We start from the raw sequence: 68,920 nt of genomic DNA, 5'->3' as shown, positions 1-68,920 counted from the left end.
ACGCTTCTGCACGGAGCCACTTCCAGCTCAGGCAACATCTCTTACCGCTGCATCTTCAGTTCTGCTGCAGACTCACGCGTCAGCTCCTGAAAGGGAAAAACGCTCCGTTAGAGCATCCGCTACCAGAGCTGCCGGGGCTTCCCAGGAGAGGCTTCCCTAGGAAGACACGGCACAAGCTGCTGCTTCTTTGGGTCAGCCTGCATGGAAGCAGAAGAGCCCCTGATTTTTCCAGCCACTGTCAGCAACGCTCCCTTGCAGGAGGTGCCCGTCCCGCAAGAGTCACCGACCTCCGTCAGTCCCTTGGCCCGCATGGTCCACAGTGGCAGGGAGGTCCCGCAGTAAACGCCACCTCCAGTTCACATCGCCAAGAGACAGTTATCTGACTCGGGTTGCCAGCGATCCCTGCAGTCCCCTTGTCTGCTCCCTGTTGCCTTGGGGGTGGGGCAGCAGGTTAGCTGAGGAGGTGGGGAACGCGGGGCGCAGAGAGAGGACGCGCCTCTGACTGGGGGTCATCAGCCCAGGCTTGAGGGGACTGCGCAGGCGTGATCTTCAGGTGTGCTCGGTGCCCCAGAGCTATTCCCCATCTCCCCTCACTGCTTCAGCGAGCACCGAGACCAGGCTGCATGGGCCAGGAGAGGTACCCCTCCATCGGCCCCCCTGCACGGCCCCTCCCCTCTGGGAATCCCCCCATCAGGCCTGGAAACCTACGCCCTTCTCTCGCAGACTTGCAGACTAAGCAAGCCATTCGGACCAGCGGCCAGAGCAGCAGCACGGCTGGCAGACTGCCAGTCTTCCCGGTAGTCCGAAAGGCAGCCCCAGTCAAGGACATGCTCACGAAGCACTTGGGCCACGGGAGTTTCCGCCCATACTGGCCCAAAAGGAAATCTGGCCAGCTGAAAGCTGGCATCCAGCACAGCCAGGCTGTCGCTCTCGGGTGTTTGCCCATGGGAACTCACCAAGAGCCACTGGGAGCAACAAGATGACAACCTTCCAGAACCTCTTCTTTTGCCTGGAAGAGGGAGTCCTGTGGCTGTCGATGATCCAAGTCTCGGGCGAGCCCCTCCACAGGTAGATTTCCCTTTTCAGGACAAAAAGCCACCGTTCTGGAAGCCTGCTGCTGACAGAGAGCTGACAGAGCAGCGCCCAGGAGGAACACGATTTCTATCCACACCGGTCGACACGGCCGGCAGATCTTCCCCAGAGGAAGGGCTCCAGGAGCACCTTCCGAAAGGGAGTGCAAATGATCCCGGGAAGTAAAGAGGTTGAGCAAATGAAGACTTGCTTTTCAGCTCCTCAGCAGTCTTTCTGGTGGGGACCCTGCTCTCTCTTTGGCTGAGAAAGCAGCCCTGTTCTCACTTGCGATCACACCGATCTCTCTTAGGGCTGTTTTTCCGCACAGCGGGGAAGCACAGCAGCCTTGTCTGGCTTTCCTCCCAGAGCCCTCCCCGACCCGCACGGTCTCTCGCTGGAGCTGGGGAAAACCCTTCCCTGCAGAGGCTTGGCTCTGCACCCGAGCGTCCGGCTACGTGGCAGTTTGTCCTACCGCAGCCAAAGTCTGGGGCTCCAGCAAACGCGTGGGAGTGAGACTGCCGAGGGGCTTTGCTCTTGGCCACAGCACGAGCAGCGCCCGAGCGGGAGCCCCGGCTGCTGGCTGGGCAACAACACCCTCTGCCCTCCCCTTGGCTTGCACTGACCCTCAGACATCCCCTTTCTCCCCCCGTCCACAGCAGAAACACGTAGTACGTACACGGCGAAGACGCCTGTGCTCAGCACGTGTCTCCACAGGGAGACAAGGGCACCTGCCGGCTGGCAAGCAAGGCTGAAGGCCGTCCCTGGGCAAAGAAACCAGAGAAAAGTTAGGCCTGTCTCTTGAGGTCTCTTCACTGGGATGCCCAGCCACACGTGTTGCAGCTCCCTGTGGGGAGGTGGGCACCCAGTGCTACCCACTCCCTCCCTGGGGCAAAGAGCAGCAGGGCAGCCTGCACTTCTCCTGCCACTTGTGACGTCCGGCCAGAGCTCTGGCACACTGCAGCTCTCCGAGTTCACCCCAGAGGACTTCGCGGCAAGCAGCAGTGCTGAGCTTACTTGCAACTTCTGCGGCCTCGTCGCACCACTTGGCAGGCCCTTGAATGGCTGAGCCGGCAGCTGGCATCGAAGGCAGGGTCAGCACCTCCATCTCTACGCAGAGGTTACCGTGGGAGGAAAAAGACAAATGCCCGTTGCCCACCGTCGCCACGCCACGGGAGCCGAGGTGGGCTCAGGAGTAGCCTGAGCGGAGGCCCTTGCCAGAGGACGGGCCGTCCCGGCAGCAGCGAGAGAGGGCAGCACAGCCGGGCTGCTTCTAGGGGTCCCCTCCTCTCCTTTCCCCCTCCTTTGCTTTACAGGCCTGCAGCGGGAGAAGAGGAAGCAAGAGTTTGCGGAGTTACCACCTAGCACCCAAACTTGCACAGCTTTGTAATCAACAATACCTCGTCTCTGTGTGTGAGACTGGCTCATTGCACACCGCGTACCAACACCCCCTTTGCGGACGACACCAAGGCTCGAGGCTCGGCCTTCGGCCCGCAGCCCGCGCCTGCAGGCTGCCCAGTTGCAACGGCAGCGGGGCCCGCGCGGGGCGGGGCGGGGCGGGGCCAGAGAAGGGCTCTGCAGTGGCTGGCGGGGGGCCCTGCCTGTCACCACCTGGCGGGCGCCATTGGCCGAGAAGCCCGGAAGAGGGTGGGCGGGCTCCTGGGAGAGCTCCTGCAGAGCCGCCTCTGGGGGCGGGTGGCAGTCTCCCTGCTCCTAACGGAAGCCGGGTCCTTCTGCCCGCCCGAGGCTGCTGCTCCTTGCGGAGCCTCCTCGCAAGCCGGAATCTTAGGAATGCTTAATACCGTCCTCTGGTTTAGGAAGCAGTCGAGTTCTGACCTTTTCCACGCACTCCCCGCCCGCCCCCCAATGGACCTTCTTGCGCACCCCACTTTGGAGACAGGTCTTCTACGCCAATCTCAACTGCCACATCTTCTTATTTTGGTTTATTTCCCCCCCGCCCCCCGCCGGTTTTCTTCCTTTTTTTCACGTTTGTCCTGCTTTTTCTTCTCGGCTTGCGGCTGCGGCTTTCTACTTTGCCATCTTCCCGTGAACCTCCACTCGATAAACGCAGCTGTACGCTGGGTTTCCCCAGTTGGTCTTCACGAGAAGTTTGACATCCTGCAAAGAAAAGAGGGAAAGGAAAACGGGGGCGTTACGAGCGACAATGCAATCAACGTATCTCCCCCTGCCAGCCCTGCTCCTGCTCAGGAAGAAGCTCTTGGAAGCGGCTGTGGAAATGTGAGGCTCGCTGCTGGCACCGGGGCTGCTGGGCAGGCTGGGGAGTCGGGGAGGGGGAAGGCGCCTGGCTGGCATCCTCTGCATGCCGGCCCGGCTGGGGCTGCGTCTCCCTTCCCTCTGCCCCTTCCCTCTGCTGCTCTCTGCTGACAGAGAGGCCGGGGAGGTGCTCCTATGCGGGGGGCAGCCGGCGTGCAAGGCCACCAAGCTCCCGCTGTCTGCTCTGCCTGCTTTCCTCCTGGCAGGCGTGAGAGCACCGGGAGAGAAGGGGCCTGCTATGCTGGCAGGAGAGGACACCGTCCAGCCTGCCAGCAGGCCACAGGATGGAGCGACGGTGCTGCCCGGCGGCTTCCGCCGCCCGGCGTCCGTTTCTCCACGGCACGAAGCCGTTGCTTGGGTGGAGTGGCCGCGTGCGCAGCTGGCTCTGCTGAAGGCAGTGGGTGCAGCCAGGGATCTCTCAGGACTCGTGCTCCCACGGGCCTGGCCCTGCCCTTGCTATCCTTTTGCTGCCACCACCGCGTGCTACTCAGCCCTCCCAACCCCGCCAGGTCTCTCTCGGTGGTGGGCCAGGCCCCTCTGCCCAGGGAGAAGGCGTTCACTCTCTTCCTGCCACGGACTTGCAGGCAAACCTGGTTTGCTCTTGTCCCCGTGCCTGGACCCTACCTTCAGAGGGAAGGTCTGAATGGCCTCTTCTGCTACGTTGTACGTGACCGTCCCAAGGAGAGTTTCCTCTTCTCCGGCCGCATCCACTCCCTCAGGGGCAAAGCACAAGGAGAGCAGCTCAGACTCGTCCCGACAAAGAGGGAACGTAGGCGCTGGATCAGCCCTGTTATCTGCCCAGCCTCTCCTGGGGCTCTAGCAGCAGTCTAGCACTGGTTAGGGCGCAGCTCAGTCTCTGCCTTGAGTTTTGGTCAAGAACCCCCAGGTGCCTGGCCAGAACAAGTCTCAAGAGGGATGCAACCTCTAGAGCCCTTGAAGTATCCCCCTGGGGCACTGCAGTGCTCAGGAGGGAGCAGGACACAAACCTCAGCGGATGCACACAAGCAAGCAAGACCCGGTCATGGCTTTCCCCCGGGGCCAGATCCCCACCAGAAGCGCCCAGCAGAGACTTACAAAGACAGCGACGTCTCTGGGCGCGCTGGTGACGGTCCCAGAGGGACAGACGTCTTTGTAGATGTGCTGCATCGTGTCGGCGGTCAGGTGGACTCCTGCTGGCAACCTGATGACCACCTGGCCCTGAGGCCCTTGTAAAGGCCAGCAGTCTCCTGGGCAAAGATCCGGCGGCAAGCAGAACGCGAGAGCGATGAAGGGTGGGAGAGCGTTGGGGCTAACACAGCTGCCCGTGTAGCTTGAAGCCTAGGCACCGGTGCATCTGTGGGGTCTATTTCAGCTCGAAAGTGAGGCGCCTGTGAGGAAATGGACAAAGGCAGGAGGCCTTCTTCCCTGCCTGACAAAGGGGGCTCTCAGTATTACGGCGCAGAGGAGAATACCGCTTAGGAAACCATCCTAGTCAGGGCCGAGCAGAAACACGTCTCTGCCCAGTGGCTCTGCAGGGCACCCCCCACCTCCCGCCTCCCACCCCTGAAAAGGCGCTGCTGCTAGGGATGAGCGTGGAAACGGGGTCACCAGGGGGAAGCTCTTTCACTCAGCTGTGGCAGAGGACTATGGGCGAGATGCAGCAGTTCAGCTCCGTTCAGCTCCGTTCCCCTCCTGAGGGGAACCAGTGATTTCTTTCTAGCAAGCCCAGCCCTGTGTTCGAGCTTTGGGTTCAGGAACCTGATCAACATGGTGGGCTTGAGCAGTACCACTGGACTGAGGGGAAAGCCCCTGAGGTTGGTCCCCAACTTCACAGGAAGGAGGGGAGGAAGGAAGGAAGGCGGGAAAAGGAAGGAAACCAGCACTGATGATTTCTGCGACGATACCTGCGAGATAGCGTCAGGAGGGTTGGCAGGGCGAAAGAACCATAAAACCCTGCAGCCCCAATTCTCTTTGCAGTTGTAGGTCTCGGAAGTTCTCTGCCTGTCGATGGTGGCACCTGTAAGGAAGGGAGAGCCGGTGACTGACTGCACGAGGCCACAGACTAGGAAGACTTGGTGCTCAGACACTATTTGTGCCGCCGCCGGCCAGCTCCACGTCTGTCAGTCACCACGCTGGTGGGGGTGCCCAGCTGCGCAGGGGAATGACGGCATCCACGTGCCTGGTGACTTCTTCTCTCACAGCGCCACGAGGAGAAGGTCTGAGGGGCCTGGGAGACAGCAGGTGCCCGTGTGAATGACAGCAGACCAAAGCTGAGGGCCCGCTGCGTGGGCAGCAAAGGACGGCCCGGCCATTCCCTTTTCAAATGCGGGGGAGAGGAAGAGAGCCCCTCCAGCAGCACAGGAACGCGTGCCAGGGCAGCACCAGAGGCACGCGTGCGGAGGCCGAGGGCAGGACTGGGAGGGAGTCTGAGAGAGCCGCTCTGCCACAGCCTTGCTCTTGGACCCTGTGAAGCGTTGAAGCTCCCCCACTTTGGAGAGCAGCGCCTGGAGCACAGGCTCCTCTGGGGAGCGCTACAGGCAAGCGCAGGGCAAGGAGACTGGGCTGCTTGTGTCCATACCAGAGCTCTTCAGGGCCCAGTCAGACATCTCGACACAGACGTTCAAAGCCATCTGGGATGCTGCCTGGTTCACTTCCTGACCTTCCTGGGAACGCTGCCGTAAAGGAACACAGAAAAGGACCGCGTCAGCGGGCAGTTCAGCGTGGCTACTAGCGCCCGCGGAGGCAAAGCGTCACCGTCAGAAATCCAAGGCAAGCTTTGTCCACGGAGCTGCAAGACTCTCTGCTGCTGACGTGAGCCGCGAGGACTGAGGAACAGTATCTGTGGCCGTGGCCCCGAGGTGGGCTGACGAGGGCCCCCACACCCTCGTCCCCACCCTCCACGCTCTCCAGGTCAGCCGGGAGCCGGGCTCAGGCCCTGCAAGCGACGGCTGGCCCCGTGAGCGTGCCTGGGTCTCACCACTGCCTCAGGGGCCCGGCCAGAGCAGCCAGAGGCAATGGTGTGCCAAGGGAAGGCTGTCGGGAGTTTTCCGCTGCCTGAAGCGGCCCGCTTAGACTGGGGCTGGAGAAGGGCCTGTGCAGCGCAGAAGCTCACCCAGCAAAGCCCCTGCGGTAAAGGCTGGGTTGCTGCAGTCAGCAGTCCGAGCCCACCAACAACCCCACGGAGTACTTTCTCGGGGCTTCTGCCCAGCCAAGCCTCCTTCCCCAAAACGCGGGCTCACCACCTTCTTGGCACTGCTGATCTCCGCCCTCAGTTGAGCCACCTCCTCCAGAAGAAGCTGCATCTTCTGGTTTTGCTCCGCCAACAAAGCGCGCAAGTCCCTGCCGGAACAAGAAAGCAGATCTTGTCAGGGAGAGGCCCATCCCCTCTGGGGGCTGCCTGAGCTCAGCAAGGAGGAGAGACGCAGGTGCCTTCCCTGCTTTGCGAGCGCTCCCCTTCTGCACCAGGTTGAGCAAAAGGCGAAGGCAGGGGGGAAGCACGGGAGCCCTGGCTGTTAGGAAAATGAGTACCGGTAGGACGAGGTCGGCTGACGCTTCTGCACGGAGCCACTTCCAGCTCAGGCAACATCTCTTACCGCTGCATCTTCAGTTCTGCTGCAGACTCACGCGTCAGCTCCTGAAAGGGAAAAACGCTCCGTTAGAGCATCCGCTACCAGAGCTGCCGGGGCTTCCCAGGAGAGGCTTCCCTAGGAAGACACGGCACAAGCTGCTGCTTCTTTGGGTCAGCCTGCATGGAAGCAGAAGAGCCCCTGATTTTTCCAGCCACTGTCAGCAACGCTCCCTTGCAGGAGGTGCCCGTCCCGCAAGAGTCACCGACCTCCGTCAGTCCCTTGGCCCGCATGGTCCACAGTGGCAGGGAGGTCCCGCAGTAAACGCCACCTCCAGTTCACATCGCCAAGAGACAGTTATCTGACTCGGGTTGCCAGCGATCCCTGCAGTCCCCTTGTCTGCTCCCTGTTGCCTTGGGGGTGGGGCAGCAGGTTAGCTGAGGAGGTGGGGAACGCGGGGCGCAGAGAGAGGACGCGCCTCTGACTGGGGGTCATCAGCCCAGGCTTGAGGGGACTGCGCAGGCGTGATCTTCAGGTGTGCTCGGTGCCCCAGAGCTATTCCCCATCTCCCCTCACTGCTTCAGCGAGCACCGAGACCAGGCTGCATGGGCCAGGAGAGGTACCCCTCCATCGGCCCCCCTGCACGGCCCCTCCCCTCTGGGAATCCCCCCATCAGGCCTGGAAACCTACGCCCTTCTCTCGCAGACTTGCAGACTAAGCAAGCCATTCGGACCAGCGGCCAGAGCAGCAGCACGGCTGGCAGACTGCCAGTCTTCCCGGTAGTCCGAAAGGCAGCCCCAGTCAAGGACATGCTCACGAAGCACTTGGGCCACGGGAGTTTCCGCCCATACTGGCCCAAAAGGAAATCTGGCCAGCTGAAAGCTGGCATCCAGCACAGCCAGGCTGTCGCTCTCGGGTGTTTGCCCATGGGAACTCACCAAGAGCCACTGGGAGCAACAAGATGACAACCTTCCAGAACCTCTTCTTTTGCCTGGAAGAGGGAGTCCTGTGGCTGTCGATGATCCAAGTCTCGGGCGAGCCCCTCCACAGGTAGATTTCCCTTTTCAGGACAAAAAGCCACCGTTCTGGAAGCCTGCTGCTGACAGAGAGCTGACAGAGCAGCGCCCAGGAGGAACACGATTTCTATCCACACCGGTCGACACGGCCGGCAGATCTTCCCCAGAGGAAGGGCTCCAGGAGCACCTTCCGAAAGGGAGTGCAAATGATCCCGGGAAGTAAAGAGGTTGAGCAAATGAAGACTTGCTTTTCAGCTCCTCAGCAGTCTTTCTGGTGGGGACCCTGCTCTCTCTTTGGCTGAGAAAGCAGCCCTGTTCTCACTTGCGATCACACCGATCTCTCTTAGGGCTGTTTCTCCGCACAGCGGGGAAGCACAGCAGCCTTGTCTGGCTTTCCTCCCAGAGCCCTCCCCGACCCGCACGGTCTCTCGCTGGAGCTGGGGAAAACCCTTCCCTGCAGAGGCTTGGCTCTGCACCCGAGCGTCCGGCTACGTGGCAGTTTGTCCTACCGCAGCCAAAGTCTGGGGCTCCAGCAAACGCGTGGGAGTGAGACTGCCGAGGGGCTTTGCTCTTGGCCACAGCACGAGCAGCGCCCGAGCGGGAGCCCCGGCTGCTGGCTGGGCAACAACACCCTCTGCCCTCCCCTTGGCTTGCACTGACCCTCAGACATCCCCTTTCTCCCCCCGTCCACAGCAGAAACACGTAGTACGTACACGGCGAAGACGCCTGTGCTCAGCACGTGTCTCCACAGGGAGACAAGGGCACCTGCCGGCTGGCAAGCAAGGCTGAAGGCCGTCCCTGGGCAAAGAAACCAGAGAAAAGTTAGGCCTGTCTCTTGAGGTCTCTTCACTGGGATGCCCAGCCACACGTGTTGCAGCTCCCTGTGGGGAGGTGGGCACCCAGTGCTACCCACTCCCTCCCTGGGGCAAAGAGCAGCAGGGCAGCCTGCACTTCTCCTGCCACTTGTGACGTCCGGCCAGAGCTCTGGCACACTGCAGCTCTCCGAGTTCACCCCAGAGGACTTCGCGGCAAGCAGCAGTGCTGAGCTTACTTGCAACTTCTGCGGCCTCGTCGCGCCACTTGGCAGGCCCTTGAATGGCTGAGCCGGCAGCTGGCATCGAAGGCAGGGTCAGCACCTCCATCTCTACGCAGAGGTTACCGTGGGAGGAAAAAGACAAATGCCCGTTGCCCACCGTCGCCACGCCACGGGAGCCGAGGTGGGCTCAGGAGTAGCCTGAGCGGAGGCCCTTGCCAGAGGACGGGCCGTCCCGGCAGCAGCGAGAGAGGGCAGCACAGCCGGGCTGCTTCTAGGGGTCCCCTCCTCTCCTTTCCCCCTCCTTTGCTTTACAGGCCTGCAGCGGGAGAAGAGGAAGCAAGAGTTTGCGGAGTTACCACCTAGCACCCAAACTTGCACAGCTTTGTAATCAACAATACCTCGTCTCTGTGTGTGAGACTGGCTCATTGCACACCGCGTACCAACACCCCCTTTGCGGACGACACCAAGGCTCGAGGCTCGGCCTTCGGCCCGCAGCCCGCGCCTGCAGGCTGCCCAGTTGCAACGGCAGCGGGGCCCGCGCGGGGCGGGGCGGGGCGGGGCCAGAGAAGGGCTCTGCAGTGGCTGGCGGGGGGCCCTGCCTGTCACCACCTGGCGGGCGCCATTGGCCGAGAAGCCCGGAAGAGGGTGGGCGGGCTCCTGGGAGAGCTCCTGCAGAGCCGCCTCTGGGGGCGGGTGGCAGTCTCCCTGCTCCTAACGGAAGCCGGGTCCTTCTGCCCGCCCGAGGCTGCTGCTCCTTGCGGAGCCTCCTCGCAAGCCGGAATCTTAGGAATGCTTAATACCGTCCTCTGGTTTAGGAAGCAGTCGAGTTCTGACCTTTTCCACGCACTCCCCGCCCGCCCCCCAATGGACCTTCTTGCGCACCCCACTTTGGAGACAGGTCTTCTACGCCAATCTCAACTGCCACATCTTCTTATTTTGGTTTATTTCCCCCCCGCCCCCCGCCGGTTTTCTTCCTTTTTTTCACGTTTGTCCTGCTTTTTCTTCTCGGCTTGCGGCTGCGGCTTTCTACTTTGCCATCTTCCCGTGAACCTCCACTCGATAAACGCAGCTGTACGCTGGGTTTCCCCAGCTGGTCTTCACGAGAAGTTTGACATCCTGCAAAGAAAAGAGGGAAAGGAAAACGGGGGCGTTACGAGCGACAATGCAATCAACGTATCTCCCCCTGCCAGCCCTGCTCCTGCTCAGGAAGAAGCTCTTGGAAGCGGCTGTGGAAATGTGAGGCTCGCTGCTGGCACCGGGGCTGCTGGGCAGGCTGGGGAGTCGGGGAGGGGGAAGGCGCCTGGCTGGCATCCTCTGCATGCCGGCCCGGCTGGGGCTGCGTCTCCCTTCCCTCTGCCCCTTCCCTCTGCTGCTTGCTCTCTGCTGACAGAGAGGCCGGGGAGGTGCTCCTATGCGGGGGGCAGCCGGCGTGCAAGGCCACCAAGCTCCCGCTGTCTGCTCTGCCTGCTTTCCTCCTGGCAGGCGTGAGAGCACCGGGAGAGAAGGGGCCTGCTATGCTGGCAGGAGAGGACACCGTCCAGCCTGCCAGCAGGCCACAGGATGGAGCGACGGTGCCGCCCGGCGTCCGTTTCTCCACGGCACGAAGCCGTTGCTTGGGTGGAGTGGCCGCGTGCGCAGCTGGCTCTGCTGAAGGCAGTGGGTGCAGCCAGGGATCTCTCAGGACTCGTGCTCCCACGGGCCTGGCCCTGCCCTTGCTATCCTTTTGCTGCCACCACCGCGTGCTACTCAGCCCTCCCAACCCCGCCAGGTCTCTCTCGGCGGTGGGCCAGGCCCCTCTGCCCAGGGAGAAGGCGTTCACTCTCTTCCTGCCACGGACTTGCAGGCAAACCTGGTTTGCTCTTGTCCCCGTGCCTGGACCCTACCTTCAGAGGGAAGGTCTGAATGGCCTCTTCTGCTACGTTGTACGTGACCGTCCCAAGGAGAGTTTCCTCTTCTCCGGCCGCATCCACTCCCTCAGGGGCAAAGCACAAGGAGAGCAGCTCAGACTCGTCCCGACAAAGAGGGAACGTAGGCGCTGGATCAGCCCTGTTATCTGCCCAGCCTCTCCTGGGGCTCTAGCAGCAGTCTAGCACTGGTTAGGGCGCAGCTCAGTCTCTGCCTTGAGTTTTGGTCAAGAACCCCCAGGTGCCTGGCCAGAACAAGTCTCAAGAGGGATGCAACCTCTAGAGCCCTTGAAGTATCCCCCTGGGGCACTGCAGTGCTCAGGAGGGAGCAGGACACAAACCTCAGCGGATGCACACAAGCAAGCAAGACCCGGTCATGGCTTTCCCCCGGGGCCAGATCCCCACCAGAAGCGCCCAGCAGAGACTTACAAAGACAGCGACGTCTCTGGGCGCGCTGGTGACGGTCCCAGAGGGACAGACGTCTTTGTAGATGTGCTGCATCGTGTCGGCGGTCAGGTGGACTCCTGCTGGCAACCTGATGACCACCTGGCCCTGAGGCCCTTGTAAAGGCCAGCAGTCTCCTGGGCAAAGATCCGGCGGCAAGCAGAACGCGAGAGCGATGAAGGGTGGGAGAGCGTTGGGGCTAACACAGCTGCCCGTGTAGCTTGAAGCCTAGGCACCGGTGCATCTGTGGGGTCTATTTCAGCTCGAAAGTGAGGCGCCTGTGAGGAAATGGACAAAGGCAGGAGGCCTTCTTCCCTGCCTGACAAAGGGGGCTCTCAGTATTACGGCGCAGAGGAGAATACCGCTTAGGAAACCATCCTAGTCAGGGCCGAGCAGAAACACGTCTCTGCCCAGTGGCTCTGCAGGGCACCCCCCACCTCCCGCCTCCCACCCCTGAAAAGGCGCTGCTGCTAGGGATGAGCGTGGAAACGGGGTCACCAGGGGGAAGCTCTTTCACTCAGCTGTGGCAGAGGACTATGGGCGAGATGCAGCAGTTCAGCTCCGTTCAGCTCCGTTCCCCTCCTGAGGGGAACCAGTGATTTCTTTCTAGCAAGCCCAGCCCTGTGTTCGAGCTTTGGGTTCAGGAACCTGATCAACATGGTGGGCTTGAGCAGTACCACTGGACTGAGGGGAAAGCCCCTGAGGTTGGTCCCCAACTTCACAGGAAGGAGGGGAGGAAGGAAGGAAGGCGGGAAAAGGAAGGAAACCAGCACTGATGATTTCTGCGACGATACCTGCGAGATAGCGTCAGGAGGGTTGGCAGGGCGAAAGAACCATAAAACCCTGCAGCCCCAATTCTCTTTGCAGTTGTAGGTCTCGGAAGTTCTCTGCCTGTCGATGGTGGCACCTGTAAGGAAGGGAGAGCCGGTGACTGACTGCACGAGGCCACAGACTAGGAAGACTTGGTGCTCAGACACTATTTGTGCCGCCGCCGGCCAGCTCCACGTCTGTCAGTCACCACGCTGGTGGGGGTGCCCAGCTGCGCAGGGGAATGACGGCATCCACGTGCCTGGTGACTTCTTCTCTCACAGCGCCACGAGGAGAAGGTCTGAGGGGCCTGGGAGACAGCAGGTGCCCGTGTGAATGACAGCAGACCAAAGCTGAGGGCCCGCTGCGTGGGCAGCAAAGGACGGCCCGGCCATTCCCTTTTCAAATGCGGGGGAGAGGAAGAGAGCCCCTCCAGCAGCACAGGAACGCGTGCCAGGGCAGCACCAGAGGCACGCGTGCGGAGGCCGAGGGCAGGACTGGGAGGGAGTCTGAGAGAGCCGCTCTGCCACAGCCTTGCTCTTGGACCCTGTGAAGCGTTGAAGCTCCCCCACTTTGGAGAGCAGCGCCTGGAGCACAGGCTCCTCTGGGGAGCGCTACAGGCAAGCGCAGGGCAAGGAGACTGGGCTGCTTGTGTCCATACCAGAGCTCTTCAGGGCCCAGTCAGACATCTCGACACAGACGTTCAAAGCCATCTGGGATGCTGCCTGGTTCACTTCCTGACCTTCCTGGGAACGCTGCCGTAAAGGAACACAGAAAAGGACCGCGTCAGCGGGCAGTTCAGCGTGGCTACTAGCGCCCGCGGAGGCAAAGCGTCACCGTCAGAAATCCAAGGCAAGCTTTGTCCACGGAGCTGCAAGACTCTCTGCTGCTGACGTGAGCCGCGAGGACTGAGGAACAGTATCTGTGGCCGTGGCCCCGAGGTGGGCTGACGAGGGCCCCCACACCCTCGTCCCCACCCTCCACGCTCTCCAGGTCAGCCGGGAGCCGGGCTCAGGCCCTGCAAGCGACGGCTGGCCCCGTGAGCGTGCCTGGGTCTCACCACTGCCTCAGGGGCCCGGCCAGAGCAGCCAGAGGCAATGGTGTGCCAAGGGAAGGCTGTCGGGAGTTTTCCGCTGCCTGAAGCGGCCCGCTTAGACTGGGGCTGGAGAAGGGCCTGTGCAGCGCAGAAGCTCACCCAGCAAAGCCCCTGCGGTAAAGGCTGGGTTGCTGCAGTCAGCAGTCCGAGCCCACCAACAACCCCACGGAGTACTTTCTCGGGGCTTCTGCCCAGCCAAGCCTCCTTCCCCAAAACGCGGGCTCACCACCTTCTTGGCACTGCTGATCTCCGCCCTCAGTTGAGCCACCTCCTCCAGAAGAAGCTGCATCTTCTGGTTTTGCTCCGCCAACAAAGCGCGCAAGTCCCTGCCGGAACAAGAAAGCAGATCTTGTCAGGGAGAGGCCCATCCCCTCTGGGGGCTGCCTGAGCTCAGCAAGGAGGAGAGACGCAGGTGCCTTCCCTGCTTTGCGAGCGCTCCCCTTCTGCACCAGGTTGAGCAAAAGGCGAAGGCAGGGGGGAAGCACGGGAGCCCTGGCTGTTAGGAAAATGAGTACCGGTAGGACGAGGTCGGCTGACGCTTCTGCACGGAGCCACTTCCAGCTCAGGCAACATCTCTTACCGCTGCATCTTCAGTTCTGCTGCAGACTCACGCGTCAGCTCCTGAAAGGGAAAAACGCTCCGTTAGAGCATCCGCTACCAGAGCTGCCGGGGCTTCCCAGGAGAGGCTTCCCTAGGAAGACACGGCACAAGCTGCTGCTTCTTTGGGTCAGCCTGCATGGAAGCAGAAGAGCCCCTGATTTTTCCAGCCACTGTCAGCAACGCTCCCTTGCAGGAGGTGCCCGTCCCGCAAGAGTCACCGACCTCCGTCAGTCCCTTGGCCCGCATGGTCCACAGTGGCAGGGAGGTCCCGCAGTAAACGCCACCTCCAGTTCACATCGCCAAGAGACAGTTATCTGACTCGGGTTGCCAGCGATCCCTGCAGTCCCCTTGTCTGCTCCCTGTTGCCTTGGGGGTGGGGCAGCAGGTTAGCTGAGGAGGTGGGGAACGCGGGGCGCAGAGAGAGGACGCGCCTCTGACTGGGGGTCATCAGCCCAGGCTTGAGGGGACTGCGCAGGCGTGATCTTCAGGTGTGCTCGGTGCCCCAGAGCTATTCCCCATCTCCCCTCACTGCTTCAGCGAGCACCGAGACCAGGCTGCATGGGCCAGGAGAGGTACCCCTCCATCGGCCCCCCTGCACGGCCCCTCCCCTCTGGGAATCCCCCCATCAGGCCTGGAAACCTACGCCCTTCTCTCGCAGACTTGCAGACTAAGCAAGCCATTCGGACCAGCGGCCAGAGCAGCAGCACGGCTGGCAGACTGCCAGTCTTCCCGGTAGTCCGAAAGGCAGCCCCAGTCAAGGACATGCTCACGAAGCACTTGGGCCACGGGAGTTTCCGCCCATACTGGCCCAAAAGGAAATCTGGCCAGCTGAAAGCTGGCATCCAGCACAGCCAGGCTGTCGCTCTCGGGTGTTTGCCCATGGGAACTCACCAAGAGCCACTGGGAGCAACAAGATGACAACCTTCCAGAACCTCTTCTTTTGCCTGGAAGAGGGAGTCCTGTGGCTGTCGATGATCCAAGTCTCGGGCGAGCCCCTCCACAGGTAGATTTCCCTTTTCAGGACAAAAAGCCACCGTTCTGGAAGCCTGCTGCTGACAGAGAGCTGACAGAGCAGCGCCCAGGAGGAACACGATTTCTATCCACACCGGTCGACACGGCCGGCAGATCTTCCCCAGAGGAAGGGCTCCAGGAGCACCTTCCGAAAGGGAGTGCAAATGATCCCGGGAAGTAAAGAGGTTGAGCAAATGAAGACTTGCTTTTCAGCTCCTCAGCAGTCTTTCTGGTGGGGACCCTGCTCTCTCTTTGGCTGAGAAAGCAGCCCTGTTCTCACTTGCGATCACACCGATCTCTCTTAGGGCTGTTTCTCCGCACAGCGGGGAAGCACAGCAGCCTTGTCTGGCTTTCCTCCCAGAGCCCTCCCCGACCCGCACGGTCTCTCGCTGGAGCTGGGGAAAACCCTTCCCTGCAGAGGCTTGGCTCTGCACCCGAGCGTCCGGCTACGTGGCAGTTTGTCCTACCGCAGCCAAAGTCTGGGGCTCCAGCAAACGCGTGGGAGTGAGACTGCCGAGGGGCTTTGCTCTTGGCCACAGCACGAGCAGCGCCCGAGCGGGAGCCCCGGCTGCTGGCTGGGCAACAACACCCTCTGCCCTCCCCTTGGCTTGCACTGACCCTCAGACATCCCCTTTCTCCCCCCGTCCACAGCAGAAACACGTAGTACGTACACGGCGAAGACGCCTGTGCTCAGCACGTGTCTCCACAGGGAGACAAGGGCACCTGCCGGCTGGCAAGCAAGGCTGAAGGCCGTCCCTGGGCAAAGAAACCAGAGAAAAGTTAGGCCTGTCTCTTGAGGTCTCTTCACTGGGATGCCCAGCCACACGTGTTGCAGCTCCCTGTGGGGAGGTGGGCACCCAGTGCTACCCACTCCCTCCCTGGGGCAAAGAGCAGCAGGGCAGCCTGCACTTCTCCTGCCACTTGTGACGTCCGGCCAGAGCTCTGGCACACTGCAGCTCTCCGAGTTCACCCCAGAGGACTTCGCGGCAAGCAGCAGTGCTGAGCTTACTTGCAACTTCTGCGGCCTCGTCGCGCCACTTGGCAGGCCCTTGAATGGCTGAGCCGGCAGCTGGCATCGAAGGCAGGGTCAGCACCTCCATCTCTACGCAGAGGTTACCGTGGGAGGAAAAAGACAAATGCCCGTTGCCCACCGTCGCCACGCCACGGGAGCCGAGGTGGGCTCAGGAGTAGCCTGAGCGGAGGCCCTTGCCAGAGGACGGGCCGTCCCGGCAGCAGCGAGAGAGGGCAGCACAGCCGGGCTGCTTCTAGGGGTCCCCTCCTCTCCTTTCCCCCTCCTTTGCTTTACAGGCCTGCAGCGGGAGAAGAGGAAGCAAGAGTTTGCGGAGTTACCACCTAGCACCCAAACTTGCACAGCTTTGTAATCAACAATACCTCGTCTCTGTGTGTGAGACTGGCTCATTGCACACCGCGTACCAACACCCCCTTTGCGGACGACACCAAGGCTCGAGGCTCGGCCTTCGGCCCGCAGCCCGCGCCTGCAGGCTGCCCAGTTGCAACGGCAGCGGGGCCCGCGCGGGGCGGGGCGGGGCGGGGCCAGAGAAGGGCTCTGCAGTGGCTGGCGGGGGGCCCTGCCTGTCACCACCTGGCGGGCGCCATTGGCCGAGAAGCCCGGAAGAGGGTGGGCGGGCTCCTGGGAGAGCTCCTGCAGAGCCGCCTCTGGGGGCGGGTGGCAGTCTCCCTGCTCCTAACGGAAGCCGGGTCCTTCTGCCCGCCCGAGGCTGCTGCTCCTTGCGGAGCCTCCTCGCAAGCCGGAATCTTAGGAATGCTTAATACCGTCCTCTGGTTTAGGAAGCAGTCGAGTTCTGACCTTTTCCACGCACTCCCCGCCCGCCCCCCAATGGACCTTCTTGCGCACCCCACTTTGGAGACAGGTCTTCTACGCCAATCTCAACTGCCACATCTTCTTATTTTGGTTTATTTCCCCCCCGCCCCCCGCCGGTTTTCTTCCTTTTTTTCACGTTTGTCCTGCTTTTTCTTCTCGGCTTGCGGCTGCGGCTTTCTACTTTGCCATCTTCCCGTGAACCTCCACTCGATAAACGCAGCTGTACGCTGGGTTTCCCCAGTTGGTCTTCACGAGAAGTTTGACATCCTGCAAAGAAAAGAGGGAAAGGAAAACGGGGGCGTTACGAGCGACAATGCAATCAACGTATCTCCCCCTGCCAGCCCTGCTCCTGCTCAGGAAGAAGCTCTTGGAAGCGGCTGTGGAAATGTGAGGCTCGCTGCTGGCACCGGGGCTGCTGGGCAGGCTGGGGAGTCGGGGAGGGGGAAGGCGCCTGGCTGGCATCCTCTGCATGCCGGCCCGGCTGGGGCTGCGTCTCCCTTCCCTCTGCCCCTTCCCTCTGCTGCTTGCTCTCTGCTGACAGAGAGGCCGGGGAGGTGCTCCTATGCGGGGGGCAGCCGGCGTGCAAGGCCACCAAGCTCCCGCTGTCTGCTCTGCCTGCTTTCCTCCTGGCAGGCGTGAGAGCACCGGGAGAGAAGGGGCCTGCTATGCTGGCAGGAGAGGACACCGTCCAGCCTGCCAGCAGGCCACAGGATGGAGCGACGGTGCCGCCCGGCGTCCGTTTCTCCACGGCACGAAGCCGTTGCTTGGGTGGAGTGGCCGCGTGCGCAGCTGGCTCTGCTGAAGGCAGTGGGTGCAGCCAGGGATCTCTCAGGACTCGTGCTCCCACGGGCCTGGCCCTGCCCTTGCTATCCTTTTGCTGCCACCACCGCGTGCTACTCAGCCCTCCCAACCCCGCCAGGTCTCTCTCGGCGGTGGGCCAGGCCCCTCTGCCCAGGGAGAAGGCGTTCACTCTCTTCCTGCCACGGACTTGCAGGCAAACCTGGTTTGCTCTTGTCCCCGTGCCTGGACCCTACCTTCAGAGGGAAGGTCTGAATGGCCTCTTCTGCTACGTTGTACGTGACCGTCCCAAGGAGAGTTTCCTCTTCTCCGGCCGCATCCACTCCCTCAGGGGCAAAGCACAAGGAGAGCAGCTCAGACTCGTCCCGACAAAGAGGGAACGTAGGCGCTGGATCAGCCCTGTTATCTGCCCAGCCTCTCCTGGGGCTCTAGCAGCAGTCTAGCACTGGTTAGGGCGCAGCTCAGTCTCTGCCTTGAGTTTTGGTCAAGAACCCCCAGGTGCCTGGCCAGAACAAGTCTCAAGAGGGATGCAACCTCTAGAGCCCTTGAAGTATCCCCCTGGGGCACTGCAGTGCTCAGGAGAGAGCAGGACACAAACCTCAGCGGATGCACACAAGCAAGCAAGACCCGGTCATGGCTTTCCCCCGGGGCCAGATCCCCACCAGAAGCGCCCAGCAGAGACTTACAAAGACAGCGACGTCTCTGGGCGCGCTGGTGACGGTCCCAGAGGGACAGACGTCTTTGTAGATGTGCTGCATCGTGTCGGCGGTCAGGTGGACTCCTGCTGGCAACCTGATGACCACCTGGCCCTGAGGCCCTTGTAAAGGCCAGCAGTCTCCTGGGCAAAGATCCGGCGGCAAGCAGAACGCGAGAGCGATGAAGGGTGGGAGAGCGTTGGGGCTAACACAGCTGCCCGTGTAGCTTGAAGCCTAGGCACCGGTGCATCTGTGGGGTCTATTTCAGCTCGAAAGTGAGGCGCCTGTGAGGAAATGGACAAAGGCAGGAGGCCTTCTTCCCTGCCTGACAAAGGGGGCTCTCAGTATTACGGCGCAGAGGAGAATACCGCTTAGGAAACCATCCTAGTCAGGGCCGAGCAGAAACACGTCTCTGCCCAGTGGCTCTGCAGGGCACCCCCCACCTCCCGCCTCCCACCCCTGAAAAGGCGCTGCTGCTAGGGATGAGCGTGGAAACGGGGTCACCAGGGGGAAGCTCTTTCACTCAGCTGTGGCAGAGGACTATGGGCGAGATGCAGCAGTTCAGCTCCGTTCAGCTCCGTTCCCCTCCTGAGGGGAACCAGTGATTTCTTTCTAGCAAGCCCAGCCCTGTGTTCGAGCTTTGGGTTCAGGAACCTGATCAACATGGTGGGCTTGAGCAGTACCACTGGACTGAGGGGAAAGCCCCTGAGGTTGGTCCCCAACTTCACAGGAAGGAGGGGAGGAAGGAAGGAAGGCGGGAAAAGGAAGGAAACCAGCACTGATGATTTCTGCGACGATACCTGCGAGATAGCGTCAGGAGGGTTGGCAGGGCGAAAGAACCATAAAACCCTGCAGCCCCAATTCTCTTTGCAGTTGTAGGTCTCGGAAGTTCTCTGCCTGTCGATGGTGGCACCTGTAAGGAAGGGAGAGCCGGTGACTGACTGCACGAGGCCACAGACTAGGAAGACTTGGTGCTCAGACACTATTTGTGCCGCCGCCGGCCAGCTCCACGTCTGTCAGTCACCACGCTGGTGGGGGTGCCCAGCTGCGCAGGGGAATGACGGCATCCACGTGCCTGGTGACTTCTTCTCTCACAGCGCCACGAGGAGAAGGTCTGAGGGGCCTGGGAGACAGCAGGTGCCCGTGTGAATGACAGCAGACCAAAGCTGAGGGCCCGCTGCGTGGGCAGCAAAGGACGGCCCGGCCATTCCCTTTTCAAATGCGGGGGAGAGGAAGAGAGCCCCTCCAGCAGCACAGGAACGCGTGCCAGGGCAGCACCAGAGGCACGCGTGCGGAGGCCGAGGGCAGGACTGGGAGGGAGTCTGAGAGAGCCGCTCTGCCACAGCCTTGCTCTTGGACCCTGTGAAGCGTTGAAGCTCCCCCACTTTGGAGAGCAGCGCCTGGAGCACAGGCTCCTCTGGGGAGCGCTACAGGCAAGCGCAGGGCAAGGAGACTGGGCTGCTTGTGTCCATACCAGAGCTCTTCAGGGCCCAGTCAGACATCTCGACACAGACGTTCAAAGCCATCTGGGATGCTGCCTGGTTCACTTCCTGACCTTCCTGGGAACGCTGCCGTAAAGGAACACAGAAAAGGACCGCGTCAGCGGGCAGTTCAGCGTGGCTACTAGCGCCCGCGGAGGCAAAGCGTCACCGTCAGAAATCCAAGGCAAGCTTTGTCCACGGAGCTGCAAGACTCTCTGCTGCTGACGTGAGCCGCGAGGACTGAGGAACAGTATCTGTGGCCGTGGCCCCGAGGTGGGCTGACGAGGGCCCCCACACCCTCGTCCCCACCCTCCACGCTCTCCAGGTCAGCCGGGAGCCGGGCTCAGGCCCTGCAAGCGACGGCTGGCCCCGTGAGCGTGCCTGGGTCTCACCACTGCCTCAGGGGCCCGGCCAGAGCAGCCAGAGGCAATGGTGTGCCAAGGGAAGGCTGTCAGGAGTTTTCCGCTGCCTGAAGCGGCCCGCTTAGACTGGGGCTGGAGAAGGGCCTGTGCAGCGCAGAAGCTCACCCAGCAAAGCCCCTGCGGTAAAGGGTGGGTTGCTGCAGTCAGCAGTCCGAGCCCACCAACAACCCCACGGAGTACTTTCTCGGGGCTTCTGCCCAGCCAAGCCTCCTTCCCCAAAACGCGGGCTCACCACCTTCTTGGCACTGCTGATCTCCGCCCTCAGTTGAGCCACCTCCTCCAGAAGAAGCTGCATCTTCTGGTTTTGCTCCGCCAACAAAGCGCGCAAGTCCCTGCCGGAACAAGAAAGCAGATCTTGTCAGGGAGAGGCCCATCCCCTCTGGGGGCTGCCTGAGCTCAGCAAGGAGGAGAGACGCAGGTGCTTTCCCTGCTTTGCGAGCGCTCCCCTTCTGCACCAGGTTGAGCAAAAGGCGAAGGCAGGGGGGAAGCACGGGAGCCCTGGCTGTTAGGAAAATGAGTACCGGTAGGACGAGGTCGGCTGACGCTTCTGCACGGAGCCACTTCCAGCTCAGGCAACATCTCTTACCGCTGCATCTTCAGTTCTGCTGCAGACTCACGCGTCAGCTCCTGAAAGGGAAAAACGCTCCGTTAGAGCATCCGCTACCAGAGCTGCCGGGGCTTCCCAGGAGAGGCTTCCCTAGGAAGACACGGCACAAGCTGCTGCTTCTTTGGGTCAGCCTGCATGGAAGCAGAAGAGCCCCTGATTTTTCCAGCCACTGTCAGCAACGCTCCCTTGCAGGAGGTGCCCGTCCCGCAAGAGTCACCGACCTCCGTCAGTCCCTTGGCCCGCATGGTCCACAGTGGCAGGGAGGTCCCGCAGTAAACGCCACCTCCAGTTCACATCGCCAAGAGACAGTTATCTGACTCGGGTTGCCAGCGATCCCTGCAGTCCCCTTGTCTGCTCCCTGTTGCCTTGGGGGTGGGGCAGCAGGTTAGCTGAGGAGGTGGGGAACGCGGGGCGCAGAGAGAGGACGCGCCTCTGACTGGGGGTCATCAGCCCAGGCTTGAGGGGACTGCGCAGGCGTGATCTTCAGGTGTGCTCGGTGCCCCAGAGCTATTCCCCATCTCCCCTCACTGCTTCAGCGAGCACCGAGACCAGGCTGCATGGGCCAGGAGAGGTACCCCTCCATCGGCCCCCCTGCACGGCCCCTCCCCTCTGGGAATCCCCCCATCAGGCCTGGAAACCTACGCCCTTCTCTCGCAGACTTGCAGACTAAGCAAGCCATTCGGACCAGCGGCCAGAGCAGCAGCACGGCTGGCAGACTGCCAGTCTTCCCGGTAGTCCGAAAGGCAGCCCCAGTCAAGGACATGCTCACGAAGCACTTGGGCCACGGGAGTTTCCGCCCATACTGGCCCAAAAGGAAATCTGGCCAGCTGAAAGCTGGCATCCAGCACAGCCAGGCTGTCGCTCTCGGGTGTTTGCCCATGGGAACTCACCAAGAGCCACTGGGAGCAACAAGATGACAACCTTCCAGAACCTCTTCTTTTGCCTGGAAGAGGGAGTCCTGTGGCTGTCGATGATCCAAGTCTCGGGCGAGCCCCTCCACAGGTAGATTTCCCTTTTCAGGACAAAAAGCCACCGTTCTGGAAGCCTGCTGCTGACAGAGAGCTGACAGAGCAGCGCCCAGGAGGAACACGATTTCTATCCACACCGGTCGACACGGCCGGCAGATCTTCCCCAGAGGAAGGGCTCCAGGAGCACCTTCCGAAAGGGAGTGCAAATGATCCCGGGAAGTAAAGAGGTTGAGCAAATGAAGACTTGCTTTTCAGCTCCTCAGCAGTCTTTCTGGTGGGGACCCTGCTCTCTCTTTGGCTGAGAAAGCAGCCCTGTTCTCACTTGCGATCACACCGATCTCTCTTAGGGCTGTTTTTCCGCACAGCGGGGAAGCACAGCAGCCTTGTCTGGCTTTCCTCCCAGAGCCCTCCCCGACCCGCACGGTCTCTCGCTGGAGCTGGGGAAAACCCTTCCCTGCAGAGGCTTGGCTCTGCACCCGAGCGTCCGGCTACGTGGCAGTTTGTCCTACCGCAGCCAAAGTCTGGGGCTCCAGCAAACGCGTGGGAGTGAGACTGCCGAGGGGCTTTGCTCTTGGCCACAGCACGAGCAGCGCCCGAGCGGGAGCCCCGGCTGCTGGCTGGGCAACAACACCCTCTGCCCTCCCCTTGGCTTGCACTGACCCTCAGACATCCCCTTTCTCCCCCCGTCCACAGCAGAAACACGTAGTACGTACACGGCGAAGACGCCTGTGCTCAGCACGTGTCTCCACAGGGAGACAAGGGCACCTGCCGGCTGGCAAGCAAGGCTGAAGGCCGTCCCTGGGCAAAGAAACCAGAGAAAAGTTAGGCCTGTCTCTTGAGGTCTCTTCACTGGGATGCCCAGCCACACGTGTTGCAGCTCCCTGTGGGGAGGTGGGCACCCAGTGCTACCCACTCCCTCCCTGGGGCAAAGAGCAGCAGGGCAGCCTGCACTTCTCCTGCCACTTGTGACGTCCGGCCAGAGCTCTGGCACACTGCAGCTCTCCGAGTTCACCCCAGAGGACTTCGCGGCAAGCAGCAGTGCTGAGCTTACTTGCAACTTCTGCGGCCTCGTCGCGCCACTTGGCAGGCCCTTGAATGGCTGAGCCGGCAGCTGGCATCGAAGGCAGGGTCAGCACCTCCATCTCTACGCAGAGGTTACCGTGGGAGGAAAAAGACAAATGCCCGTTGCCCACCGTCGCCACGCCACGGGAGCCGAGGTGGGCTCAGGAGTAGCCTGAGCGGAGGCCCTTGCCAGAGGACGGGCCGTCCCGGCAGCAGCGAGAGAGGGCAGCACAGCCGGGCTGCTTCTAGGGGTCCCCTCCTCTCCTTTCCCCCTCCTTTGCTTTACAGGCCTGCAGCGGGAGAAGAGGAAGCAAGAGTTTGCGGAGTTACCACCTAGCACCCAAACTTGCACAGCTTTGTAATCAACAATACCTCGTCTCTGTGTGTGAGACTGGCTCATTGCACACCGCGTACCAACACCCCCTTTGCGGACGACACCAAGGCTCGAGGCTCGGCCTTCGGCCCGCAGCCCGCGCCTGCAGGCTGCCCAGTTGCAACGGCAGCGGGGCCCGCGCGGGGCGGGGCGGGGCGGGGCCAGAGAAGGGCTCTGCAGTGGCTGGCGGGGGGCCCTGCCTGTCACCACCTGGCGGGCGCCATTGGCCGAGAAGCCCGGAAGAGGGTGGGCGGGCTCCTGGGAGAGCTCCTGCAGAGCCGCCTCTGGGGGCGGGTGGCAGTCTCCCTGCTCCTAACGGAAGCCGGGTCCTTCTGCCCGCCCGAGGCTGCTGCTCCTTGCGGAGCCTCCTCGCAAGCCGGAATCTTAGGAATGCTTAATACCGTCCTCTGGTTTAGGAAGCAGTCGAGTTCTGACCTTTTCCACGCACTCCCCGCCCGCCCCCCAATGGACCTTCTTGCGCACCCCACTTTGGAGACAGGTCTTCTACGCCAATCTCAACTGCCACATCTTCTTATTTTGGTTTATTTCCCCCCCGCCCCCCGCCGGTTTTCTTCCTTTTTTTCACGTTTGTCCTGCTTTTTCTTCTCGGCTTGCGGCTGCGGCTTTCTACTTTGCCATCTTCCCGTGAACCTCCACTCGATAAACGCAGCTGTACGCTGGGTTTCCCCAGTTGGTCTTCACGAGAAGTTTGACATCCTGCAAAGAAAAGAGGGAAAGGAAAACGGGGGCGTTACGAGCGACAATGCAATCAACGTATCTCCCCCTGCCAGCCCTGCTCCTGCTCAGGAAGAAGCTCTTGGAAGCGGCTGTGGAAATGTGAGGCTCGCTGCTGGCACCGGGGCTGCTGGGCAGGCTGGGGAGTCGGGGAGGGGGAAGGCGCCTGGCTGGCATCCTCTGCATGCCGGCCCGGCTGGGGCTGCGTCTCCCTTCCCTCTGCCCCTTCCCTCTGCTGCTTGCTCTCTGCTGACAGAGAGGCCGGGGAGGTGCTCCTATGCGGGGGGCAGCCGGCGTGCAAGGCCACCAAGCTCCCGCTGTCTGCTCTGCCTGCTTTCCTCCTGGCAGGCGTGAGAGCACCGGGAGAGAAGGGGCCTGCTATGCTGGCAGGAGAGGACACCGTCCAGCCTGCCAGCAGGCCACAGGATGGAGCGACGGTGCCGCCCGGCGTCCGTTTCTCCACGGCACGAAGCCGTTGCTTGGGTGGAGTGGCCGCGTGCGCAGCTGGCTCTGCTGAAGGCAGTGGGTGCAGCCAGGGATCTCTCAGGACTCGTGCTCCCACGGGCCTGGCCCTGCCCTTGCTATCCTTTTGCTGCCACCACCGCGTGCTACTCAGCCCTCCCAACCCCGCCAGGTCTCTCTCGGCGGTGGGCCAGGCCCCTCTGCCCAGGGAGAAGGCGTTCACTCTCTTCCTGCCACGGACTTGCAGGCAAACCTGGTTTGCTCTTGTCCCCGTGCCTGGACCCTACCTTCAGAGGGAAGGTCTGAATGGCCTCTTCTGCTACGTTGTACGTGACCGTCCCAAGGAGAGTTTCCTCTTCTCCGGCCGCATCCACTCCCTCAGGGGCAAAGCACAAGGAGAGCAGCTCAGACTCGTCCCGACAAAGAGGGAACGTAGGCGCTGGATCAGCCCTGTTATCTGCCCAGCCTCTCCTGGGGCTCTAGCAGCAGTCTAGCACTGGTTAGGGCGCAGCTCAGTCTCTGCCTTGAGTTTTGGTCAAGAACCCCCAGGTGCCTGGCCAGAACAAGTCTCAAGAGGGATGCAACCTCTAGAGCCCTTGAAGTATCCCCCTGGGGCACTGCAGTGCTCAGGAGGGAGCAGGACACAAACCTCAGCGGATGCACACAAGCAAGCAAGACCCGGTCATGGCTTTCCCCCGGGGCCAGATCCCCACCAGAAGCGCCCAGCAGAGACTTACAAAGACAGCGACGTCTCTGGGCGCGCTGGTGACGGTCCCAGAGGGACAGACGTCTTTGTAGATGTGCTGCATCGTGTCGGCGGTCAGGTGGACTCCTGCTGGCAACCTGATGACCACCTGGCCCTGAGGCCCTTGTAAAGGCCAGCAGTCTCCTGGGCAAAGACCCGGCGGCAAGCAGAACGCGAGAGCGATGAAGGGTGGGAGAGCGTTGGGGCTAACACAGCTGCCCGTGTAGCTTGAAGCCTAGGCACCGGTGCATCTGTGGGGTCTATTTCAGCTCGAAAGTGAGGCGCCTGTGAGGAAATGGACAAAGGCAGGAGGCCTTCTTCCCTGCCTGACAAAGGGGGCTCTCAGTATTACGGCGCAGAGGAGAATACCGCTTAGGAAACCATCCTAGTCAGGGCCGAGCAGAAACACGTCTCTGCCCAGTGGCTCTGCAGGGCACCCCCCACCTCCCGCCTCCCACCCCTGAAAAGGCGCTGCTGCTAGGGATGAGCGTGGAAACGGGGTCACCAGGGGGAAGCTCTTTCACTCAGCTGTGGCAGAGGACTATGGGCGAGATGCAGCAGTTCAGCTCCGTTCAGCTCCGTTCCCCTCCTGAGGGGAACCAGTGATTTCTTTCTAGCAAGCCCAGCCCTGTGTTCGAGCTTTGGGTTCAGGAACCTGATCAACATGGTGGGCTTGAGCAGTACCACTGGACTGAGGGGAAAGCCCCTGAGGTTGGTCCCCAACTTCACAGGAAGGAGGGGAGGAAGGAAGGAAGGCGGGAAAAGGAAGGAAACCAGCACTGATGATTTCTGCGACGATACCTGCGAGATAGCGTCAGGAGGGTTGGCAGGGCGAAAGAACCATAAAACCCTGCAGCCCCAATTCTCTTTGCAGTTGTAGGTCTCGGAAGTTCTCTGCCTGTCGATGGTGGCACCTGTAAGGAAGGGAGAGCCGGTGACTGACTGCACGAGGCCACAGACTAGGAAGACTTGGTGCTCAGACACTATTTGTGCCGCCGCCGGCCAGCTCCACGTCTGTCAGTCACCACGCTGGTGGGGGTGCCCAGCTGCGCAGGGGAATGACGGCATCCACGTGCCTGGTGACTTCTTCTCTCACAGCGCCACGAGGAGAAGGTCTGAGGGGCCTGGGAGACAGCAGGTGCCCGTGTGAATGACAGCAGACCAAAGCTGAGGGCCCGCTGCGTGGGCAGCAAAGGACGGCCCGGCCATTCCCTTTTCAAATGCGGGGGAGAGGAAGAGAGCCCCTCCAGCAGCACAGGAACGCGTGCCAGGGCAGCACCAGAGGCACGCGTGCGGAGGCCGAGGGCAGGACTGGGAGGGAGTCTGAGAGAGCCGCTCTGCCACAGCCTTGCTCTTGGACCCTGTGAAGCGTTGAAGCTCCCCCACTTTGGAGAGCAGCGCCTGGAGCACAGGCTCCTCTGGGGAGCGCTACAGGCAAGCGCAGGGCAAGGAGACTGGGCTGCTTGTGTCCATACCAGAGCTCTTCAGGGCCCAGTCAGACATCTCGACACAGACGTTCAAAGCCATCTGGGATGCTGCCTGGTTCACTTCCTGACCTTCCTGGGAACGCTGCCGTAAAGGAACACAGAAAAGGACCGCGTCAGCGGGCAGTTCAGCGTGGCTACTAGCGCCCGCGGAGGCAAAGCGTCACCGTCAGAAATCCAAGGCAAGCTTTGTCCACGGAGCTGCAAGACTCTCTGCTGCTGACGTGAGCCGCGAGGACTGAGGAACAGTATCTGTGGCCGTGGCCCCGAGGTGGGCTGACGAGGGCCCCCACACCCTCGTCCCCACCCTCCACGCTCTCCAGGTCAGCCGGGAGCCGGGCTCAGGCCCTGCAAGCGACGGCTGGCCCCGTGAGCGTGCCTGGGTCTCACCACTGCCTCAGGGGCCCGGCCAGAGCAGCCAGAGGCAATGGTGTGCCAAGGGAAGGCTGTCGGGAGTTTTCCGCTGCCTGAAGCGGCCCGCTTAGACTGGGGCTGGAGAAGGGCCTGTGCAGCGCAGAAGCTCACCCAGCAAAGCCCCTGCGGTAAAGGCTGGGTTGCTGCAGTCAGCAGTCCGAGCCCACCAACAACCCCACGGAGTACTTTCTCGGGGCTTCTGCCCAGCCAAGCCTCCTTCCCCAAAACGCGGGCTCACCACCTTCTTGGCACTGCTGATCTCCGCCCTCAGTTGAGCCACCTCCTCCAGAAGAAGCTGCATCTTCTGGTTTTGCTCCGCCAACAAAGCGCGCAAGTCCCTGCCGGAACAAGAAAGCAGATCTTGTCAGGGAGAGGCCCATCCCCTCTGGGGGCTGCCTGAGCTCAGCAAGGAGGAGAGACGCAGGTGCCTTCCCTGCTTTGCGAGCGCTCCCCTTCTGCACCAGGTTGAGCAAAAGGCGAAGGCAGGGGGGAAGCACGGGAGCCCTGGCTGTTAGGAAAATGAGTACCGGTAGGACGAGGTCGGCTGACGCTTCTGCACGGAGCCACTTCCAGCTCAGGCAACATCTCTTACCGCTGCATCTTCAGTTCTGCTGCAGACTCACGCGTCAGCTCCTGAAAGGGAAAAACGCTCCGTTAGAGCATCCGCTACCAGAGCTGCCGGGGCTTCCCAGGAGAGGCTTCCCTAGGAAGACACGGCACAAGCTGCTGCTTCTTTGGGTCAGCCTGCATGGAAGCAGAAGAGCCCCTGATTTTTCCAGCCACTGTCAGCAACGCTCCCTTGCAGGAGGTGCCCGTCCCGCAAGAGTCACCGACCTCCGTCAGTCCCTTGGCCCGCATGGTCCACAGTGGCAGGGAGGTCCCGCAGTAAACGCCACCTCCAGTTCACATCGCCAAGAGACAGTTATCTGACTCGGGTTGCCAGCGATCCCTGCAGTCCCCTTGTCTGCTCCCTGTTGCCTTGGGGGTGGGGCAGCAGGTTAGCTGAGGAGGTGGGGAACGCGGGGCGCAGAGAGAGGACGCGCCTCTGACTGGGGGTCATCAGCCCAGGCTTGAGGGGACTGCGCAGGCGTGATCTTCAGGTGTGCTCGGTGCCCCAGAGCTATTCCCCATCTCCCCTCACTGCTTCAGCGAGCACCGAGACCAGGCTGCATGGGCCAGGAGAGGTACCCCTCCATCGGCCCCCCTGCACGGCCCCTCCCCTCTGGGAATCCCCCCATCAGGCCTGGAAACCTACGCCCTTCTCTCGCAGACTTGCAGACTAAGCAAGCCATTCGGACCAGCGGCCAGAGCAGCAGCACGGCTGGCAGACTGCCAGTCTTCCCGGTAGTCCGAAAGGCAGCCCCAGTCAAGGACATGCTCACGAAGCACTTGGGCCACGGGAGTTTCCGCCCATACTGGCCCAAAAGGAAATCTGGCCAGCTGAAAGCTGGCATCCAGCACAGCCAGGCTGTCGCTCTCGGGTGTTTGCCCATGGGAACTCACCAAGAGCCACTGGGAGCAACAAGATGACAACCTTCCAGAACCTCTTCTTTTGCCTGGAAGAGGGAGTCCTGTGGCTGTCGATGATCCAAGTCTCGGGCGAGCCCCTCCACAGGTAGATTTCCCTTTTCAGGACAAAAAGCCACCGTTCTGGAAGCCTGCTGCTGACAGAGAGCTGACAGAGCAGCGCCCAGGAGGAACACGATTTCTATCCACACCGGTCGACACGGCCGGCAGATCTTCCCCAGAGGAAGGGCTCCAGGAGCACCTTCCGAAAGGGAGTGCAAATGATCCCGGGAAGTAAAGAGGTTGAGCAAATGAAGACTTGCTTTTCAGCTCCTCAGCAGTCTTTCTGGTGGGGACCCTGCTCTCTCTTTGGCTGAGAAAGCAGCCCTGTTCTCACTTGCGATCACACCGATCTCTCTTAGGGCTGTTTTTCCGCACAGCGGGGAAGCACAGCAGCCTTGTCTGGCTTTCCTCCCAGAGCCCTCCCCGACCCGCACGGTCTCTCGCTGGAGCTGGGGAAAACCCTTCCCTGCAGAGGCTTGGCTCTGCACCCGAGCGTCCGGCTACGTGGCAGTTTGTCCTACCGCAGCCAAAGTCTGGGGCTCCAGCAAACGCGTGGGAGTGAGACTGCCGAGGGGCTTTGCTCTTGGCCACAGCACGAGCAGCGCCCGAGCGGGAGCCCCGGCTGCTGGCTGGGCAACAACACCCTCTGCCCTCCCCTTGGCTTGCACTGACCCTCAGACATCCCCTTTCTCCCCCCGTCCACAGCAGAAACACGTAGTACGTACACGGCGAAGACGCCTGTGCTCAGCACGTGTCTCCACAGGGAGACAAGGGCACCTGCCGGCTGGCAAGCAAGGCTGAAGGCCGTCCCTGGGCAAAGAAACCAGAGAAAAGTTAGGCCTGTCTCTTGAGGTCTCTTCACTGGGATGCCCAGCCACACGTGTTGCAGCTCCCTGTGGGGAGGTGGGCACCCAGTGCTACCCACTCCCTCCCTGGGGCAAAGAGCAGCAGGGCAGCCTGCACTTCTCCTGCCACTTGTGACGTCCGGCCAGAGCTCTGGCACACTGCAGCTCTCCGAGTTCACCCCAGAGGACTTCGCGGCAAGCAGCAGTGCTGAGCTTACTTGCAACTTCTGCGGCCTCGTCGCGCCACTTGGCAGGCCCTTGAATGGCTGAGCCGGCAGCTGGCATCGAAGGCAGGGTCAGCACCTCCATCTCTACGCAGAGGTTACCGTGGGAGGAAAAAGACAAATGCCCGTTGCCCACCGTCGCCACGCCACGGGAGCCGAGGTGGGCTCAGGAGTAGCCTGAGCGGAGGCCCTTGCCAGAGGACGGGCCGTCCCGGCAGCAGCGAGAGAGGGCAGCACAGCCGGGCTGCTTCTAGGGGTCCCCTCCTCTCCTTTCCCCCTCCTTTGCTTTACAGGCCTGCAGCGGGAGAAGAGGAAGCAAGAGTTTGCGGAGTTACCACCTAGCACCCAAACTTGCACAGCTTTGTAATCAACAATACCTCGTCTCTGTGTGTGAGACTGGCTCATTGCACACCGCGTACCAACACCCCCTTTGCGGACGACACCAAGGCTCGAGGCTCGGCCTTCGGCCCGCAGCCCGCGCCTGCAGGCTGCCCAGTTGCAACGGCAGCGGGGCCCGCGCGGGGCGGGGCGGGGCGGGGCCAGAGAAGGGCTCTGCAGTGGCTGGCGGGGGGCCCTGCCTGTCACCACCTGGCGGGCGCCATTGGCCGAGAAGCCCGGAAGAGGGTGGGCGGGCTCCTGGGAGAGCTCCTGCAGAGCCGCCTCTGGGGGCGGGTGGCAGTCTCCCTGCTCCTAACGGAAGCCGGGTCCTTCTGCCCGCCCGAGGCTGCTGCTCCTTGCGGAGCCTCCTCGCAAGCCGGAATCTTAGGAATGCTTAATACCGTCCTCTGGTTTAGGAAGCAGTCGAGTTCTGACCTTTTCCACGCACTCCCCGCCCGCCCCCCAATGGACCTTCTTGCGCACCCCACTTTGGAGACAGGTCTTCTACGCCAATCTCAACTGCCACATCTTCTTATTTTGGTTTATTTCCCCCCCGCCCCCCGCCGGTTTTCTTCCTTTTTTTCACGTTTGTCCTGCTTTTTCTTCTCGGCTTGCGGCTGCGGCTTTCTACTTTGCCATCTTCCCGTGAACCTCCACTCGATAAACGCAGCTGTACGCTGGGTTTCCCCAGTTGGTCTTCACGAGAAGTTTGACATCCTGCAAAGAAAAGAGGGAAAGGAAAACGGGGGCGTTACGAGCGACAATGCAATCAACGTATCTCCCCCTGCCAGCCCTGCTCCTGCTCAGGAAGAAGCTCTTGGAAGCGGCTGTGGAAATGTGAGGCTCGCTGCTGGCACCGGGGCTGCTGGGCAGGCTGGGGAGTCGGGGAGGGGGAAGGCGCCTGGCTGGCATCCTCTGCATGCCGGCCCGGCTGGGGCTGCGTCTCCCTTCCCTCTGCCCCTTCCCTCTGCTGCTTGCTCTCTGCTGACAGAGAGGCCGGGGAGGTGCTCCTATGCGGGGGGCAGCCGGCGTGCAAGGCCACCAAGCTCCCGCTGTCTGCTCTGCCTGCTTTCCTCCTGGCAGGCGTGAGAGCACCGGGAGAGAAGGGGCCTGCTATGCTGGCAGGAGAGGACACCGTCCAGCCTGCCAGCAGGCCACAGGATGGAGCGACGGTGCCGCCCGGCGTCCGTTTCTCCACGGCACGAAGCCGTTGCTTGGGTGGAGTGGCCGCGTGCGCAGCTGGCTCTGCTGAAGGCAGTGGGTGCAGCCAGGGATCTCTCAGGACTCGTGCTCCCACGGGCCTGGCCCTGCCCTTGCTATCCTTTTGCTGCCACCACCGCGTGCTACTCAGCCCTCCCAACCCCGCCAGGTCTCTCTCGGCGGTGGGCCAGGCCCCTCTGCCCAGGGAGAAGGCGTTCACTCTCTTCCTGCCACGGACTTGCAGGCAAACCTGGTTTGCTCTTGTCCCCGTGCCTGGACCCTACCTTCAGAGGGAAGGTCTGAATGGCCTCTTCTGCTACGTTGTACGTGACCGTCCCAAGGAGAGTTTCCTCTTCTCCGGCCGCATCCACTCCCTCAGGGGCAAAGCACAAGGAGAGCAGCTCAGACTCGTCCCGACAAAGAGGGAACGTAGGCGCTGGATCAGCCCTGTTATCTGCCCAGCCTCTCCTGGGGCTCTAGCAGCAGTCTAGCACTGGTTAGGGCGCAGCTCAGTCTCTGCCTTGAGTTTTGGTCAAGAACCCCCAGGTGCCTGGCCAGAACAAGTCTCAAGAGGGATGCAACCTCTAGAGCCCTTGAAGTATCCCCCTGGGGCACTGCAGTGCTCAGGAGGGAGCAGGACACAAACCTCAGCGGATGCACACAAGCAAGCAAGACCCGGTCATGGCTTTCCCCCGGGGCCAGATCCCCACCAGAAGCGCCCAGCAGAGACTTACAAAGACAGCGACGTCTCTGGGCGCGCTGGTGACGGTCCCAGAGGGACAGACGTCTTTGTAGATGTGCTGCATCGTGTCGGCGGTCAGGTGGACTCCTGCTGGCAACCTGATGACCACCTGGCCCTGAGGCCCTTGTAAAGGCCAGCAGTCTCCTGGGCAAAGACCCGGCGGCAAGCAGAACGCGAGAGCGATGAAGGGTGGGAGAGCGTTGGGGCTAACACAGCTGCCCGTGTAGCTTGAAGCCTAGGCACCGGTGCATCTGTGGGGTCTATTTCAGCTCGAAAGTGAGGCGCCTGTGAGGAAATGGACAAAGGCAGGAGGCCTTCTTCCCTGCCTGACAAAGGGGGCTCTCAGTATTACGGCGCAGAGGAGAATACCGCTTAGGAAACCATCCTAGTCAGGGCCGAGCAGAAACACGTCTCTGCCCAGTGGCTCTGCAGGGCACCCCCCACCTCCCGCCTCCCACCCCTGAAAAGGCGCTGCTGCTAGGGATGAGCGTGGAAACGGGGTCACCAGGGGGAAGCTCTTTCACTCAGCTGTGGCAGAGGACTATGGGCGAGATGCAGCAGTTCAGCTCCGTTCAGCTCCGTTCCCCTCCTGAGGGGAACCAGTGATTTCTTTCTAGCAAGCCCAGCCCTGTGTTCGAGCTTTGGGTTCAGGAACCTGATCAACATGGTGGGCTTGAGCAGTACCACTGGACTGAGGGGAAAGCCCCTGAGGTTGGTCCCCAACTTCACAGGAAGGAGGGGAGGAAGGAAGGAAGGCGGGAAAAGGAAGGAAACCAGCACTGATGATTTCTGCGACGATACCTGCGAGATAGCGTCAGGAGGGTTGGCAGGGCGAAAGAACCATAAAACCCTGCAGCCCCAATTCTCTTTGCAGTTGTAGGTCTCGGAAGTTCTCTGCCTGTCGATGGTGGCACCTGTAAGGAAGGGAGAGCCGGTGACTGACTGCACGAGGCCACAGACTAGGAAGACTTGGTGCTCAGACACTATTTGTGCCGCCGCCGGCCAGCTCCACGTCTGTCAGTCACCACGCTGGTGGGGGTGCCCAGCTGCGCAGGGGAATGACGGCATCCACGTGCCTGGTGACTTCTTCTCTCACAGCGCCACGAGGAGAAGGTCTGAGGGGCCTGGGAGACAGCAGGTGCCCGTGTGAATGACAGCAGACCAAAGCTGAGGGCCCGCTGCGTGGGCAGCAAAGGACGGCCCGGCCATTCCCTTTTCAAATGCGGGGGAGAGGAAGAGAGCCCCTCCAGCAGCACAGGAACGCGTGCCAGGGCAGCACCAGAGGCACGCGTGCGGAGGCCGAGGGCAGGACTGGGAGGGAGTCTGAGAGAGCCGCTCTGCCACAGCCTTGCTCTTGGACCTTGTGAAGCGTTGAAGCTCCCCCACTTTGGAGAGCAGCGCCTGGAGCACAGGCTCCTCTGGGGAGCGCTACAGGCAAGCGCAGGGCAAGGAGACTGGGCTGCTTGTGTCCATACCAGAGCTCTTCAGGGCCCAGTCAGACATCTCGACACAGACGTTCAAAGCCATCTGGGATGCTGCCTGGTTCACTTCCTGACCTTCCTGGGAACGCTGCCGTAAAGGAACACAGAAAAGGACCGCGTCAGCGGGCAGTTCAGCGTGGCTACTAGCGCCCGCGGAGGCAAAGCGTCACCGTCAGAAATCCAAGGCAAGCTTTGTCCACGGAGCTGCAAGACTCTCTGCTGCTGACGTGAGCCGCGAGGACTGAGGAACAGTATCTGTGGCCGTGGCCCCGAGGTGGGCTGACGAGGGCCCCCACACCCTCGTCCCCACCCTCCACGCTCTCCAGGTCAGCCGGGAGCCGGGCTCAGGCCCTGCAAGCGACGGCTGGCCCCGTGAGCGTGCCTGGGTCTCACCACTGCCTCAGGGGCCCGGCCAGAGCAGCCAGAGGCAATGGTGTGCCAAGGGAAGGCTGTCGGGAGTTTTCCGCTGCCTGAAGCGGCCCGCTTAGACTGGGGCTGGAGAAGGGCCTGTGCAGCGCAGAAGCTCACCCAGCAAAGCCCCTGCGGTAAAGGCTGGGTTGCTGCAGTCAGCAGTCCGAGCCCACCAACAACCCCACGGAGTACTTTCTCGGGGCTTCTGCCCAGCCAAGCCTCCTTCCCCAAAACGCGGGCTCACCACCTTCTTGGCACTGCTGATCTCCGCCCTCAGTTGAGCCACCTCCTCCAGAAGAAGCTGCATCTTCTGGTTTTGCTCCGCCAACAAAGCGCGCAAGTCCCTGCCAGAACAAGAAAGCAGATCTTGTCAGGGAGAGGCCCATCCCCTCTGGGGGCTGCCTGAGCTCAGCAAGGAGGAGAGACGCAGGTGCTTTCCCTGCTTTGCGAGCGCTCCCCTTCTGCACCAGGTTGAGCAAAAGGCGAAGGCAGGGGGGAAGCACGGGAGCCCTGGCTGTTAGGAAAATGAGTACCGGTAGGACGAGGTCGGCTGACGCTTCTGCACGGAGCCACTTCCAGCTCAGGCAACATCTCTTACCGCTGCATCTTCAGTTCTGCTGCAGACTCACGCGTCAGCTCCTGAAAGGGAAAAACGCTCCGTTAGAGCATCCGCTACCAGAGCTGCCGGGGCTTCCCAGGAGAGGCTTCCCTAGGAAGACACGGCACAAGCTGCTGCTTCTTTGGGTCAGCCTGCATGGAAGCAGAAGAGCCCCTGATTTTTCCAGCCACTGTCAGCAACGCTCCCTTGCAGGAGGTGCCCGTCCCGCAAGAGTCACCGACCTCCGTCAGTCCCTTGGCCCGCATGGTCCACAGTGGCAGGGAGGTCCCGCAGTAAACGCCACCTCCAGTTCACATCGCCAAGAGACAGTTATCTGACTCGGGTTGCCAGCGATCCCTGCAGTCCCCTTGTCTGCTCCCTGTTGCCTTGGGGGTGGGGCAGCAGGTTAGCTGAGGAGGTGGGGAACGCGGGGCGCAGAGAGAGGACGCGCCTCTGACTGGGGGTCATCAGCCCAGGCTTGAGGGGACTGCGCAGGCGTGATCTTCAGGTGTGCTCGGTGCCCCAGAGCTATTCCCCATCTCCCCTCACTGCTTCAGCGAGCACCGAGACCAGGCTGCATGGGCCAGGAGAGGTACCCCTCCATCGGCCCCCCCTGCACGGCCCCTCCCCTCTGGGAATCCCCCCATCAGGCCTGGAAACCTACGCCCTTCTCTCGCAGACTTGCAGACTAAGCAAGCCATTCGGACCAGCGGCCAGAGCAGCAGCACGGCTGGCAGACTGCCAGTCTTCCCGGTAGTCCGAAAGGCAGCCCCAGTCAAGGACATGCTCACGAAGCACTTGGGCCACGGGAGTTTCCGCCCATACTGGCCCAAAAGGAAATCTGGCCAGCTGAAAGCTGGCATCCAGCACAGCCAGGCTGTCGCTCTCGGGTGTTTGCCCATGGGAACTCACCAAGAGCCACTGGGAGCAACAAGATGACAACCTTCCAGAACCTCTTCTGTTCTTGAACCTCTTCTTTTGCCTGGAAGAGGGAGTCCTGTGGCTGTCGATGATCCAAGTCTCGGGCGAGCCCCTCCACAGGTAGATTTCCCTTTTCAGGACAAAAAGCCACCGTTCTGGAAGCCTGCTGCTGACAGAGAGCTGACAGAGCAGCGCCCAGGAGGAACACGATTTCTATCCACACCGGTCGACACGGCCGGCAGATCTTCCCCAGAGGAAGGGCTCCAGGAGCACCTTCCGAAAGGGAGTGCAAATGATCCCGGGAAGTAAAGAGGTTGAGCAAATGAAGACTTGCTTTTCAGCTCCTCAGCAGTCTTTCTGGTGGGGACCCTGCTCTCTCTTTGGCTGAGAAAGCAGCCCTGTTCTCACTTGCGATCACACCGATCTCTCTTAGGGCTGTTTCTCCGCACAGCGGGGAAGCACAGCAGCCTTGTCTGGCTTTCCTCCCAGAGCCCTCCCCGACCCGCACGGTCTCTCGCTGGAGCTGGGGAAAACCCTTCCCTGCAGAGGCTTGGCTCTGCACCCGAGCGTCCGGCTACGTGGCAGTTTGTCCTACCGCAGCCAAAGTCTGGGGCTCCAGCAAACGCGTGGGAGTGAGACTGCCGAGGGGCTTTGCTCTTGGCCACAGCACGAGCAGCGCCCGAGCGGGAGCCCCGGCTGCTGGCTGGGCAACAACACCCTCTGCCCTCCCCTTGGCTTGCACTGACCCTCAGACATCCCCTTTCTCCCCCCGTCCACAGCAGAAACACGTAGTACGTACACGGCGAAGACGCCTGTGCTCAGCACGTGTCTCCACAGGGAGACAAGGGCACCTGCCGGCTGGCAAGCAAGGCTGAAGGCCGTCCCTGGGCAAAGAAACCAGAGAAAAGTTAGGCCTGTCTCTTGAGGTCTCTTCACTGGGATGCCCAGCCACACGTGTTGCAGCTCCCTGTGGGGAGGTGGGCACCCAGTGCTACCCACTCCCTCCCTGGGGCAAAGAGCAGCAGGGCAGCCTGCACTTCTCCTGCCACTTGTGACGTCCGGCCAGAGCTCTGGCACACTGCAGCTCTCCGAGTTCACCCCAGAGGACTTCGCGGCAAGCAGCAGTGCTGAGCTTACTTGCAACTTCTGCGGCCTCGTCGCGCCACTTGGCAGGCCCTTGAATGGCTGAGCCGGCAGCTGGCATCGAAGGCAGGGTCAGCACCTCCATCTCTACGCAGAGGTTACCGTGGGAGGAAAAAGACAAATGCCCGTTGCCCACCGTCGCCACGCCACGGGAGCCGAGGTGGGCTCAGGAGTAGCCTGAGCGGAGGCCCTTGCCAGAGGACGGGCCGTCCCGGCAGCAGCGAGAGAGGGCAGCACAGCCGGGCTGCTTCTAGGGGTCCCCTCCTCTCCTTTCCCCCTCCTTTGCTTTACAGGCCTGCAGCGGGAGAAGAGGAAGCAAGAGTTTGCGGAGTTACCACCTAGCACCCAAACTTGCACAGCTTTGTAATCAACAATACCTCGTCTCTGTGTGTGAGACTGGCTCATTGCACACCGCGTACCAACACCCCCTTTGCGGACGACACCAAGGCTCGAGGCTCGGCCTTCGGCCCGCAGCCCGCGCCTGCAGGCTGCCCAGTTGCAACGGCAGCGGGGCCCGCGCGGGGCGGGGCGGGGCGGGGCCAGAGAAGGGCTCTGCAGTGGCTGGCGGGGGGCCCTGCCTGTCACCACCTGGCGGGCGCCATTGGCCGAGAAGCCCGGAAGAGGGTGGGCGGGCTCCTGGGAGAGCTCCTGCAGAGCCGCCTCTGGGGGCGGGTGGCAGTCTCCCTGCTCCTAACGGAAGCCGGGTCCTTCTGCCCGCCCGAGGCTGCTGCTCCTTGCGGAGCCTCCTCGCAAGCCGGAATCTTAGGAATGCTTAATACCGTCCTCTGGTTTAGGAAGCAGTCGAGTTCTGACCTTTTCCACGCACTCCCCGCCCGCCCCCCAATGGACCTTCTTGCGCACCCCACTTTGGAGACAGGTCTTCTACGCCAATCTCAACTGCCACATCTTCTTATTTTGGTTTATTTCCCCCCCGCCCCCCGCCGGTTTTCTTCCTTTTTTTCACGTTTGTCCTGCTTTTTCTTCTCGGCTTGCGGCTGCGGCTTTCTACTTTGCCATCTTCCCGTGAACCTCCACTCGATAAACGCAGCTGTACGCTGGGTTTCCCCAGTTGGTCTTCACGAGAAGTTTGACATCCTGCAAAGAAAAGAGGGAAAGGAAAACGGGGGCGTTACGAGCGACAATGCAATCAACGTATCTCCCCCTGCCAGCCCTGCTCCTGCTCAGGAAGAAGCTCTTGGAAGCGGCTGTGGAAATGTGAGGCTCGCTGCTGGCACCGGGGCTGCTGGGCAGGCTGGGGAGTCGGGGAGGGGGAAGGCGCCTGGCTGGCATCCTCTGCATGCCGGCCCGGCTGGGGCTGCGTCTCCCTTCCCTCTGCCCCTTCCCTCTGCTGCTTGCTCTCTGCTGACAGAGAGGCCGGGGAGGTGCTCCTATGCGGGGGGCAGCCGGCGTGCAAGGCCACCAAGCTCCCGCTGTCTGCTCTGCCTGCTTTCCTCCTGGCAGGCGTGAGAGCACCGGGAGAGAAGGGGCCTGCTATGCTGGCAGGAGAGGACACCGTCCAGCCTGCCAGCAGGCCACAGGATGGAGCGACGGTGCCGCCCGGCGTCCGTTTCTCCACGGCACGAAGCCGTTGCTTGGGTGGAGTGGCCGCGTGCGCAGCTGGCTCTGCTGAAGGCAGTGGGTGCAGCCAGGGATCTCTCAGGACTCGTGCTCCCACGGGCCTGGCCCTGCCCTTGCTATCCTTTTGCTGCCACCACCGCGTGCTACTCAGCCCTCCCAACCCCGCCAGGTCTCTCTCGGCGGTGGGCCAGGCCCCTCTGCCCAGGGAGAAGGCGTTCACTCTCTTCCTGCCACGGACTTGCAGGCAAACCTGGTTTGCTCTTGTCCCCGTGCCTGGACCCTACCTTCAGAGGGAAGGTCTGAATGGCCTCTTCTGCTACGTTGTACGTGACCGTCCCAAGGAGAGTTTCCTCTTCTCCGGCCGCATCCACTCCCTCAGGGGCAAAGCACAAGGAGAGCAGCTCAGACTCGTCCCGACAAAGAGGGAACGTAGGCGCTGGATCAGCCCTGTTATCTGCCCAGCCTCTCCTGGGGCTCTAGCAGCAGTCTAGCACTGGTTAGGGCGCAGCTCAGTCTCTGCCTTGAGTTTTGGTCAAGAACCCCCAGGTGCCTGGCCAGAACAAGTCTCAAGAGGGATGCAACCTCTAGAGCCCTTGAAGTATCCCCCTGGGGCACTGCAGTGCTCAGGAGGGAGCAGGACACAAACCTCAGCGGATGCACACAAGCAAGCAAGACCCGGTCATGGCTTTCCCCCGGGGCCAGATCCCCACCAGAAGCGCCCAGCAGAGACTTACAAAGACAGCGACGTCTCTGGGCGCGCTGGTGACGGTCCCAGAGGGACAGACGTCTTTGTAGATGTGCTGCATCGTGTCGGCGGTCAGGTGGACTCCTGCTGGCAACCTGATGACCACCTGGCCCTGAGGCCCTTGTAAAGGCCAGCAGTCTCCTGGGCAAAGATCCGGCGGCAAGCAGAACGCGAGAGCGATGAAGGGTGGGAGAGCGTTGGGGCTAACACAGCTGCCCGTGTAGCTTGAAGCCTAGGCACCGGTGCATCTGTGGGGTCTATTTCAGCTCGAAAGTGAGGCGCCTGTGAGGAAATGGACAAAGGCAGGAGGCCTTCTTCCCTGCCTGACAAAGGGGGCTCTCAGTATTACGGCGCAGAGGAGAATACCGCTTAGGAAACCATCCTAGTCAGGGCCGAGCAGAAACACGTCTCTGCCCAGTGGCTCTGCAGGGCACCCCCCACCTCCCGCCTCCCACCCCTGAAAAGGCGCTGCTGCTAGGGATGAGCGTGGAAACGGGGTCACCAGGGGGAAGCTCTTTCACTCAGCTGTGGCAGAGGACTATGGGCGAGATGCAGCAGTTCAGCTCCGTTCAGCTCCGTTCCCCTCCTGAGGGGAACCAGTGATTTCTTTCTAGCAAGCCCAGCCCTGTGTTCGAGCTTTGGGTTCAGGAACCTGATCAACATGGTGGGCTTGAGCAGTACCACTGGACTGAGGGGAAAGCCCCTGAGGTTGGTCCCCAACTTCACAGGAAGGAGGGGAGGAAGGAAGGAAGGCGGGAAAAGGAAGGAAACCAGCACTGATGATTTCTGCGACGATACCTGCGAGATAGCGTCAGGAGGGTTGGCAGGGCGAAAGAACCATAAAACCCTGCAGCCCCAATTCTCTTTGCAGTTGTAGGTCTCGGAAGTTCTCTGCCTGTCGATGGTGGCACCTGTAAGGAAGGGAGAGCCGGTGACTGACTGCACGAGGCCACAGACTAGGAAGACTTGGTGCTCAGACACTATTTGTGCCGCCGCCGGCCAGCTCCACGTCTGTCAGTCACCACGCTGGTGGGGGTGCCCAGCTGCGCAGGGGAATGACGGCATCCACGTGCCTGGTGACTTCTTCTCTCACAGCGCCACGAGGAGAAGGTCTGAGGGGCCTGGGAGACAGCAGGTGCCCGTGTGAATGACAGCAGACCAAAGCTGAGGGCCCGCTGCGTGGGCAGCAAAGGACGGCCCGGCCATTCCCTTTTCAAATGCGGGGGAGAGGAAGAGAGCCCCTCCAGCAGCACAGGAACGCGTGCCAGGGCAGCACCAGAGGCACGCGTGCGGAGGCCGAGGGCAGGACTGGGAGGGAGTCTGAGAGAGCCGCTCTGCCACAGCCTTGCTCTTGGACCCTGTGAAGCGTTGAAGCTCCCCCACTTTGGAGAGCAGCGCCTGGAGCACAGGCTCCTCTGGGGAGCGCTACAGGCAAGCGCAGGGCAAGGAGACTGGGCTGCTTGTGTCCATACCAGAGCTCTTCAGGGCCCAGTCAGACATCTCGACACAGACGTTCAAAGCCATCTGGGATGCTGCCTGGTTCACTTCCTGACCTTCCTGGGAACGCTGCCGTAAAGGAACACAGAAAAGGACCGCGTCAGCGGGCAGTTCAGCGTGGCTACTAGCGCCCGCGGAGGCAAAGCGTCACCGTCAGAAATCCAAGGCAAGCTTTGTCCACGGAGCTGCAAGACTCTCTGCTGCTGACGTGAGCCGCGAGGACTGAGGAACAGTATCTGTGGCCGTGGCCCCGAGGTGGGCTGACGAGGGCCCCCACACCCTCGTCCCCACCCTCCACGCTCTCCAGGTCAGCCGGGAGCCGGGCTCAGGCCCTGCAAGCGACGGCTGGCCCCGTGAGCGTGCCTGGGTCTCACCACTGCCTCAGGGGCCCGGCCAGAGCAGCCAGAGGCAATGGTGTGCCAAGGGAAGGCTGTCAGGAGTTTTCCGCTGCCTGAAGCGGCCCGCTTAGACTGGGGCTGGAGAAGGGCCTGTGCAGCGCAGAAGTTCACCCAGCAAAGCCCCTGCGGTAAAGGGTGGGTTGCTGCAGTCAGCAGTCCGAGCCCACCAACAACCCCACGGAGTACTTTCTCGGGGCTTCTGCCCAGCCAAGCCTCCTTCCCCAAAACGCGGGCTCACCACCTTCTTGGCACTGCTGATCTCCGCCCTCAGTTGAGCCACCTCCTCCAGAAGAAGCTGCATCTTCTGGTTTTGCTCCGCCAACAAAGCGCGCAAGTCCCTGCCGGAACAAGAAAGCAGATCTTGTCAGGGAGAGGCCCATCCCCTCTGGGGGCTGCCTGAGCTCAGCAAGGAGGAGAGACGCAGGTGCTTTCCCTGCTTTGCGAGCGCTCCCCTTCTGCACCAGGTTGAGCAAAAGGCGAAGGCAGGGGGGAAGCACGGGAGCCCTGGCTGTTAGGAAAATGAGTACCGGTAGGACGAGGTCGGCTGACGCTTCTGCACGGAGCCACTTCCAGCTCAGGCAACATCTCTTACCGCTGCATCTTCAGTTCTGCTGCAGACTCACGCGTCAGCTCCTGAAAGGGAAAAACGCTCCGTTAGAGCATCCGCTACCAGAGCTGCCGGGGCTTCCCAGGAGAGGCTTCCCTAGGAAGACACGGCACAAGCTGCTGCTTCTTTGGGTCAGCCTGCATGGAAGCAGAAGAGCCCCTGATTTTTCCAGCCACTGTCAGCAACGCTCCCTTGCAGGAGGTGCCCGTCCCGCAAGAGTCACCGACCTCCGTCAGTCCCTTGGCCCGCATGGTCCACAGTGGCAGGGAGGTCCCGCAGTAAACGCCACCTCCAGTTCACATCGCCAAGAGACAGTTATCTGACTCGGGTTGCCAGCGATCCCTGCAGTCCCCTTGTCTGCTCCCTGTTGCCTTGGGGGTGGGGCAGCAGGTTAGCTGAGGAGGTGGGGAACGCGGGGCGCAGAGAGAGGACGCGCCTCTGACTGGGGGTCATCAGCCCAGGCTTGAGGGGACTGCGCAGGCGTGATCTTCAGGTGTGCTCGGTGCCCCAGAGCTATTCCCCATCTCCCCTCACTGCTTCAGCGAGCACCGAGACCAGGCTGCATGGGCCAGGAGAGGTACCCCTCCATCGGCCCCCCTGCACGGCCCCTCCCCTCTGGGAATCCCCCCATCAGGCCTGGAAACCTACGCCCTTCTCTCGCAGACTTGCAGACTAAGCAAGCCATTCGGACCAGCGGCCAGAGCAGCAGCACGGCTGGCAGACTGCCAGTCTTCCCGGTAGTCCGAAAGGCAGCCCCAGTCAAGGACATGCTCACGAAGCACTTGGGCCACGGGAGTTTCCGCCCATACTGGCCCAAAAGGAAATCTGGCCAGCTGAAAGCTGGCATCCAGCACAGCCAGGCTGTCGCTCTCGGGTGTTTGCCCATGGGAACTCACCAAGAGCCACTGGGAGCAACAAGATGACAACCTTCCAGAACCTCTTCTTTTGCCTGGAAGAGGGAGTCCTGTGGCTGTCGATGATCCAAGTCTCGGGCGAGCCCCTCCACAGGTAGATTTCCCTTTTCAGGACAAAAAGCCACCGTTCTGGAAGCCTGCTGCTGACAGAGAGCTGACAGAGCAGCGCCCAGGAGGAACACGATTTCTATCCACACCGGTCGACACGGCCGGCAGATCTTCCCCAGAGGAAGGGCTCCAGGAGCACCTTCCGAAAGGGAGTGCAAATGATCCCGGGAAGTAAAGAGGTTGAGCAAATGAAGACTTGCTTTTCAGCTCCTCAGCAGTCTTTCTGGTGGGGACCCTGCTCTCTCTTTGGCTGAGAAAGCAGCCCTGTTCTCACTTGCGATCACACCGATCTCTCTTAGGGCTGTTTTTCCGCACAGCGGGGAAGCACAGCAGCCTTGTCTGGCTTTCCTCCCAGAGCCCTCCCCGACCCGCACGGTCTCTCGCTGGAGCTGGGGAAAACCCTTCCCTGCAGAGGCTTGGCTCTGCACCCGAGCGTCCGGCTACGTGGCAGTTTGTCCTACCGCAGCCAAAGTCTGGGGCTCCAGCAAACGCGTGGGAGTGAGACTGCCGAGGGGCTTTGCTCTTGGCCACAGCACGAGCAGCGCCCGAGCGGGAGCCCCGGCTGCTGGCTGGGCAACAACACCCTCTGCCCTCCCCTTGGCTTGCACTGACCCTCAGACATCCCCTTTCTCCCCCCGTCCACAGCAGAAACACGTAGTACGTACACGGCGAAGACGCCTGTGCTCAGCACGTGTCTCCACAGGGAGACAAGGGCACCTGCCGGCTGGCAAGCAAGGCTGAAGGCCGTCCCTGGGCAAAGAAACCAGAGAAAAGTTAGGCCTGTCTCTTGAGGTCTCTTCACTGGGATGCCCAGCCACACGTGTTGCAGCTCCCTGTGGGGAGGTGGGCACCCAGTGCTACCCACTCCCTCCCTGGGGCAAAGAGCAGCAGGGCAGCCTGCACTTCTCCTGCCACTTGTGACGTCCGGCCAGAGCTCTGGCACACTGCAGCTCTCCGAGTTCACCCCAGAGGACTTCGCGGCAAGCAGCAGTGCTGAGCTTACTTGCAACTTCTGCGGCCTCGTCGCGCCACTTGGCAGGCCCTTGAATGGCTGAGCCGGCAGCTGGCATCGAAGGCAGGGTCAGCACCTCCATCTCTACGCAGAGGTTACCGTGGGAGGAAAAAGACAAATGCCCGTTGCCCACCGTCGCCACGCCACGGGAGCCGAGGTGGGCTCAGGAGTAGCCTGAGCGGAGGCCCTTGCCAGAGGACGGGCCGTCCCGGCAGCAGCGAGAGAGGGCAGCACAGCCGGGCTGCTTCTAGGGGTCCCCTCCTCTCCTTTCCCCCTCCTTTGCTTTACAGGCCTGCAGCGGGAGAAGAGGAAGCAAGAGTTTGCGGAGTTACCACCTAGCACCCAAACTTGCACAGCTTTGTAATCAACAATACCTCGTCTCTGTGTGTGAGACTGGCTCATTGCACACCGCGTACCAACACCCCCTTTGCGGACGACACCAAGGCTCGAGGCTCGGCCTTCGGCCCGCAGCCCGCGCCTGCAGGCTGCCCAGTTGCAACGGCAGCGGGGCCCGCGCGGGGCGGGGCGGGGCGGGGCCAGAGAAGGGCTCTGCAGTGGCTGGCGGGGGGCCCTGCCTGTCACCACCTGGCGGGCGCCATTGGCCGAGAAGCCCGGAAGAGGGTGGGCGGGCTCCTGGGAGAGCTCCTGCAGAGCCGCCTCTGGGGGCGGGTGGCAGTCTCCCTGCTCCTAACGGAAGCCGGGTCCTTCTGCCCGCCCGAGGCTGCTGCTCCTTGCGGAGCCTCCTCGCAAGCCGGAATCTTAGGAATGCTTAATACCGTCCTCTGGTTTAGGAAGCAGTCGAGTTCTGACCTTTTCCACGCACTCCCCGCCCGCCCCCCAATGGACCTTCTTGCGCACCCCACTTTGGAGACAGGTCTTCTACGCCAATCTCAACTGCCACATCTTCTTATTTTGGTTTATTTCCCCCCCGCCCCCCGCCGGTTTTCTTCCTTTTTTTCACGTTTGTCCTGCTTTTTCTTCTCGGCTTGCGGCTGCGGCTTTCTACTTTGCCATCTTCCCGTGAACCTCCACTCGATAAATGCAGCTGTACGCTGGGTTTCCCCAGTTGGTCTTCACGAGAAGTTTGACATCCTGCAAAGAAAAGAGGGAAAGGAAAACGGGGGCGTTACGAGCGACAATGCAATCAACGTATCTCCCCCTGCCAGCCCTGCTCCTGCTCAGGAAGAAGCTCTTGGAAGCGGCTGTGGAAATGTGAGGCTCGCTGCTGGCACCGGGGCTGCTGGGCAGGCTGGGGAGTCGGGGAGGGGGAAGGCGCCTGGCTGGCATCCTCTGCATGCCGGCCCGGCTGGGGCTGCGTCTCCCTTCCCTCTGCCCCTTCCCTCTGCTGCTTGCTCTCTGCTGACAGAGAGGCCGGGGAGGTGCTCCTATGCGGGGGGCAGCCGGCGTGCAAGGCCACCAAGCTCCCGCTGTCTGCTCTGCCTGCTTTCCTCCTGGCAGGCGTGAGAGCACCGGGAGAGAAGGGGCCTGCTATGCTGGCAGGAGAGGACACCGTCCAGCCTGCCAGCAGGCCACAGGATGGAGCGACGGTGCCGCCCGGCGTCCGTTTCTCCACGGCACGAAGCCGTTGCTTGGGTGGAGTGGCCGCGTGCGCAGCTGGCTCTGCTGAAGGCAGTGGGTGCAGCCAGGGATCTCTCAGGACTCGTGCTCCCACGGGCCTGGCCCTGCCCTTGCTATCCTTTTGCTGCCACCACCGCGTGCTACTCAGCCCTCCCAACCCCGCCAGGTCTCTCTCGGCGGTGGGCCAGGCCCCTCTGCCCAGGGAGAAGGCGTTCACTCTCTTCCTGCCACGGACTTGCAGGCAAACCTGGTTTGCTCTTGTCCCCGTGCCTGGACCCTACCTTCAGAGGGAAGGTCTGAATGGCCTCTTCTGCTACGTTGTACGTGACCGTCCCAAGGAGAGTTTCCTCTTCTCCGGCCGCATCCACTCCCTCAGGGGCAAAGCACAAGGAGAGCAGCTCAGACTCGTCCCGACAAAGAGGGAACGTAGGCGCTGGATCAGCCCTGTTATCTGCCCAGCCTCTCCTGGGGCTCTAGCAGCAGTCTAGCACTGGTTAGGGCGCAGCTCAGTCTCTGCCTTGAGTTTTGGTCAAGAACCCCCAGGTGCCTGGCCAGAACAAGTCTCAAGAGGGATGCAACCTCTAGAGCCCTTGAAGTATCCCCCTGGGGCACTGCAGTGCTCAGGAGGGAGCAGGACACATACCTCAGCGGATGCACACAAGCAAGCAAGACCCGGTCATGGCTTTCCCCCGGGGCCAGATCCCCACCAGAAGCGCCCAGCAGAGACTTACAAAGACAGCGACGTCTCTGGGCGCGCTGGTGACGGTCCCAGAGGGACAGACGTCTTTGTAGATGTGCTGCATCGTGTCGGCGGTCAGGTGGACTCCTGCTGGCAACCTGATGACCACCTGGCCCTGAGGCCCTTGTAAAGGCCAGCAGTCTCCTGGGCAAAGATCCGGCGGCAAGCAGAACGCGAGAGCGATGAAGGGTGGGAGAGCGTTGGGGCTAACACAGCTGCCCGTGTAGCTTGAAGCCTAGGCACCGGTGCATCTGTGGGGTCTATTTCAGCTCGAAAGTGAGGCGCCTGTGAGGAAATGGACAAAGGCAGGAGGCCTTCTTCCCTGCCTGACAAAGGGGGCTCTCAGTATTACGGCGCAGAGGAGAATACCGCTTAGGAAACCATCCTAGTCAGGGCCGAGCAGAAACACGTCTCTGCCCAGTGGCTCTGCAGGGCACCCCCCACCTCCCGCCTCCCACCCCTGAAAAGGCGCTGCTGCTAGGGATGAGCGTGGAAACGGGGTCACCAGGGGGAAGCTCTTTCACTCAGCTGTGGCAGAGGACTATGGGCGAGATGCAGCAGTTCAGCTCCGTTCAGCTCCGTTCCCCTCCTGAGGGGAACCAGTGATTTCTTTCTAGCAAGCCCAGCCCTGTGTTCGAGCTTTGGGTTCAGGAACCTGATCAACATGGTGGGCTTGAGCAGTACCACTGGACTGAGGGGAAAGCCCCTGAGGTTGGTCCCCAACTTCACAGGAAGGAGGGGAGGAAGGAAGGAAGGCGGGAAAAGGAAGGAAACCAGCACTGATGATTTCTGCGACGATACCTGCGAGATAGCGTCAGGAGGGTTGGCAGGGCGAAAGAACCATAAAACCCTGCAGCCCCAATTCTCTTTGCAGTTGTAGGTCTCGGAAGTTCTCTGCCTGTCGATGGTGGCACCTGTAAGGAAGGGAGAGCCGGTGACTGACTGCACGAGGCCACAGACTAGGAAGACTTGGTGCTCAGACACTATTTGTGCCGCCGCCGGCCAGCTCCACGTCTGTCAGTCACCACGCTGGTGGGGGTGCCCAGCTGCGCAGGGGAATGGCGGCATCCACGTGCCTGGTGACTTCTTCTCTCACAGCGCCACGAGGAGAAGGTCTGAGGGGCCTGGGAGACAGCAGGTGCCCGTGTGAATGACAGCAGACCAAAGCTGAGGGCCCGCTGCGTGGGCAGCAAAGGACGGCCCGGCCATTCCCTTTTCAAATGCGGGGGAGAGGAAGAGAGCCCCTCCAGCAGCACAGGAACGCGTGCCAGGGCAGCACCAGAGGCACGCGTGCGGAGGCCGAGGGCAGGACTGGGAGGGAGTCTGAGAGAGCCGCTCTGCCACAGCCTTGCTCTTGGACCCTGTGAAGCGTTGAAGCTCCCCCACTTTGGAGAGCAGCGCCTGGAGCACAGGCTCCTCTGGGGAGCGCTACAGGCAAGCGCAGGGCAAGGAGACTGGGCTGCTTGTGTCCATACCAGAGCTCTTCAGGGCCCAGTCAGACATCTCGACACAGACGTTCAAAGCCATCTGGGATGCTGCCTGGTTCACTTCCTGACCTTCCTGGGAACGCTGCCGTAAAGGAACACAGAAAAGGACCGCGTCAGCGGGCAGTTCAGCGTGGCTACTAGCGCCCGCGGAGGCAAAGCGTCACCGTCAGAAATCCAAGGCAAGCTTTGTCCACGGAGCTGCAAGACTCTCTGCTGCTGACGTGAGCCGCGAGGACTGAGGAACAGTATCTGTGGCCGTGGCCCCGAGGTGGGCTGACGAGGGCCCCCACACCCTCGTCCCCACCCTCCACGCTCTCCAGGTCAGCCGGGAGCCGGGCTCAGGCCCTGCAAGCGACGGCTGGCCCCGTGAGCGTGCCTGGGTCTCACCACTGCCTCAGGGGCCCGGCCAGAGCAGCCAGAGGCAATGGTGTGCCAAGGGAAGGCTGTCGGGAGTTTTCCGCTGCCTGAAGCGGCCCGCTTAGACTGGGGCTGGAGAAGGGCCTGTGCAGCGCAGAAGCTCACCCAGCAAAGCCCCTGCGGTAAAGGCTGGGTTGCTGCAGTCAGCAGTCCGAGCCCACCAACAACCCCACGGAGTACTTTCTCGGGGCTTCTGCCCAGCCAAGCCTCCTTCCCCAAAACGCGGGCTCACCACCTTCTTGGCACTGCTGATCTCCGCCCTCAGTTGAGCCACCTCCTCCAGAAGAAGCTGCATCTTCTGGTTTTGCTCCGCCAACAAAGCGCGCAAGTCCCTGCCGGAACAAGAAAGCAGATCTTGTCAGGGAGAGGCCCATCCCCTCTGGGGGCTGCCTGAGCTCAGCAAGGAGGAGAGACGCAGGTGCCTTCCCTGCTTTGCGAGCGCTCCCCTTCTGCACCAGGTTGAGCAAAAGGCGAAGGCAGGGGGGAAGCACGGGAGCCCTGGCTGTTAGGAAAATGAGTACCGGTAGGACGAGGTCGGCTGACGCTTCTGCACGGAGCCACTTCCAGCTCAGGCAACATCTCTTACCGCTGCATCTTCAGTTCTGCTGCAGACTCACGCGTCAGCTCCTGAAAGGGAAAAACGCTCCGTTAGAGCATCCGCTACCAGAGCTGCCGGGGCTTCCCAGGAGAGGCTTCCCTAGGAAGACACGGCACAAGCTGCTGCTTCTTTGGGTCAGCCTGCATGGAAGCAGAAGAGCCCCTGATTTTTCCAGCCACTGTCAGCAACGCTCCCTTGCAGGAGGTGCCCGTCCCGCAAGAGTCACCGACCTCCGTCAGTCCCTTGGCCCGCATGGTCCACAGTGGCAGGGAGGTCCCGCAGTAAACGCCACCTCCAGTTCACATCGCCAAGAGACAGTTATCTGACTCGGGTTGCCAGCGATCCCTGCAGTCCCCTTGTCTGCTCCCTGTTGCCTTGGGGGTGGGGCAGCAGGTTAGCTGAGGAGGTGGGGAACGCGGGGCGCAGAGAGAGGACGCGCCTCTGACTGGGGGTCATCAGCCCAGGCTTGAGGGGACTGCGCAGGCGTGATCTTCAGGTGTGCTCGGTGCCCCAGAGCTATTCCCCATCTCCCCTCACTGCTTCAGCGAGCACCGAGACCAGGCTGCATGGGCCAGGAGAGGTACCCCTCCATCGGCCCCCCTGCACGGCCCCTCCCCTCTGGGAATCCCCCCATCAGGCCTGGAAACCTACGCCCTTCTCTCGCAGACTTGCAGACTAAGCAAGCCATTCGGACCAGCGGCCAGAGCAGCAGCACGGCTGGCAGACTGCCAGTCTTCCCGGTAGTCCGAAAGGCAGCCCCAGTCAAGGACATGCTCACGAAGCACTTGGGCCACGGGAGTTTCCGCCCATACTGGCCCAAAAGGAAATCTGGCCAGCTGAAAGCTGGCATCCAGCACAGCCAGGCTGTCGCTCTCGGGTGTTTGCCCATGGGAACTCACCAAGAGCCACTGGGAGCAACAAGATGACAACCTTCCAGAACCTCTTCTTTTGCCTGGAAGAGGGAGTCCTGTGGCTGTCGATGATCCAAGTCTCGGGCGAGCCCCTCCACAGGTAGATTTCCCTTTTCAGGACAAAAAGCCACCGTTCTGGAAGCCTGCTGCTGACAGAGAGCTGACAGAGCAGCGCCCAGGAGGAACACGATTTCTATCCACACCGGTCGACACGGCCGGCAGATCTTCCCCAGAGGAAGGGCTCCAGGAGCACCTTCCGAAAGGGAGTGCAAATGATCCCGGGAAGTAAAGAGGTTGAGCAAATGAAGACTTGCTTTTCAGCTCCTCAGCAGTCTTTCTGGTGGGGACCCTGCTCTCTCTTTGGCTGAGAAAGCAGCCCTGTTCTCACTTGCGATCACACCGATCTCTCTTAGGGCTGTTTCTCCGCACAGCGGGGAAGCACAGCAGCCTTGTCTGGCTTTCCTCCCAGAGCCCTCCCCGACCCGCACGGTCTCTCGCTGGAGCTGGGGAAAACCCTTCCCTGCAGAGGCTTGGCTCTGCACCCGAGCGTCCGGCTACGTGGCAGTTTGTCCTACCGCAGCCAAAGTCTGGGGCTCCAGCAAACGCGTGGGAGTGAGACTGCCGAGGGGCTTTGCTCTTGGCCACAGCACGAGCAGCGCCCGAGCGGGAGCCCCGGCTGCTGGCTGGGCAACAACACCCTCTGCCCTCCCCTTGGCTTGCACTGACCCTCAGACATCCCCTTTCTCCCCCCGTCCACAGCAGAAACACGTAGTACGTACACGGCGAAGACGCCTGTGCTCAGCACGTGTCTCCACAGGGAGACAAGGGCACCTGCCGGCTGGCAAGCAAGGCTGAAGGCCGTCCCTGGGCAAAGAAACCAGAGAAAAGTTAGGCCTGTCTCTTGAGGTCTCTTCACTGGGATGCCCAGCCACACGTGTTGCAGCTCCCTGTGGGGAGGTGGGCACCCAGTGCTACCCACTCCCTCCCTGGGGCAAAGAGCAGCAGGGCAGCCTGCACTTCTCCTGCCACTTGTGACGTCCGGCCAGAGCTCTGGCACACTGCAGCTCTCCGAGTTCACCCCAGAGGACTTCGCGGCAAGCAGCAGTGCTGAGCTTACTTGCAACTTCTGCAGCCTCGTCGCGCCACTTGGCAGGCCCTTGAATGGCTGAGCCGGCAGCTGGCATCGAAGGCAGGGTCAGCACCTCCATCTCTACGCAGAGGTTACCGTGGGAGGAAAAAGACAAATGCCCGTTGCCCACCGTCGCCACGCCACGGGAGCCGAGGTGGGCTCAGGAGTAGCCTGAGCGGAGGCCCTTGCCAGAGGACGGGCCGTCCCGGCAGCAGCGAGAGAGGGCAGCACAGCCGGGCTGCTTCTAGGGGTCCCCTCCTCTCCTTTCCCCCTCCTTTGCTTTACAGGCCTGCAGCGGGAGAAGAGGAAGCAAGAGTTTGCGGAGTTACCACCTAGCACCCAAACTTGCACAGCTTTGTAATCAACAATACCTCGTCTCTGTGTGTGAGACTGGCTCATTGCACACCGCGTACCAACACCCCCTTTGCGGACGACACCAAGGCTCGAGGCTCGGCCTTCGGCCCGCAGCCCGCGCCTGCAGGCTGCCCAGTTGCAACGGCAGCGGGGCCCGCGCGGGGCGGGGCGGGGCGGGGCCAGAGAAGGGCTCTGCAGTGGCTGGCGGGGGGCCCTGCCTGTCACCACCTGGCGGGCGCCATTGGCCGAGAAGCCCGGAAGAGGGTGGGCGGGCTCCTGGGAGAGCTCCTGCAGAGCCGCCTCTGGGGGCGGGTGGCAGTCTCCCTGCTCCTAACGGAAGCCGGGTCCTTCTGCCCGCCCGAGGCTGCTGCTCCTTGCGGAGCCTCCTCGCAAGCCGGAATCTTAGGAATGCTTAATACCGTCCTCTGGTTTAGGAAGCAGTCGAGTTCTGACCTTTTCCACGCACTCCCCGCCCGCCCCCCAATGGACCTTCTTGCGCACCCCACTTTGGAGACAGGTCTTCTACGCCAATCTCAACTGCCACATCTTCTTATTTTGGTTTATTTCCCCCCCGCCCCCCGCCGGTTTTCTTCCTTTTTTTCACGTTTGTCCTGCTTTTTCTTCTCGGCTTGCGGCTGCGGCTTTCTACTTTGCCATCTTCCCGTGAACCTCCACTCGATAAACGCAGCTGTACGCTGGGTTTCCCCAGTTGGTCTTCACGAGAAGTTTGACATCCTGCAAAGAAAAGAGGGAAAGGAAAACGGGGGCGTTACGAGCGACAATGCAATCAACGTATCTCCCCCTGCCAGCCCTGCTCCTGCTCAGGAAGAAGCTCTTGGAAGCGGCTGTGGAAATGTGAGGCTCGCTGCTGGCACCGGGGCTGCTGGGCAGGCTGGGGAGTCGGGGAGGGGGAAGGCGCCTGGCTGGCATCCTCTGCATGCCGGCCCGGCTGGGGCTGCGTCTCCCTTCCCTCTGCCCCTTCCCTCTGCTGCTTGCTCTCTGCTGACAGAGAGGCCGGGGAGGTGCTCCTATGCGGGGGGCAGCCGGCGTGCAAGGCCACCAAGCTCCCGCTGTCTGCTCTGCCTGCTTTCCTCCTGGCAGGCGTGAGAGCACCGGGAGAGAAGGGGCCTGCTATGCTGGCAGGAGAGGACACCGTCCAGCCTGCCAGCAGGCCACAGGATGGAGCGACGGTGCCGCCCGGCGTCCGTTTCTCCACGGCACGAAGCCGTTGCTTGGGTGGAGTGGCCGCGTGCGCAGCTGGCTCTGCTGAAGGCAGTGGGTGCAGCCAGGGATCTCTCAGGACTCGTGCTCCCACGGGCCTGGCCCTGCCCTTGCTATCCTTTTGCTGCCACCACCGCGTGCTACTCAGCCCTCCCAACCCCGCCAGGTCTCTCTCGGCGGTGGGCCAGGCCCCTCTGCCCAGGGAGAAGGCGTTCACTCTCTTCCTGCCACGGACTTGCAGGCAAACCTGGTTTGCTCTTGTCCCCGTGCCTGGACCCTACCTTCAGAGGGAAGGTCTGAATGGCCTCTTCTGCTACGTTGTACGTGACCGTCCCAAGGAGAGTTTCCTCTTCTCCGGCCGCATCCACTCCCTCAGGGGCAAAGCACAAGGAGAGCAGCTCAGACTCGTCCCGACAAAGAGGGAACGTAGGCGCTGGATCAGCCCTGTTATCTGCCCAGCCTCTCCTGGGGCTCTAGCAGCAGTCTAGCACTGGTTAGGGCGCAGCTCAGTCTCTGCCTTGAGTTTTGGTCAAGAACCCCCAGGTGCCTGGCCAGAACAAGTCTCAAGAGGGATGCAACCTCTAGAGCCCTTGAAGTATCCCCCTGGGGCACTGCAGTGCTCAGGAGAGAGCAGGACACAAACCTCAGCGGATGCACACAAGCAAGCAAGACCCGGTCATGGCTTTCCCCCGGGGCCAGATCCCCACCAGAAGCGCCCAGCAGAGACTTACAAAGACAGCGACGTCTCTGGGCGCGCTGGTGACGGTCCCAGAGGGACAGACGTCTTTGTAGATGTGCTGCATCGTGTCGGCGGTCAGGTGGACTCCTGCTGGCAACCTGATGACCACCTGGCCCTGAGGCCCTTGTAAAGGCCAGCAGTCTCCTGGGCAAAGATCCGGCGGCAAGCAGAACGCGAGAGCGATGAAGGGTGGGAGAGCGTTGGGGCTAACACAGCTGCCCGTGTAGCTTGAAGCCTAGGCACCGGTGCATCTGTGGGGTCTATTTCAGCTCGAAAGTGAGGCGCCTGTGAGGAAATGGACAAAGGCAGGAGGCCTTCTTCCCTGCCTGACAAAGGGGGCTCTCAGTATTACGGCGCAGAGGAGAATACCGCTTAGGAAACCATCCTAGTCAGGGCCGAGCAGAAACACGTCTCTGCCCAGTGGCTCTGCAGGGCACCCCCCACCTCCCGCCTCCCACCCCTGAAAAGGCGCTGCTGCTAGGGATGAGCGTGGAAACGGGGTCACCAGGGGGAAGCTCTTTCACTCAGCTGTGGCAGAGGACTATGGGCGAGATGCAGCAGTTCAGCTCCGTTCAGCTCCGTTCCCCTCCTGAGGGGAACCAGTGATTTCTTTCTAGCAAGCCCAGCCCTGTGTTCGAGCTTTGGGTTCAGGAACCTGATCAACATGGTGGGCTTGAGCAGTACCACTGGACTGAGGGGAAAGCCCCTGAGGTTGGTCCCCAACTTCACAGGAAGGAGGGGAGGAAGGAAGGAAGGCGGGAAAAGGAAGGAAACCAGCACTGATGATTTCTGCGACGATACCTGCGAGATAGCGTCAGGAGGGTTGGCAGGGCGAAAGAACCATAAAACCCTGCAGCCCCAATTCTCTTTGCAGTTGTAGGTCTCGGAAGTTCTCTGCCTGTCGATGGTGGCACCTGTAAGGAAGGGAGAGCCGGTGACTGACTGCACGAGGCCACAGACTAGGAAGACTTGGTGCTCAGACACTATTTGTGCCGCCGCCGGCCAGCTCCACGTCTGTCAGTCACCACGCTGGTGGGGGTGCCCAGCTGCGCAGGGGAATGACGGCATCCACGTGCCTGGTGACTTCTTCTCTCACAGCGCCACGAGGAGAAGGTCTGAGGGGCCTGGGAGACAGCAGGTGCCCGTGTGAATGACAGCAGACCAAAGCTGAGGGCCCGCTGCGTGGGCAGCAAAGGACGGCCCGGCCATTCCCTTTTCAAATGCGGGGGAGAGGAAGAGAGCCCCTCCAGCAGCACAGGAACGCGTGCCAGGGCAGCACCAGAGGCACGCGTGCGGAGGCCGAGGGCAGGACTGGGAGGGAGTCTGAGAGAGCCGCTCTGCCACAGCCTTGCTCTTGGACCCTGTGAAGCGTTGAAGCTCCCCCACTTTGGAGAGCAGCGCCTGGAGCACAGGCTCCTCTGGGGAGCGCTACAGGCAAGCGCAGGGCAAGGAGACTGGGCTGCTTGTGTCCATACCAGAGCTCTTCAGGGCCCAGTCAGACATCTCGACACAGACGTTCAAAGCCATCTGGGATGCTGCCTGGTTCACTTCCTGACCTTCCTGGGAACGCTGCCGTAAAGGAACACAGAAAAGGACCGCGTCAGCGGGCAGTTCAGCGTGGCTACTAGCGCCCGCGGAGGCAAAGCGTCACCGTCAGAAATCCAAGGCAAGCTTTGTCCACGGAGCTGCAAGACTCTCTGCTGCTGACGTGAGCCGCGAGGACTGAGGAACAGTATCTGTGGCCGTGGCCCCGAGGTGGGCTGACGAGGGCCCCCACACCCTCGTCCCCACCCTCCACGCTCTCCAGGTCAGCCGGGAGCCGGGCTCAGGCCCTGCAAGCGACGGCTGGCCCCGTGAGCGTGCCTGGGTCTCACCACTGCCTCAGGGGCCCGGCCAGAGCAGCCAGAGGCAATGGTGTGCCAAGGGAAGGCTGTCAGGAGTTTTCCGCTGCCTGAAGCGGCCCGCTTAGACTGGGGCTGGAGAAGGGCCTGTGCAGCGCAGAAGCTCACCCAGCAAAGCCCCTGCGGTAAAGGGTGGGTTGCTGCAGTCAGCAGTCCGAGCCCACCAACAACCCCACGGAGTACTTTCTCGGGGCTTCTGCCCAGCCAAGCCTCCTTCCCCAAAACGCGGGCTCACCACCTTCTTGGCACTGCTGATCTCCGCCCTCAGTTGAGCCACCTCCTCCAGAAGAAGCTGCATCTTCTGGTTTTGCTCCGCCAACAAAGCGCGCAAGTCCCTGCCGGAACAAGAAAGCAGATCTTGTCAGGGAGAGGCCCATCCCCTCTGGGGGCTGCCTGAGCTCAGCAAGGAGGAGAGACGCAGGTGCTTTCCCTGCTTTGCGAGCGCTCCCCTTCTGCACCAGGTTGAGCAAAAGGCGAAGGCAGGGGGGAAGCACGGGAGCCCTGGCTGTTAGGAAAATGAGTACCGGTAGGACGAGGTCGGCTGACGCTTCTGCACGGAGCCACTTCCAGCTCAGGCAACATCTCTTACCGCTGCATCTTCAGTTCTGCTGCAGACTCACGCGTCAGCTCCTGAAAGGGAAAAACGCTCCGTTAGAGCATCCGCTACCAGAGCTGCCGGGGCTTCCCAGGAGAGGCTTCCCTAGGAAGACACGGCACAAGCTGCTGCTTCTTTGGGTCAGCCTGCATGGAAGCAGAAGAGCCCCTGATTTTTCCAGCCACTGTCAGCAACGCTCCCTTGCAGGAGGTGCCCGTCCCGCAAGAGTCACCGACCTCCGTCAGTCCCTTGGCCCGCATGGTCCACAGTGGCAGGGAGGTCCCGCAGTAAACGCCACCTCCAGTTCACATCGCCAAGAGACAGTTATCTGACTCGGGTTGCCAGCGATCCCTGCAGTCCCCTTGTCTGCTCCCTGTTGCCTTGGGGGTGGGGCAGCAGGTTAGCTGAGGAGGTGGGGAACGCGGGGCGCAGAGAGAGGACGCGCCTCTGACTGGGGGTCATCAGCCCAGGCTTGAGGGGACTGCGCAGGCGTGATCTTCAGGTGTGCTCGGTGCCCCAGAGCTATTCCCCATCTCCCCTCACTGCTTCAGCGAGCACCGAGACCAGGCTGCATGGGCCAGGAGAGGTACCCCTCCATCGGCCCCCCTGCACGGCCCCTCCCCTCTGGGAATCCCCCCATCAGGCCTGGAAACCTACGCCCTTCTCTCGCAGACTTGCAGACTAAGCAAGCCATTCGGACCAGCGGCCAGAGCAGCAGCACGGCTGGCAGACTGCCAGTCTTCCCGGTAGTCCGAAAGGCAGCCCCAGTCAAGGACATGCTCACGAAGCACTTGGGCCACGGGAGTTTCCGCCCATACTGGCCCAAAAGGAAATCTGGCCAGCTGAAAGCTGGCATCCAGCACAGCCAGGCTGTCGCTCTCGGGTGTTTGCCCATGGGAACTCACCAAGAGCCACTGGGAGCAACAAGATGACAACCTTCCAGAACCTCTTCTTTTGCCTGGAAGAGGGAGTCCTGTGGCTGTCGATGATCCAAGTCTCGGGCGAGCCCCTCCACAGGTAGATTTCCCTTTTCAGGACAAAAAGCCACCGTTCTGGAAGCCTGCTGCTGACAGAGAGCTGACAGAGCAGCGCCCAGGAGGAACACGATTTCTATCCACACCGGTCGACACGGCCGGCAGATCTTCCCCAGAGGAAGGGCTCCAGGAGCACCTTCCGAAAGGGAGTGCAAATGATCCCGGGAAGTAAAGAGGTTGAGCAAATGAAGACTTGCTTTTCAGCTCCTCAGCAGTCTTTCTGGTGGGGACCCTGCTCTCTCTTTGGCTGAGAAAGCAGCCCTGTTCTCACTTGCGATCACACCGATCTCTCTTAGGGCTGTTTTTCCGCACAGCGGGGAAGCACAGCAGCCTTGTCTGGCTTTCCTCCCAGAGCCCTCCCCGACCCGCACGGTCTCTCGCTGGAGCTGGGGAAAACCCTTCCCTGCAGAGGCTTGGCTCTGCACCCGAGCGTCCGGCTACGTGGCAGTTTGTCCTACCGCAGCCAAAGTCTGGGGCTCCAGCAAACGCGTGGGAGTGAGACTGCCGAGGGGCTTTGCTCTTGGCCACAGCACGAGCAGCGCCCGAGCGGGAGCCCCGGCTGCTGGCTGGGCAACAACACCCTCTGCCCTCCCCTTGGCTTGCACTGACCCTCAGACATCCCCTTTCTCCCCCCGTCCACAGCAGAAACACGTAGTACGTACACGGCGAAGACGCCTGTGCTCAGCACGTGTCTCCACAGGGAGACAAGGGCACCTGCCGGCTGGCAAGCAAGGCTGAAGGCCGTCCCTGGGCAAAGAAACCAGAGAAAAGTTAGGCCTGTCTCTTGAGGTCTCTTCACTGGGATGCCCAGCCACACGTGTTGCAGCTCCCTGTGGGGAGGTGGGCACCCAGTGCTACCCACTCCCTCCCTGGGGCAAAGAGCAGCAGGGCAGCCTGCACTTCTCCTGCCACTTGTGACGTCCGGCCAGAGCTCTGGCACACTGCAGCTCTCCGAGTTCACCCCAGAGGACTTCGCGGCAAGCAGCAGTGCTGAGCTTACTTGCAACTTCTGCGGCCTCGTCGCGCCACTTGGCAGGCCCTTGAATGGCTGAGCCGGCAGCTGGCATCGAAGGCAGGGTCAGCACCTCCATCTCTACGCAGAGGTTACCGTGGGAGGAAAAAGACAAATGCCCGTTGCCCACCGTCGCCACGCCACGGGAGCCGAGGTGGGCTCAGGAGTAGCCTGAGCGGAGGCCCTTGCCAGAGGACGGGCCGTCCCGGCAGCAGCGAGAGAGGGCAGCACAGCCGGGCTGCTTCTAGGGGTCCCCTCCTCTCCTTTCCCCCTCCTTTGCTTTACAGGCCTGCAGCGGGAGAAGAGGAAGCAAGAGTTTGCGGAGTTACCACCTAGCACCCAAACTTGCACAGCTTTGTAATCAACAATACCTCGTCTCTGTGTGTGAGACTGGCTCATTGCACACCGCGTACCAACACCCCCTTTGCGGACGACACCAAGGCTCGAGGCTCGGCCTTCGGCCCGCAGCCCGCGCCTGCAGGCTGCCCAGTTGCAACGGCAGCGGGGCCCGCGCGGGGCGGGGCGGGGCGGGGCCAGAGAAGGGCTCTGCAGTGGCTGGCGGGGGGCCCTGCCTGTCACCACCTGGCGGGCGCCATTGGCCGAGAAGCCCGGAAGAGGGTGGGCGGGCTCCTGGGAGAGCTCCTGCAGAGCCGCCTCTGGGGGCGGGTGGCAGTCTCCCTGCTCCTAACGGAAGCCGGGTCCTTCTGCCCGCCCGAGGCTGCTGCTCCTTGCGGAGCCTCCTCGCAAGCCGGAATCTTAGGAATGCTTAATACCGTCCTCTGGTTTAGGAAGCAGTCGAGTTCTGACCTTTTCCACGCACTCCCCGCCCGCCCCCCAATGGACCTTCTTGCGCACCCCACTTTGGAGACAGGTCTTCTACGCCAATCTCAACTGCCACATCTTCTTATTTTGGTTTATTTCCCCCCCGCCCCCCGCCGGTTTTCTTCCTTTTTTTCACGTTTGTCCTGCTTTTTCTTCTCGGCTTGCGGCTGCGGCTTTCTACTTTGCCATCTTCCCGTGAACCTCCACTCGATAAACGCAGCTGTACGCTGGGTTTCCCCAGTTGGTCTTCACGAGAAGTTTGACATCCTGCAAAGAAAAGAGGGAAAGGAAAACGGGGGCGTTACGAGCGACAATGCAATCAACGTATCTCCCCCTGCCAGCCCTGCTCCTGCTCAGGAAGAAGCTCTTGGAAGCGGCTGTGGAAATGTGAGGCTCGCTGCTGGCACCGGGGCTGCTGGGCAGGCTGGGGAGTCGGGGAGGGGGAAGGCGCCTGGCTGGCATCCTCTGCATGCCGGCCCGGCTGGGGCTGCGTCTCCCTTCCCTCTGCCCCTTCCCTCTGCTGCTTGCTCTCTGCTGACAGAGAGGCCGGGGAGGTGCTCCTATGCGGGGGGCAGCCGGCGTGCAAGGCCACCAAGCTCCCGCTGTCTGCTCTGCCTGCTTTCCTCCTGGCAGGCGTGAGAGCACCGGGAGAGAAGGGGCCTGCTATGCTGGCAGGAGAGGACACCGTCCAGCCTGCCAGCAGGCCACAGGATGGAGCGACGGTGCCGCCCGGCGTCCGTTTCTCCACGGCACGAAGCCGTTGCTTGGGTGGAGTGGCCGCGTGCGCAGCTGGCTCTGCTGAAGGCAGTGGGTGCAGCCAGGGATCTCTCAGGACTCGTGCTCCCACGGGCCTGGCCCTGCCCTTGCTATCCTTTTGCTGCCACCACCGCGTGCTACTCAGCCCTCCCAACCCCGCCAGGTCTCTCTCGGCGGTGGGCCAGGCCCCTCTGCCCAGGGAGAAGGCGTTCACTCTCTTCCTGCCACGGACTTGCAGGCAAACCTGGTTTGCTCTTGTCCCCGTGCCTGGACCCTACCTTCAGAGGGAAGGTCTGAATGGCCTCTTCTGCTACGTTGTACGTGACCGTCCCAAGGAGAGTTTCCTCTTCTCCGGCCGCATCCACTCCCTCAGGGGCAAAGCACAAGGAGAGCAGCTCAGACTCGTCCCGACAAAGAGGGAACGTAGGCGCTGGATCAGCCCTGTTATCTGCCCAGCCTCTCCTGGGGCTCTAGCAGCAGTCTAGCACTGGTTAGGGCGCAGCTCAGTCTCTGCCTTGAGTTTTGGTCAAGAACCCCCAGGTGCCTGGCCAGAACAAGTCTCAAGAGGGATGCAACCTCTAGAGCCCTTGAAGTATCCCCCTGGGGCACTGCAGTGCTCAGGAGGGAGCAGGACACAAACCTCAGCGGATGCACACAAGCAAGCAAGACCCGGTCATGGCTTTCCCCCGGGGCCAGATCCCCACCAGAAGCGCCCAGCAGAGACTTACAAAGACAGCGACGTCTCTGGGCGCGCTGGTGACGGTCCCAGAGGGACAGACGTCTTTGTAGATGTGCTGCATCGTGTCGGCGGTCAGGTGGACTCCTGCTGGCAACCTGATGACCACCTGGCCCTGAGGCCCTTGTAAAGGCCAGCAGTCTCCTGGGCAAAGATCCGGCGGCAAGCAGAACGCGAGAGCGATGAAGGGTGGGAGAGCGTTGGGGCTAACACAGCTGCCCGTGTAGCTTGAAGCCTAGGCACCGGTGCATCTGTGGGGTCTATTTCAGCTCGAAAGTGAGGCGCCTGTGAGGAAATGGACAAAGGCAGGAGGCCTTCTTCCCTGCCTGACAAAGGGGGCTCTCAGTATTACGGCGCAGAGGAGAATACCGCTTAGGAAACCATCCTAGTCAGGGCCGAGCAGAAACACGTCTCTGCCCAGTGGCTCTGCAGGGCACCCCCCACCTCCCGCCTCCCACCCCTGAAAAGGCGCTGCTGCTAGGGATGAGCGTGGAAACGGGGTCACCAGGGGGAAGCTCTTTCACTCAGCTGTGGCAGAGGACTATGGGCGAGATGCAGCAGTTCAGCTCCGTTCAGCTCCGTTCCCCTCCTGAGGGGAACCAGTGATTTCTTTCTAGCAAGCCCAGCCCTGTGTTCGAGCTTTGGGTTCAGGAACCTGATCAACATGGTGGGCTTGAGCAGTACCACTGGACTGAGGGGAAAGCCCCTGAGGTTGGTCCCCAACTTCACAGGAAGGAGGGGAGGAAGGAAGGAAGGCGGGAAAAGGAAGGAAACCAGCACTGATGATTTCTGCGACGATACCTGCGAGATAGCGTCAGGAGGGTTGGCAGGGCGAAAGAACCATAAAACCCTGCAGCCCCAATTCTCTTTGCAGTTGTAGGTCTCGGAAGTTCTCTGCCTGTCGATGGTGGCACCTGTAAGGAAGGGAGAGCCGGTGACTGACTGCACGAGGCCACAGACTAGGAAGACTTGGTGCTCAGACACTATTTGTGCCGCCGCCGGCCAGCTCCACGTCTGTCAGTCACCACGCTGGTGGGGGTGCCCAGCTGCGCAGGGGAATGACGGCATCCACGTGCCTGGTGACTTCTTCTCTCACAGCGCCACGAGGAGAAGGTCTGAGGGGCCTGGGAGACAGCAGGTGCCCGTGTGAATGACAGCAGACCAAAGCTGAGGGCCCGCTGCGTGGGCAGCAAAGGACGGCCCGGCCATTCCCTTTTCAAATGCGGGGGAGAGGAAGAGAGCCCCTCCAGCAGCACAGGAACGCGTGCCAGGGCAGCACCAGAGGCACGCGTGCGGAGGCCGAGGGCAGGACTGGGAGGGAGTCTGAGAGAGCCGCTCTGCCACAGCCTTGCTCTTGGACCCTGTGAAGCGTTGAAGCTCCCCCACTTTGGAGAGCAGCGCCTGGAGCACAGGCTCCTCTGGGGAGCGCTACAGGCAAGCGCAGGGCAAGGAGACTGGGCTGCTTGTGTCCATACCAGAGCTCTTCAGGGCCCAGTCAGACATCTCGACACAGACGTTCAAAGCCATCTGGGATGCTGCCTGGTTCACTTCCTGACCTTCCTGGGAACGCTGCCGTAAAGGAACACAGAAAAGGACCGCGTCAGCGGGCAGTTCAGCGTGGCTACTAGCGCCCGCGGAGGCAAAGCGTCACCGTCAGAAATCCAAGGCAAGCTTTGTCCACGGAGCTGCAAGACTCTCTGCTGCTGACGTGAGCCGCGAGGACTGAGGAACAGTATCTGTGGCCGTGGCCCCGAGGTGGGCTGACGAGGGCCCCCACACCCTCGTCCCCACCCTCCACGCTCTCCAGGTCAGCCGGGAGCCGGGCTCAGGCCCTGCAAGCGACGGCTGGCCCCGTGAGCGTGCCTGGGTCTCACCACTGCCTCAGGGGCCCGGCCAGAGCAGCCAGAGGCAATGGTGTGCCAAGGGAAGGCTGTCGGGAGTTTTCCGCTGCCTGAAGCGGCCCGCTTAGACTGGGGCTGGAGAAGGGCCTGTGCAGCGCAGAAGCTCACCCAGCAAAGCCCCTGCGGTAAAGGCTGGGTTGCTGCAGTCAGCAGTCCGAGCCCACCAACAACCCCACGGAGTACTTTCTCGGGGCTTCTGCCCAGCCAAGCCTCCTTCCCCAAAACGCGGGCTCACCACCTTCTTGGCACTGCTGATCTCCGCCCTCAGTTGAGCCACCTCCTCCAGAAGAAGCTGCATCTTCTGGTTTTGCTCCGCCAACAAAGCGCGCAAGTCCCTGCCGGAACAAGAAAGCAGATCTTGTCAGGGAGAGGCCCATCCCCTCTGGGGGCTGCCTGAGCTCAGCAAGGAGGAGAGACGCAGGTGCCTTCCCTGCTTTGCGAGCGCTCCCCTTCTGCACCAGGTTGAGCAAAAGGCGAAGGCAGGGGGGAAGCACGGGAGCCCTGGCTGTTAGGAAAATGAGTACCGGTAGGACGAGGTCGGCTGACGCTTCTGCACGGAGCCACTTCCAGCTCAGGCAACATCTCTTACCGCTGCATCTTCAGTTCTGCTGCAGACTCACGCGTCAGCTCCTGAAAGGGAAAAACGCTCCGTTAGAGCATCCGCTACCAGAGCTGCCGGGGCTTCCCAGGAGAGGCTTCCCTAGGAAGACACGGCACAAGCTGCTGCTTCTTTGGGTCAGCCTGCATGGAAGCAGAAGAGCCCCTGATTTTTCCAGCCACTGTCAGCAACGCTCCCTTGCAGGAGGTGCCCGTCCCGCAAGAGTCACCGACCTCCGTCAGTCCCTTGGCCCGCATGGTCCACAGTGGCAGGGAGGTCCCGCAGTAAACGCCACCTCCAGTTCACATCGCCAAGAGACAGTTATCTGACTCGGGTTGCCAGCGATCCCTGCAGTCCCCTTGTCTGCTCCCTGTTGCCTTGGGGGTGGGGCAGCAGGTTAGCTGAGGAGGTGGGGAACGCGGGGCGCAGAGAGAGGACGCGCCTCTGACTGGGGGTCATCAGCCCAGGCTTGAGGGGACTGCGCAGGCGTGATCTTCAGGTGTGCTCGGTGCCCCAGAGCTATTCCCCATCTCCCCTCACTGCTTCAGCGAGCACCGAGACCAGGCTGCATGGGCCAGGAGAGGTACCCCTCCATCGGCCCCCCTGCACGGCCCCTCCCCTCTGGGAATCCCCCCATCAGGCCTGGAAACCTACGCCCTTCTCTCGCAGACTTGCAGACTAAGCAAGCCATTCGGACCAGCGGCCAGAGCAGCAGCACGGCTGGCAGACTGCCAGTCTTCCCGGTAGTCCGAAAGGCAGCCCCAGTCAAGGACATGCTCACGAAGCACTTGGGCCACGGGAGTTTCCGCCCATACTGGCCCAAAAGGAAATCTGGCCAGCTGAAAGCTGGCATCCAGCACAGCCAGGCTGTCGCTCTCGGGTGTTTGCCCATGGGAACTCACCAAGAGCCACTGGGAGCAACAAGATGACAACCTTCCAGAACCTCTTCTTTTGCCTGGAAGAGGGAGTCCTGTGGCTGTCGATGATCCAAGTCTCGGGCGAGCCCCTCCACAGGTAGATTTCCCTTTTCAGGACAAAAAGCCACCGTTCTGGAAGCCTGCTGCTGACAGAGAGCTGACAGAGCAGCGCCCAGGAGGAACACGATTTCTATCCACACCGGTCGACACGGCCGGCAGATCTTCCCCAGAGGAAGGGCTCCAGGAGCACCTTCCGAAAGGGAGTGCAAATGATCCCGGGAAGTAAAGAGGTTGAGCAAATGAAGACTTGCTTTTCAGCTCCTCAGCAGTCTTTCTGGTGTGGACCCTGCTCTCTCTTTGGCTGAGAAAGCAGCCCTGTTCTCACTTGCGATCACACCGATCTCTCTTAGGGCTGTTTTTCCGCACAGCGGGGAAGCACAGCAGCCTTGTCTGGCTTTCCTCCCAGAGCCCTCCCCGACCCGCACGGTCTCTCGCTGGAGCTGGGGAAAACCCTTCCCTGCAGAGGCTTGGCTCTGCACCCGAGCGTCCGGCTACGTGGCAGTTTGTCCTACCGCAGCCAAAGTCTGGGGCTCCAGCAAACGCGTGGGAGTGAGACTGCCGAGGGGCTTTGCTCTTGGCCACAGCACGAGCAGCGCCCGAGCGGGAGCCCCGGCTGCTGGCTGGGCAACAACACCCTCTGCCCTCCCCTTGGCTTGCACTGACCCTCAGACATCCCCTTTCTCCCCCCGTCCACAGCAGAAACACGTAGTACGTACACGGCGAAGACGCCTGTGCTCAGCACGTGTCTCCACAGGGAGACAAGGGCACCTGCCGGCTGGCAAGCAAGGCTGAAGGCCGTCCCTGGGCAAAGAAACCAGAGAAAAGTTAGGCCTGTCTCTTGAGGTCTCTTCACTGGGATGCCCAGCCACACGTGTTGCAGCTCCCTGTGGGGAGGTGGGCACCCAGTGCTACCCACTCCCTCCCTGGGGCAAAGAGCAGCAGGGCAGCCTGCACTTCTCCTGCCACTTGTGACGTCCGGCCAGAGCTCTGGCACACTGCAGCTCTCCGAGTTCACCCCAGAGGACTTCGCGGCAAGCAGCAGTGCTGAGCTTACTTGCAACTTCTGCGGCCTCGTCGCGCCACTTGGCAGGCCCTTGAATGGCTGAGCCGGCAGCTGGCATCGAAGGCAGGGTCAGCACCTCCATCTCTACGCAGAGGTTACCGTGGGAGGAAAAAGACAAATGCCCGTTGCCCACCGTCGCCACGCCACGGGAGCCGAGGTGGGCTCAGGAGTAGCCTGAGCGGAGGCCCTTGCCAGAGGACGGGCCGTCCCGGCAGCAGCGAGAGAGGGCAGCACAGCCGGGCTGCTTCTAGGGGTCCCCTCCTCTCCTTTCCCCCTCCTTTGCTTTACAGGCCTGCAGCGGGAGAAGAGGAAGCAAGAGTTTGCGGAGTTACCACCTAGCACCCAAACTTGCACAGCTTTGTAATCAACAATACCTCGTCTCTGTGTGTGAGACTGGCTCATTGCACACCGCGTACCAACACCCCCTTTGCGGACGACACCAAGGCTCGAGGCTCGGCCTTCGGCCCGCAGCCCGCGCCTGCAGGCTGCCCAGTTGCAACGGCAGCGGGGCCCGCGCGGGGCGGGGCGGGGCGGGGCCAGAGAAGGGCTCTGCAGTGGCTGGCGGGGGGCCCTGCCTGTCACCACCTGGCGGGCGCCATTGGCCGAGAAGCCCGGAAGAGGGTGGGCGGGCTCCTGGGAGAGCTCCTGCAGAGCCGCCTCTGGGGGCGGGTGGCAGTCTCCCTGCTCCTAACGGAAGCCGGGTCCTTCTGCCCGCCCGAGGCTGCTGCTCCTTGCGGAGCCTCCTCGCAAGCCGGAATCTTAGGAATGCTTAATACCGTCCTCTGGTTTAGGAAGCAGTCGAGTTCTGACCTTTTCCACGCACTCCCCGCCCGCCCCCCAATGGACCTTCTTGCGCACCCCACTTTGGAGACAGGTCTTCTACGCCAATCTCAACTGCCACATCTTCTTATTTTGGTTTATTTCCCCCCCGCCCCCCGCCGGTTTTCTTCCTTTTTTTCACGTTTGTCCTGCTTTTTCTTCTCGGCTTGCGGCTGCGGCTTTCTACTTTGCCATCTTCCCGTGAACCTCCACTCGATAAACGCAGCTGTACGCTGGGTTTCCCCAGTTGGTCTTCACGAGAAGTTTGACATCCTGCAAAGAAAAGAGGGAAAGGAAAACGGGGGCGTTACGAGCGACAATGCAATCAACGTATCTCCCCCTGCCAGCCCTGCTCCTGCTCAGGAAGAAGCTCTTGGAAGCGGCTGTGGAAATGTGAGGCTCGCTGCTGGCACCGGGGCTGCTGGGCAGGCTGGGGAGTCGGGGAGGGGGAAGGCGCCTGGCTGGCATCCTCTGCATGCCGGCCCGGCTGGGGCTGCGTCTCCCTTCCCTCTGCCCCTTCCCTCTGCTGCTTGCTCTCTGCTGACAGAGAGGCCGGGGAGGTGCTCCTATGCGGGGGGCAGCCGGCGTGCAAGGCCACCAAGCTCCCGCTGTCTGCTCTGCCTGCTTTCCTCCTGGCAGGCGTGAGAGCACCGGGAGAGAAGGGGCCTGCTATGCTGGCAGGAGAGGACACCGTCCAGCCTGCCAGCAGGCCACAGGATGGAGCGACGGTGCCGCCCGGCGTCCGTTTCTCCACGGCACGAAGCCGTTGCTTGGGTGGAGTGGCCGCGTGCGCAGCTGGCTCTGCTGAAGGCAGTGGGTGCAGCCAGGGATCTCTCAGGACTCGTGCTCCCACGGGCCTGGCCCTGCCCTTGCTATCCTTTTGCTGCCACCACCGCGTGCTACTCAGCCCTCCCAACCCCGCCAGGTCTCTCTCGGCGGTGGGCCAGGCCCCTCTGCCCAGGGAGAAGGCGTTCACTCTCTTCCTGCCACGGACTTGCAGGCAAACCTGGTTTGCTCTTGTCCCCGTGCCTGGACCCTACCTTCAGAGGGAAGGTCTGAATGGCCTCTTCTGCTACGTTGTACGTGACCGTCCCAAGGAGAGTTTCCTCTTCTCCGGCCGCATCCACTCCCTCAGGGGCAAAGCACAAGGAGAGCAGCTCAGACTCGTCCCGACAAAGAGGGAACGTAGGCGCTGGATCAGCCCTGTTATCTGCCCAGCCTCTCCTGGGGCTCTAGCAGCAGTCTAGCACTGGTTAGGGCGCAGCTCAGTCTCTGCCTTGAGTTTTGGTCAAGAACCCCCAGGTGCCTGGCCAGAACAAGTCTCAAGAGGGATGCAACCTCTAGAGCCCTTGAAGTATCCCCCTGGGGCACTGCAGTGCTCAGGAGGGAGCAGGACACAAACCTCAGCGGATGCACACAAGCAAGCAAGACCCGGTCATGGCTTTCCCCCGGGGCCAGATCCCCACCAGAAGCGCCCAGCAGAGACTTACAAAGACAGCGACGTCTCTGGGCGCGCTGGTGACGGTCCCAGAGGGACAGACGTCTTTGTAGATGTGCTGCATCGTGTCGGCGGTCAGGTGGACTCCTGCTGGCAACCTGATGACCACCTGGCCCTGAGGCCCTTGTAAAGGCCAGCAGTCTCCTGGGCAAAGACCCGGCGGCAAGCAGAACGCGAGAGCGATGAAGGGTGGGAGAGCGTTGGGGCTAACACAGCTGCCCGTGTAGCTTGAAGCCTAGGCACCGGTGCATCTGTGGGGTCTATTTCAGCTCGAAAGTGAGGCGCCTGTGAGGAAATGGACAAAGGCAGGAGGCCTTCTTCCCTGCCTGACAAAGGGGGCTCTCAGTATTACGGCGCAGAGGAGAATACCGCTTAGGAAACCATCCTAGTCAGGGCCGAGCAGAAACACGTCTCTGCCCAGTGGCTCTGCAGGGCACCCCCCACCTCCCGCCTCCCACCCCTGAAAAGGCGCTGCTGCTAGGGATGAGCGTGGAAACGGGGTCACCAGGGGGAAGCTCTTTCACTCAGCTGTGGCAGAGGACTATGGGCGAGATGCAGCAGTTCAGCTCCGTTCAGCTCCGTTCCCCTCCTGAGGGGAACCAGTGATTTCTTTCTAGCAAGCCCAGCCCTGTGTTCGAGCTTTGGGTTCAGGAACCTGATCAACATGGTGGGCTTGAGCAGTACCACTGGACTGAGGGGAAAGCCCCTGAGGTTGGTCCCCAACTTCACAGGAAGGAGGGGAGGAAGGAAGGAAGGCGGGAAAAGGAAGGAAACCAGCACTGATGATTTCTGCGACGATACCTGCGAGATAGCGTCAGGAGGGTTGGCAGGGCGAAAGAACCATAAAACCCTGCAGCCCCAATTCTCTTTGCAGTTGTAGGTCTCGGAAGTTCTCTGCCTGTCGATGGTGGCACCTGTAAGGAAGGGAGAGCCGGTGACTGACTGCACGAGGCCACAGACTAGGAAGACTTGGTGCTCAGACACTATTTGTGCCGCCGCCGGCCAGCTCCACGTCTGTCAGTCACCACGCTGGTGGGGGTGCCCAGCTGCGCAGGGGAATGACGGCATCCACGTGCCTGGTGACTTCTTCTCTCACAGCGCCACGAGGAGAAGGTCTGAGGGGCCTGGGAGACAGCAGGTGCCCGTGTGAATGACAGCAGACCAAAGCTGAGGGCCCGCTGCGTGGGCAGCAAAGGACGGCCCGGCCATTCCCTTTTCAAATGCGGGGGAGAGGAAGAGAGCCCCTCCAGCAGCACAGGAACGCGTGCCAGGGCAGCACCAGAGGCACGCGTGCGGAGGCCGAGGGCAGGACTGGGAGGGAGTCTGAGAGAGCCGCTCTGCCACAGCCTTGCTCTTGGACCTTGTGAAGCGTTGAAGCTCCCCCACTTTGGAGAGCAGCGCCTGGAGCACAGGCTCCTCTGGGGAGCGCTACAGGCAAGCGCAGGGCAAGGAGACTGGGCTGCTTGTGTCCATACCAGAGCTCTTCAGGGCCCAGTCAGACATCTCGACACAGACGTTCAAAGCCATCTGGGATGCTGCCTGGTTCACTTCCTGACCTTCCTGGGAACGCTGCCGTAAAGGAACACAGAAAAGGACCGCGTCAGCGGGCAGTTCAGCGTGGCTACTAGCGCCCGCGGAGGCAAAGCGTCACCGTCAGAAATCCAAGGCAAGCTTTGTCCACGGAGCTGCAAGACTCTCTGCTGCTGACGTGAGCCGCGAGGACTGAGGAACAGTATCTGTGGCCGTGGCCCCGAGGTGGGCTGACGAGGGCCCCCACACCCTCGTCCCCACCCTCCACGCTCTCCAGGTCAGCCGGGAGCCGGGCTCAGGCCCTGCAAGCGACGGCTGGCCCCGTGAGCGTGCCTGGGTCTCACCACTGCCTCAGGGGCCCGGCCAGAGCAGCCAGAGGCAATGGTGTGCCAAGGGAAGGCTGTCGGGAGTTTTCCGCTGCCTGAAGCGGCCCGCTTAGACTGGGGCTGGAGAAGGGCCTGTGCAGCGCAGAAGCTCACCCAGCAAAGCCCCTGCGGTAAAGGCTGGGTTGCTGCAGTCAGCAGTCCGAGCCCACCAACAACCCCACGGAGTACTTTCTCGGGGCTTCTGCCCAGCCAAGCCTCCTTCCCCAAAACGCGGGCTCACCACCTTCTTGGCACTGCTGATCTCCGCCCTCAGTTGAGCCACCTCCTCCAGAAGAAGCTGCATCTTCTGGTTTTGCTCCGCCAACAAAGCGCGCAAGTCCCTGCCAGAACAAGAAAGCAGATCTTGTCAGGGAGAGGCCCATCCCCTCTGGGGGCTGCCTGAGCTCAGCAAGGAGGAGAGACGCAGGTGCTTTCCCTGCTTTGCGAGCGCTCCCCTTCTGCACCAGGTTGAGCAAAAGGCGAAGGCAGGGGGGAAGCACGGGAGCCCTGGCTGTTAGGAAAATGAGTACCGGTAGGACGAGGTCGGCTGACGCTTCTGCACGGAGCCACTTCCAGCTCAGGCAACATCTCTTACCGCTGCATCTTCAGTTCTGCTGCAGACTCACGCGTCAGCTCCTGAAAGGGAAAAACGCTCCGTTAGAGCATCCGCTACCAGAGCTGCCGGGGCTTCCCAGGAGAGGCTTCCCTAGGAAGACACGGCACAAGCTGCTGCTTCTTTGGGTCAGCCTGCATGGAAGCAGAAGAGCCCCTGATTTTTCCAGCCACTGTCAGCAACGCTCCCTTGCAGGAGGTGCCCGTCCCGCAAGAGTCACCGACCTCCGTCAGTCCCTTGGCCCGCATGGTCCACAGTGGCAGGGA

This window comes from Buteo buteo, chromosome 23 (genome assembly GCF_964188355.1).
Source record: "Buteo buteo chromosome 23, bButBut1.hap1.1, whole genome shotgun sequence".
In the NCBI taxonomy this organism is placed as follows: Eukaryota; Metazoa; Chordata; class Aves; order Accipitriformes; family Accipitridae; genus Buteo; species Buteo buteo.
Note: the sequence above shows the minus strand (reverse complement) of the source record.